The following is a 71,624-nucleotide window of genomic DNA, read 5'->3' as shown; positions in this document are numbered from 1 at the left end:
TATTGGGCAGGGCGGGCTAGGGATAAAGATGTAGAAAACGTCAGACAACCAGGGACCTGAAGCAGGGACCTGAAGCAGCACACAGAGGCCTGGACACCTATATCTGGGTACTGGCCCACCCACCAAGCATTATGTCCCCAGACTCTTCTGTAAGTAGGCCTGGTTAGGCATGAAGTGAGCAAGCCCTAAGCCTCATTTTTATCCTTCACCCCCAGGTCCTGCTTTGCTTGCAGCCTCAGCGGAATTTCGAACCTGAGCTGAAGTGCCTCACTTGGACGTGCACGCACCCCATTTGGGCACGTCTGGATCAGAGAATTAACTCCAGCTGCATCATGAGCCGCGTTCGGGATGCTGGCTGCGTAGCTGCTGGGATAGTCATTGGGGCCAGTGCCTGGTACTGTGTCTACAAATATGCCAGGGGAAGAAACCATATGATGAAGAAGAGACTGGCTAAACCCAAGACCAGGGCTGTGGCCGAGACTGGAGCCAGGGCTAGAGCTGGACTAAGGGCTGGATTCACAATTGACCTTGGGCCAGGATTCAGTCCTCCAACCCCAGTCCGCACTGGGGCAGAGGAAAGGGCTCAGGATGAATCCTCTGCTCTGGACACTGCTGGAGCTGAAGCAGTGGTCCCAGCTGCATCCAGGGCCGAGACCCAGAGTGGGGCAGGAAATAAGGCCCAGGAGACAGAAGGGGCTCGGCTGGGGCCTAAAGCTGAATCAGTAGCCACAGTGGCTTCTGCAGTGGCACCACCTCTCTGGGAGGCAAAGGCTCCGTCAGCTGCGAAGCCTCCCGCAATGGTTGGGGCTCCTAAATCAGCAGAAGCCCCTGGTGTAGCAGAGGCTCCCAGGGCACCAGTGGTGCCTCATGTGGTGCCAGTTCCTACTGAGGCATCACCACCTACAGAGGCAGTGGAGGCTTCCATACCAGCAATGCCTACTGGGGCAGCAGCGACTTTAGGGGTAGCAGCGCCTTCTGGGACTGCAGAGGCTCCTGGGCCTTCAGGGTCCTCTAGAACAGCGGCAGCCGCTAAGAAAGCAACCCCCGGGGCTCATACTGGGGCTATACCTAAGGCCGGGTCAGCTACTGGAGCTGTACTCAAAGGTGGAGCTAAGGGTGTAACCAGGTCCCGGACTGGAGGCAAGGGCAAGGGCAAGAAAAATAAGGTTGAAGTAGATGAGCTGGGGCTGGGCTTCCGGCCCGGAGATGGGGCTGCAGCAGCCGCAGCAGCGTCTGCTAATGGGGGCCAGGCTTTCCTGGCAGAGGTTCCTGATTCTGAGGAAGGAGAGTCTGGATGGACAGACACAGAATCGGAATCAGACTCTGAGCCTGAGACCCAGCAGAAAGGGAAAGGGAGGAGATCTGTTCCCATGCAGAAGCGCCCCTTTCCTTATGAAATTGATGAGATTCTGGGTGTCCGAGATCTCAGGAAAGTCCTTGCTTTGCTTCAAAAGTCGGATGATCCTTTCATCCAACAGGTGGCTTTGCTCACTCTGAGCAATAATGCCAATTATTCATGCAACCAAGACACAATTCGCAAGTTGGGAGGCCTCCCAATTATTGCCAACATGATCAACAAAACCGATCCTCACATTAAGGAAAAAGCCTTAATGGCCATGAATAACCTGAGTGAGAATTATGAAAATCAGGGCCGGCTTCAGATATACATGAATAAAGTGATGGATGACATCATGGCCTCTAACCTGAACTCAGCAGTACAGGTAGTTGGATTAAAATTTTTAACAAACATGACTATTACAAATGACTACCAGCACCTGCTTGTCAATTCTATTGCAAACTTTTTCCGTTTGTTATCTCAGGGAGGTGGAAAAATCAAGGTTGAGATTTTGAAAATACTTTCGAATTTTGCTGAAAATCCAGATATGTTAAAAAAACTGCTCAGTACCCAAGTGCCATCATCATTTAGTTCCCTCTACAATTCTTATGTGGAATCAGAAATTCTTATTAATGCCCTGACTCTATTTGAGATCATCTATGACAATCTCAGGGCAGAAGTATTCAACTACAGAGAATTCAATAAAGGCTCCCTTTTTTACTTATGTACTGCATCTGGAGTGTGCGTAAAGAAAATTCGAGCCTTAGCAGATCACCATGACCTCTTGGTGAAAGTGAAAGTTATAAAACTAGTGGACAAATTCTGATTGTCTATGTGCTCTCAAAAACTTGAAGTCTGGGAGCAATGAAAATTGAAAGTTACTGCTTTTTCACCCTCTCATATAGTAAAGGGATCCTTTCAGCTGCCAGTTTTGATTAATGTATCTATCAGAGTGATATTATCTGTGACTATCTCCAGCTTTAAGCTGAACCATTTTATGAATACCAAATAAATAGTCCTCTTGTCCTGAAAGCATATTTGTGACTTTAATCGTGCTGCTTGAATAGAAATATTTTTACTGATTCCTCTATGTGAATTGACAGTGAACCTGTCCATCATGAATAGCCTATACTTCTGTCATCTGTTTTGACTTGAATTTATTCACCAAAGACTTCATTTGTGTATCATTAATAAAATTGTATGTTTCAGTCAATTTAAAGAATGGTTTTCTTGCTTGAATATAAAATCTAGCTGGAATTTTTCATAATTTCTTTTGGATGTTTAAAAAATCTCTTAAATTAGCATTAGGGGTATCAATTTTTTTTAATTATGATGCCAACCACTACTCAGATGAACTAAATGCATTTTTTATCCAAACTTACATCTAAAAATAAACATTTTTCTTTCATTAAAATGGACTCAATTATAAAAAATAAAATCTAGCCGGAGAGGTGAGGTACACAAATACAAAAAGATTACTAACAGTACTTGGGTATATGCTTATTGCCAAATATATACTATCTGTTTAAACAAAGCAGAGGTCGCTAGGAAGCTTCAAGAAGGAAGGGCACACTTAAGGTGGGCCCTGAAGGGCAGCATGAGAAAACATAGAAGGGCATTCCAGGAGGGGAAAGGACTTGAAGAAAAACATGCAAATTTGTTCCAGTGACAGGAAGTTAACCAGTTTGCCTGGAATGGAAACTGTGGGAAGAGAAGTGATGAGAGACTAAGGTGGAAATATAGGGTGTGAAAAGTTTGGGGAAGATCCTGAACTGCAAGCTGGAATATTGAAATATGATCCTGTCATTTTCTGGGAGTTACTCAACATTTTTGGCAAAAGGAAAGGTAATGGGGCAATGTGCAAAATGGGCTGGAGCTGGGATGGCATTAGGTGTGGAGACATTTGTTAAGAAGTTATGATAAACCAGGGGGCTTCCCAGGCGGTGCTAATGGTAAAGAACCTGCCTGCCAATGCAGGAGACAAAAGAGATGCAGGTTTGATCCCTGGATTGGGAAGATCCCCTGGAAGAGGGCATGGCAACCCGCTCCAGTATTCTTGCCTGGAGCATCCAATGGACAGAGGAACCTGGCAGGCTATGGTCCATAGGGTTGCACAGACTTGGACACTACTGAAGTGACTCAGCATGCACGCATGTATGACAAACCAAGCATAAGCTGATGAAGAGTGAAATAGGGTGGTGACTATTGGAAACGTTAGGAAATGATAAGAGATGCTTTTCAAAAAATTACCAAAATCTGCTGTCTTGTCTCTAGGTTGACAGAGAGAAAGGATTGTATGATCTTGTGCAGGGTCTGACAAAGAAAGCCCTCTTCCTTAGGCAATTCTGGCAACCAAGTAATGTCAGAATGAGTTACCATTTCTTTCTTCCTTTGGTTTGTTTGAGTTACCATTTATAATGATGTGAAAGAGAAGTGAGACAAAAAGAATGACTCTTTGTGCAAAGAGTGATTTCCCCGCTCAAGTCAGAGGTTTAGGTCCATCTTCTTTTAGAAGAGAGGAAGTGGTTGAGGCGTTTATGGGAACTCCACCCCCACCCCTGAGTTCACTTAAGAGCAGGAAGATCTTCCTTCCTCTACTCCCTGGCCCAATGAAGCTATGAAAGAAGAAAATGGGAGAAGTCTCAGAGATTTTTCCAAACCCAGCCTGCTTTCCTGACACCTCTCATGAAATCTTCAGTTTGGAGCAAGTGTATGGTAGGCTGTGGCCGAAATAGAGATAGGGACGCCTGGGAGGGGAAGCACATAAAAAATGGACAGGTTGGCATATATATTGGTACAACTTATCTAGATGGCAATTTGCTAATCTATATAAGAAGCTCTAAAGATGTACCTACCTTTCAGCGGAGCACTGTACTTGTAGGATTTTTCTTTCCCCTAGAGAAATAAATAATTGTATGCAGAGGAATATCAATTATATGCAGTTGACCAGTGTTTCTAAGAAAAAATAGAAGCAACTTAAATGGCTAACACCATGGGACTGACTAAACAATAGGTATGTCCGCATATAAAATATGCAAGAGCATGTCCACACAGTAAAATATTATAAAACTATTATTAAAAACTGCAATGTACTTTTATATTATTGGCATGAAAAGACATTCACCATATGTAAGTCTGTGGCATCAGTCCAAAAAGTCAGTGAAGATTCTTTCAGTTCAGTTCAGTTCAGTCACTCAGTTGTATCTGACTCTTTGCAACCTTGTGGACTGCAGCATGCCAGGCCTCCCTGTCCATCAGCAATTCCCCAAGCTTGCTCAAACTCATGTCCATGGAGTCAGTGATGCCATCCAACCATCGCATCCTCTGTCATCCCCTTCTCCTCCTGCCTTCAATCTTTCCCAGCATCAGGGTCTTTTCCAAGAAGTCAATTCTTCGCATCAGGTGGCCAAAGTATAGGAGTTTCAGCTTCAGCATCAGTCCTTCCAATGAATATTCAGGACTGATTTCCTTTAGGATGGACTGGTTGGATCTCCTTGCAGTCCAAGGGACTCCCAAGAGTCTTCTCCAACACCACAGTTCAAAAGCATCAATTCTTCGGCGCTCAGCTTTCTTCACAGTCCAACTCTCACATCCATGCATGACCACTGGAGAAACCATAGACTTAACTAGACGGACCTTTGTTGGCATAGTGTCTCTGCTTTTCAATATGCTGCCTAGGTTGTCATAACTTTTCTTTCAAGGAACAAGAGTCTTTTAATTTCATGGCTGCAGTCACCACCTGCACTGATTTTGGAGCCCAAGAAAGTAAAATCTGTCACTGTTCCCATTATTTCCCCATCTATTTGCCATGAAGTGATGGGACCAGATGCCATGATCTTAGTTTTCTGAATGTTGATGTTTATTATGTCATCACAATGTATTTTTACACAGAATTGGAATCATTGTACATCAGTGGTTCTTAATGTGTAGTTCACAGACCACTACAGGTCCCTAGAACTGTAAGATCCAAATTATTTTCAAAACAAAGTAATGGTGGGTTAAATTTCTAGTGCCTCAGCATAAATCAAGGCAGTGTCCCCAAACTGTACTGGTAGTGATCAATTTCTCTGTAGCCACACACTCAACAAATTCTTGTAATCCAATTTCATTTTAAAATGTCTTTAATGGAGCCCTATAATAAAATTATATTTTTAATTAAATCTTGACGCTTGAGTGCATATCTTTTAAAAATTCTGTGTAATCGAAGGATGCAAAAAGCACTTCTGCTGCATAACTTAATACAATGGTTGTCTCAAAGGAAAATGTTTACACAATCATTTGAATTGTGCCTGAATTAGCTGCTTTTGATGTGGAACACCATTTCACTTGAAAGGATGACTGGCAGAAAGACTGTGGTTTTTCTGACTTGGATACTCGGTAGACATTTTCTTGAAAATGAATGAAGTGAAACTTCAAGGAAAACAGTTGAAAGTATTTGCCACGAACAATAAAATTTGAACTTTCAAGCAAAATTAGAATTTTGGAAAGCTTGTATCCACAGCCATAGGCTTGACAGCTCATAATACTTAAGGACTTTTTGAAGAGATCAGTAGTGGTAACAATGAATGTGGAAGCCTTTTTTCTTTTTCTCCTTTTAGAAGAGAAATGATGGAGGACACTGGGTCTAATGTTGGTCTTATTCAGTTTTACTGTGACCACTGTAACCCATATGACATCAAACCTGTGGTCATGTATTAAAGAATATCATTGCTCTGGTAATGACATGACCTTGGGTGAGGCTAGATTCCAGATTGTTAGAACCCTTAGTAAGGAGAATCTGAAAAGCTGTCAGTCCTGGAACAGTAATGTCTTCTTCTGGATGAAGTAGAGATGGTATATGAGCTTATATACTAAAGATGGATGTATTAATGTCTCTTGGCTTGGTCCCAGCTATGAGGGTAATCCAACCAGCTTCCTTTGCTGTGATTAACAGTAGAAGTTTCCACTGCCTTCAGATGGAACCTATTCCCATGCAGAGACATGTAGACTGGACTTATGAATGAGCTAAGAATCACACAATAGGCAAATATTTCATTTCCTAAAGTCTGAGTTTTCGTGTCTTAGGTCACATCAGATGAGAATGATCAACAGCATAGTCCAGGTGGTGCTGAGACTTAAAAAGGTAGTTCTTTGGAAAGATTTAACCTGGTAAAATTATGACAGTAGGCACCAGGAACTGAGCAGCAGCCACATAGTGTTCTATTACTACTGAAGTACAACTGTTGAAACATTCTTAGACATCCTGTCATACTATAGTTTTTACCTTTTACATTGTGTGTCCGGGGCATCGTTGAAGTGGAGGCAATTCTCACAACCAAATTTGCATTGAAAAGTCTTAACTTCCTTGCTTTAACTTATTGGTCTGGGAAATCAACTGGATCAATAAGTTTTCATGGTCTTTTTTATTATTTTTAAAGAATATAAACTGACGCATGTAAGAATTGAGAATACAGGGCTGTCATTTTAGTGGTAGAGCACAAGGATGAAGTGATACAAACTCCTGCTCTTGGAGTCCTTGAGGTGCACTTGTTTTCATCATTTATCAGGCCAGGTATTCAATTTTTCCATTACTTGTAAGATATATCACAGCATCTTTCCTTAAATTCATTTCTTGTGCTTAAACAAAAGTCTACAGACAAAGAGTAAGAACAGAAGTGGGTTAGTAAGCAACAGAGCCTCAAGAAAACATGAGTTATTTGGGCTGAGGTGGGCAAAAGGCAAATAAGGATTTGTTCCACAACGTGGCATTGAAAACTAATAGCCTACAATTAACTGAGAGTCCTTCCCTCTGACAATACATTCGAGGTGACAATAACCATGGAGAAGAGGATTTGAGTGGGATCAGATGTTTGTTTCTAAAATCAATGAGCAAATTCCAGTGAAAACAATGAGTAGACTAAATTGTGGAATACCTAATTGAATGCAAAAGATAAAATAGAGCAATTACAGAATCCTACTGCATGAAGTTTTCTTCACTTAAAGCTGTCAGACAGACAACTTGAAGAATGAGTTAGAAATTGGCCTTTTTCTTTACTTAATTGTTATATCAGTTGAATGTACCATTTATCACATTTCTTTAGTAAAATGGGGGAAACTGGTAGTTTCAGTAGGTGATCTGGGAAATTCTGAGCCTTTCTGGGCCTTTTAAAAATAGTTAGCTTTGTGCCTTACTTATAAGGAAAATAAATAGCAATTTGTCTCATGCCTTCACTGAGACTCATACTTTCAAATATGAAAACACCTTAGGTCTGAGTATGATACTACATTATCAGAACAAAAAAGAAAAGAATTGTAGATTTTACAGATTTTGAGTATGTCCAAGAGTTTATGTTAGTCCAAATTAATCACAATTGGGATTCTCACCTATTCTTAATATAATTGATTAACTCCAGACTGAAGTTAGATGTGAATGATAAAATTGGAAGAGTGACCACTAAAATAATAGATAGCGTAAAATGTCTAATGCATTTAAGGGAAAAATGCACTAAGGATGATTTAATCCAAAGAAGATGAGAAATGAGAAAATGAAGCCTCAAAAGAGCAAAAAAAAAAAGAGAGAGAAAGCACGTAGTTCACATGTATTAATAAAAATAATTGGTAAAAATGGGCTAAACTTACTAGCTTAAAGATTTTGTCTGATTTTTAGAAACCCAATATACATGATAAAGAATAAGCATACAGAAACTTTGAAAGTAAAAGTTAGAAAAATATTCCATGTAAACACTAACCAAAAGGAAATTAATAGCCAAATTAATTTATAACACAAAACAGGTTTTAAGACAGAGGCATTATTAAAGATAAAAAATACATGAATGTTTAAACAAGCCATGATACATCCATCCCATGTAATACTTCTTGGCTATAAAAGGAATGAACTATTATTAATACAACAACTTGAGTGGATTTCAAGAGCATTATACTGAGTGGAGGGCGGGGAACCAATCTTAAGAAAACCCTCACATACTGTGTGATTCAATTTATATAACATTCTTGAAATAAAAAAGAACAATAGAAATGGAAAATAGGGAGTAAGGGATGGCGAGGGGGAGTGCGTGTGTGACTAGAAGGAAAATACAAAGGAGATCTTTGTGGTGACAGAATAGTTTCAAATCCTGGTTGCAATAGTGAGAGAAAATGGCACAGAACTATACACAAATATTGTACTACTGTCAGTTTTCGAATTTTGATATCAGATTGGGGAAAACTATGAAGAAAACAGAATTCTCTGTATTAGCCTTCAAACTTCCTGTAAATCTATAATTGTTTCAAAATATAAAGTTAAAATTACAAAGTTAATACAGGATAAGAGACTATCTCTGTGGCAGAGAATTGGATCAGTTCAGTCTCTCAGTCGTATCCGACTCTTTGTGACCCCATGGGCTGCAGCACACCAGGCCTCCCTGTCCATCACCAACTCCCGGAGCTTGCTCAAACTCAGGTCCATAAAGTCAGTGATGCCATCCAATCACCTCATCCTCTGTCGTCCCCTTCTCCTCCTGCCTTCAATCTTTCCCAGCACTCAGGTCTTTTCCAAGGAGTTAGTTCTTCGCATCAGCTGGCCAAAGTATTGGAGTTTCAGCTTCAGTTGAAATGGATAATAATTTCTTAAACAAAACCTCAGAAATACATACCAGAAGGCAAAAATTTTTTAATATTTAATTTTAAATATTCAAATATTACATAAATATTACAAATTTACATATGTATGTAATATTTAAATATTTATGTAATATTTTATTATATAAAAATAAGAATTTCTATTTGATAAAGGGCACCATGAACAAAGTTAAAAGATGACAGAAAAAAAGATATTTGCAATATCTTAAACTAACAAAGGATTAGTATCTAGCATATGCAAAGTACTCTTGTACCAAAAGAAAAAGACAGGAACACATCATTGTAAACTGGCAAAATACATGCAGGAGTAAAAAACCCACCTGCCAATGGAGGGGACATGAGACACAGGTTCTATCCTTGGGTTGGGAAGATCCCCTGGAAGAGAGCATGGCAATCCAGTGCAGTATTTTTGCCTGGAGAATCCGATGGACAGAGGAGCCTGGCAGGCTACAGTCCATGAGGTCACAAAGAGTAGTACATGACTAAAGTGACTTAGCACACACGTATACATACCAAAATGCTTAAAAATACATGAATAGATGTTCAAACTCATCGTTAATCAGATAATTGTTCATTAAAATACAATTATAAATACAGGTGTTCCCCATTCTTCCAAAGTAGGGTGTTTTGTAAACAGAAATGGTCTAAAGTGTAGAAATAATCACCTTAGGACACATCTTGCTAACGGATGCACAAAATAAATAAGATAAAACACAGATGATCACAGATACATTTCAAAGTTTCAGGAGATGCTGAGTGTAGTTTCGGGAGAAAGAGTTTGATGTTCTGGGTGCATGCTATCTCTACAATGGTTTGCTGCAAAACAAACCCTGAACTGCTGTTTTCATTTTTCTCCATTTTTTCATAAAAGCGAAATCCTCTTCATATTTCTTTCTGTTAGCAGAAAGAGGTATTAACATAAGTCTTTTGTAAGAGTGAACTTTCAAAAAGCAGAGGATGCATGTACATTTACACCTATTTGGCTAGCAATTCAAAAGCTAGGACACGCCAATTGTTAGTGAGGGTGCAAGGGTAATAGGAACTCTTACGCAAACAGGCAGCTAATTAGATTTTAGACTGTATCTGCTATTCCAAAAAGTAATCTGACAGTATTTAATCAAATTAACTACACACATGCCTTGTGTGTGTGTGCGCGTGTGTGTGAGTCATTCAGTCGTCTCTTGGGACCCCATGGCCTGTCACCTGCCAGGCTCCTCTGTCCATGGAATTCTCCAGGCAAAATACTGGAGTGGGTAGTCTTTCCCTTCTCCAGGGGATCTTCCTGACTCAGAGATTAAACCTGGATCTCCTGCATTGCAGGCAGATTCTTTACCATCACAGCCACCAGGGAAGCCCACACATATGCCCTATGGCCTAACAATTCCATTTTTATATTCCAGAACACTTCTTACACAGGTCCATAACGGGACATATAAGAGGACAATCATTTCAGTGTTTGAGGTAGTAAGGAGTTGGAAGCAGTTTAGAATCTATTTCTAGGAAAATGAAGTTAATTAGAGTGGATGAACACTTTAGTACATTAAGCAAAAGCTGGAAACTACAGAATAAATGTACCCAGAATAACTTGTAACATTTTAAAAAATACTGCTGAATGGGGAAAAAAACCAGAATAAGAACCACAGCACCATGTCTTTATTAAATTAGAAATCATTCATATGAAATAATATAATTTCTAAAATAACTCAAATAAATAAGAATATACACATCAAACAGGACAGTTGCCTATTGGGAGGAAGATGGATGTGAAGAATAGAGATGAAAGAAACAAAGTAGTAAATGAATGAAGAAAGAAAAGAGGAAAATATTTTTATTAGACCAATGCAAATGGTGTGATATGAAGGAAGGAATTTGATTAGTATAATCTTCATTATCTGAAGTCAGAAAAGGAAGAGGAGAAATCCATCAATGTCATAGTAGCATAAAAGGTTAAAACTGTTATAACAGAAGACTCAAAAACATAGACAGTATGATTTTAAAAGCAAAAATAAGTATTTCTCTCTCGAAAAGTCTCAAGTTAATGTTTCAGGTCAGCAGGGAGGTTTTATGGAACATTTATTGGCTGGTGGATGAGAAAGGAGAGAACACAGATGAAGCATGGAGACGTCTTATATAAAAAAATCTGGAAGTGACTTACATCACTTCTGCCACAATTCATTGGCCCAGAATCAGACTTATGGCTGCATTCAATCAAAATGGATACTTATCAGGACTTCCCTGGTGGTCTAGTAGTTAAGAATCCACCTTCCAATACAGGGGACATGGGTTTGATCCTTAGTGGGGAAAGTAAGATCCCACATGTCCAAAGGGCAACTAAGCCCGCACACTACAGCTGAAGAAGCCCATGCACCATGACGAAGACCCAGCATGGCCCCAAAAGATATTTCCAACTTAAGAGGGAGGCTTCACTTCATGCAAGTGCCTTAGTCCAATGAAGTTTTACAATTATACTATTTTTCCACGTAAGAAGAGTTATAAATGTGCTTAAACTATTTGATAAGTTTTCAGACTGAATCTTTCTAAACAGTGAGATTCAACTCTGGGCAAAGGGAAGAGCTGTGAGGCCCAGGCAGCCGAGAGTGTAAGAGTTGCAAAGATGGTCTGATTTTCCCTGTCCCATCAGGATGGGCATAAGGTGCTGCCTCTCAACCCCTTCCCAAATTCTACAACCTCTCATTCTTTGCACCTGACTCTGTTGCTCACCTCAAAAATAACCATGAACAGGTGACCAAAGTGGTAACCTGAGTAAATGCCTTGGCCCCTTCCATCCCGCTCCCAAATTTCCACAGATAACTCAGCGTCAATATAGATGGCAGCAGTGTTCCCACCAATGGAAACAGATTGGGATCCCTCTCTCTTAGACCCCTACAACTGAGAGTTTCCATGTAGCCTAGAGAAGTGACACAAACCCACTTTTTCTTTCCCTGAGCAGAAGCTCCCCGTTGGCCATTCTGCTACCTCCCACGTAGCCTGAGGAGTGTGGTCTGGTAGGCCTCTCATTCCCAAACTCCTGAGAACTCAGGAGTCTACCTTGCAGCAAGGTTGCTGCTTGTCATTCCACCTCCTCCCTGGTCACCCCTCAGTCAGGTTTAGGCCAATGTCCAAGGAACTCTCACCCACTGACCACACACTGAGAAGCCTAGACCAGATGTTCTCTTGGCCAAATCTAGAAATACCATAAGTATATGTAAAGTTCTTTGTTAGGAATGAAAGGAGGGTGTATGTGGATTTTTCAGGAGAAATTGGCTATAATTACCAATACATTTTTAATAAGAAGCGTGACCTTCAAATAATTACTGGCCCAGAAGATCTATGTTTATATTTGTTCTAAATGGGATAATCTTTATTTTCTTTTAATAATGAAATTAATACAACCATTATAAAAATATTCAAACAATGCAGAAATGTATTCATTTATCCATTTATTAAGTCTTCATTGAGTGCATATGCAAGTTACTGAGAATACAATGGTGAAAAAAACAAACTAAATCTTTGCATTCATGAAGCTCATGGACTAGTGGAAGATACACATCAATCAAGTCACACAAGTACATGTATAATTTTAATTCCGTGTAAGTGCAAAGAAAGAATGGGACACTGGTATATAAGAGTATATAGCAGAAGATCAAAACACTCTGACGGAGTAGAAAGGGGACAGAAAAATTCCCCCAGGGAGTAAACTTTGAGCTAAAATAAGGAAAAGTGTAGTTAACTAGGCAAAGATGACAATATAAATGTCTTGCAATGTTATTGCTACAGAATGCCATTCTAATACACTGTGGTGAATATGCATGCATATGTGTATATATATAATATATATGTGTGTGTGTGTATTTACGTGTAACCATAATAAATCTCAGTCCACAACTTCAAGTGTGTAAGACAACCAACTTTTATTTTTCATAGCAACACTCACAATTTTTGTTCTGTCTTCTCATTCTATGGGGGTGACTGAAACAGTATCAGTTTTCTCCATGGTGTGTCTAAATTTAAAGATGCTTATAAGAGTGCCTTAGAGTCCTTGGAAGGAAGGAGCCCACGTGATTCTAGTATTGTTTTACATAATTCACCAATTTCATTCCCTCCTTGTGGCCTCTTCAGACATGATGGCTTTCCATTCGCTTCTGTGTCTTCCTTGAATAATCAAGACTTTCTCTTCTGCTTCCCTATCATTGCCATTCCAGGATACAGAAAGGTTGTTAAGAAGCTATACTATGTGACTGGAAGAAATATAAAACACGTTCCCCCAAGATGTCTCTCAAGAGGCACCACATAAATCATCTACACAATTCAATCCAACAAAACTATCTGAGGAACTCCCAGTTAATAGCAGACTGAACTGACTCAGCACTGATCCCTTCCATTGACAAGTCACAGAAATGACAGAATACGTACTCCCCTCTAAAAGTAGTAATATAGTCAATCTCATAATCATGAAATAATCAACCTCATAATCATGAAATGGAAATCCCCAAGAAACAAAGAAGGGACTAACAACAGTGAGCAAGAGATAAAGACAAACAGAGATAAAGACAAAAGATGGATATTGGCTTTAAGGGCTGGGGAACAGGGTTTTAATCCCACACAGTAACAGGAGGCAACACCTCTAGACAGTGGAAGATGGGAAGCTGGTACCAAGCTCCTGTCTAAATCCAGATCTCATAGAAGTACAACTGGTACCTAAAATGATGACTAGAAAACCTTTTTTCACAGCAAAGATATATAACAAGAAAACTTGTCTTTTATGTGAGGTCATGGATGGATAAAGAGACCCATGGGAGTTATCAGAATCCAGGACAGCTCCACCCAAATATGTAGGGCTGAAATCACAGTTCCACACGTTAGCAATCCCAAAGGACAAAAACATAAAAATTAATCTGGAACTGGTTAAACATATGTGGCCTGAGCAGAGGCAAACTCAAAAGCAAGGAGATAACTAAAACATTCAAAGATAGATCTCAAAAAATCACCCAGGATGCAGCATAAAAACATAAAGTGGTGCAAAATATGAATGAGAAGCTAGACGACATGGCAGAAAGAATGAAAAGTATCAAAATATGCTTGGAAGAAGTTCCATAAAGAAAGACTAGAGTGAATAAGCAAAAGGTGATATTTGAAGAGATTGTGGCACAGGAGTTTCAACAACTGAAGCAAGACATGAATCCTCATACTGAACACACTGACTCTTCAGCAGGTTGAAAGTAAATAAAACCATATTTATTACACAGCTTACTGTAGAGCATCAACTATACCTAGCATGATACTTTCATGTGTTTGGGCTTTGGGAAATGACAAAGCCCTTCCATAAACCTTTCCCGAAGAAAAGAATAGGGAAAATGGGAAAGTAAAAAAGATTGTGGGAGAGAAAAATAAGAATATAAGTTTATATCAAAAACATAATAGTTTACCATATATTTTGGGTTGGCCAAAATGTTCATTTGGTTAGTGAATTATGCTGTTCAATAAAGTTCTTGATGAAAAGGAAAAAAATACATCTTTTTATTTTTACTTAAAGCTGAACAAACTTTTTGGGCAGGCCAATACATACATGCAAATAGGTATATATTTATCATCTCCAGTGCAACATTAAATCTCCATTTTAAGAGTGAATAAGAATCCATCCTCAGGGAAAGAAGGAAATTGCGCTTTCCAGGATTCCAATGAGAGAGTACATGGAAATGTTCAATAGTTTTTGGTAAATTACTGTATATTTTTTTTATTTTTGACTATTCAGAGATTTCCTTTGGTGACATAAGTAGGAATAGCCCATTGGGAAATGGTATCAGCTGTTGGTTAAGCTATAGTCTCTACACAGCTTGTTTTCTCTTAGACACTAAATTCTGAACATAGCTCTTTTAGGCTACAACCAAGGTAATCAACATACAATACAATAATGATAGCTGGAGCACTGTGGTAATGTGATACATTACAAATCTGGAAGAGGTAGGGGAGCTAGAGTGAGAAAACAAATTATGGTCTAATAATAAACAGTCTAATGATACTGTCTGAAAATTATTTAATCTACCACTTAGGTAGCTATCACTGAAATAAAGTGAAAGTATTAGTCGTTCAGTTGTGTCCAACTCTCTGGGACCCCATGAACTATAGCCTGCCAGGCTTCTCTGTCCATGGAATTCTCCAGGCAAGAATACTGGAGTGGCCTGCCATGCCCTTCTCCAGGGGTTCTTCCTGACTCAGGGATCAAATCCAGGTCTCCTGCATTGCAGGCAGATTCTTTTCCATTTGAGCGACTTGGGAAGAGGGTAATCTACCACTTAGTAGGCATCACTGCTGCTGCTAAGTCACTTCAGTCGTGTCCGACTCTGTGCGAGCCCATAGATGGCAGCCCACCACGCTCCCCTGTCCCTGGGATTCTCCAGGCAAAAACACTGGAGTGGGCTGCCATTTCCTTCTCCAAAGGCATCACTAGGTATGTCTAAGAAACAATGTTTGAAGAAAATGCACATATAGTGAAGAATAAACACAGAATCATAAAATTTATTTCATTCAAATCCCAGTCCTGCCTTCAAGGGATATCTCCAGAAGACCTTCCTCGGAGTTTCTAGTCCCCAAATTTCTCCAGTCACTTGTATTACTTCCATAAATGACTATTCATATTCATTGTCTGTGCACTTTAAAACTTACATTATCCCCCACTGAAATAGAACCACTTAAGGAGTCAGGTGTAATCTTTAGCAAAGTAACTAATAACAGTACTGAAAAAATTCAGCTAAAGCAGAAAAAATAATTTCTGGGATTAAAAAACATGATTTTCAAATTTAAAAACTCAGATTAAATGAAACAGGAAATACATTCTAAAAAAGGAATGAATTTATAGGTACACTGTCTTAACAGCATAAAATTATAAATAAATAAAAGATTACCATTAAATATAACTGCCTGACAATGCAGCATTGTTCTCCAAAATAACCCCTGGGTCAAAGAGGAAATTATATGTAAAACTACAAGCTAAAAGCAAGACAAAAAGGAAAAGAATACATCATATCAAGGCTTATGGGGCATGACTAAAGCTGTACTCAGAGAAAAATAATCTTAATTACCACTATTATTCAAGAAGCCCATAAATAAAAGAAATAAGCCCTCTTCTTGAAGAATTGGAAAAGTACAAGAAAACAAATCCAAAGAGAAAAGAAATTTGCAAAAATTTAAAAATAATGATCAGAAAAAAACATTGTAGAAATGATAAATAAAATCCTGGTTCTTTCAAAGACAAATAAAATAAACTCTTCATAAGTAAAACTAAGTAATAGAAGAAAAACAAAAGTTAACAAATTATGAATAATGAAGGCTTTCACTACATAAATAGATGTGATTAAGAGAGCTATAATTTTATATATACATCTTTGATATCAAATTTAAAAATCTAAAGATAATGGATGATTTCCCAGTAGAAGTTATCAATATTAATCCAAGAACCAGAAAATTTGAGAAGACAAATTACTAAAGATAAGACTAGAAATGTGATTGTAGACCTACCACTAAAAAAGGAACCAGGATCAAATGGTTTTGCAATTCAGTTCTGTATTACCTTTAAAGAAGAGATAAGACTAATATTGGGCTTCCCTGATAGCTCAGATGGTAAAGAATCTGCCTGCAAGGGGGAGACCTGGGTTCGATCCCTCAGTTGTAAAGATCCACTGGAGAAGGGAATGGCTACACACTCCAGTATCCTTGCTTGGAGAATTCCACGGACAGAGGCTACAGTCTATGGGGTCTCAAAGAGTTGGACATGACTGAGCAACTAACACTTACTACAAAGATCAATATCATTTAAACTCTATCAGAAAAGAGGAAAAAAATGGAAAGTTAACTAATGAATTTTATAAAGTTAGCAAACTTAAGATCAAAATTTGCTAAAGATAGTACATAAAAGGCAACTATAAAAATATTAATAATAATATAAAAAATAAAATACTAACAAAATATAAAATTTATAAAGAAACAGAACCCAAAAAGTTTGGCAAGAAAAAGCTCTACTATGACCTAGTAGGATAGAAAAAAATCAGCAGCTACTCCTAATGGATATCAACAAGAATAGAAGGGAATGACTTAAATATTGAAAGTGCTTTTTACCAACAGTTAACAGCAATCCTCATTTAACCATTAAATGCCAAAGTCATTTCCACTAAAACCAGGAACAAGTCGAGATCATCCACAATCTCTGTTTTCATTCAATAATATTTCTGGTGATTCAATTTATTGCAATAAGGTAAGAATATAAATAATTAGTGTAAAATTGGGAAAAGTTAAAACGAATTTCTGTTTACAATTGACATGACTGTATTTGTTTAAAACACAAGTACTATTTAAAGATCATGAAGTCAGTAAGCAAAATAGAAGAGGTGGAGAGGCAAAGATAAACAAAAAAATCAATAGCTTCCTTCTATTCTAGCAAGTTTTTAGGAAGTATTGCACTATTGAGACCATACGCCAACATTTTCTTATTTCTTTTGCTTAAAAGGATATATATTACTAATGAAAGGAGTATTGAATATCAAACTCATTCATAGAATGTTTAATCAATTGCTACTGCAACCAACTGTCTCCAGTATCAGCGTGTCATTGTACACTTTTTAATTATATTATCTATTTGTGCACAAGTGTCTTTTACAAATTTAAATCTGTACCCCTTCCAGTTTTCTGATAAGAATATTTGTATACCTGTGGTGGATTCATGTTGATGTATGGCAAAACCAATACAATATTGTAAAGTAATTAACCTCCAATTAAAATAAATTTATATTTTTTAAAAAAAGAATATTACTTTATCTTGTAAGTGTCCTCCAAAATGTCTTAATTCACAGTGCTCAAGCCCTCTAGATCTAACAGTTCATTCCATGTTTCAAAAAGATCAGTTTCTTATCTTTGGTCCCAAGGCATATGTGACAACATGTAATAACTCTTCTGCTTGGAAGACTGAGTTACCTAGCAGATTTTCAAATTCTCAGATACACCAATTAGCTCATTCCTTGTCATGCTTTGAGTGAAGTGTTGTCACACTCATGTAAGTCACCTGCTAGACTACCATTTACAAATTGTAGCATTTTCATAGCCCATAGTGCACTGTACTTATCCTTTGGTGTTTTAAACTTCTTGTATTTTTTCTCTATTTCATAATAGACCCATAAAAACTAATTACTAGTATGACAACCCAATATAATTCACTCCATCTTTAATAAAGAGGTTCTGTAATATAGGACTTCACCAAAAGTCTCTAGTGCATCGTACCAGGAGGATAGCAGAAAGAGGAATAATGTTTCCATTTATAGAGAAGAATAACATTAGGTAGATAACCTATAACTAATGATGTCTAAAAAGGTCTGCCAAAAAGTGGATGGCATAGTCAATGTCTAGGGCTGGGAAAAAGAAGTCAAATTATGTCTCTACTTCATACCACACATAAAACTATATACAAGAAGAATTAAACACACACACAAAGTTATTCTTAAAAGCTCAAATAAAATATTAAAAATTACTGTAAACTCTTCAGGGAGTAAAAGCTTGCCTTAGCATGCCCAGAAACTTAGAAGCCATGAAGGGAAAGGCTGAATGATATGACTACCATGAACAAAACGGAATGAGGTAGGATATGCATGGAAATATACACACGATTTTAGGTGAAATAAAAGTTGCAGAACAGAACCATATATGGACAGTGACCTCATTTTGTGATAAAAATATGAATATGTGTTATCATTTATGTTTAAATATGTAGTGATGCTAGTGGTAAAGAACCTGCCTGTCAATGCAAGAGATCTGAGATGGAGGTTCATACACTGGGTCAGGAAGATCCCCTGGAGAGGGGCATGGCAATCCACTCCAATATTCTTGCCTGGAAAATGCTATGAACAGAGAAGCCTGGCGGGGTACAGTCCATACGGTCGCAAAGAGTCGGACACGACTGAAGCAACTTAGCACAGCATAGTTCAGCCCATGCAGAGAACATATTAACAGTAGGTAACTGTAAAAATGGCTGAGAAGAGGGCAGTTTTATGTTTTAATTTAGATTTTATCTGTTTGCATTGTTAATAAGCATAAAGAGCTTCTATGGTTTAAGAAAATATAAGAAAGAAGACTAAAATAGAGTTCACTATGAAAAATAATCTCTCAGAGTGCTAACTCCGAAATCTGTCTCAGAGAGGCAGTCAAATGCCCAGGTGGATGCGTAATCCTGTCCGTCAATGCAGAGGCTATAATATGGTCTTCTTTCCCAGATACTAATTTTTCCACTTTCTAAGTTAAATAAATATATCTGGGACTTCTATTCGTAATTTAAAAATAACTGAAAAGCAATTCCAGAGTGTTACTAATATCTTCTTATTTCCCCCAATACAGTCATTTCCACCTAGACACATATGTGTGACTTGTATTTATAGACATTCACGAATTATGACATTCATAACATAAAGGTTTAACTTTTATATCAGAAGAAAATCAATCAGAATTTAAGTAATTTTTATAAGCAACATGGTGCGATTTAATACTTTCAATTTTTGTCTATAGATTACACGGATCAGCATAACAAGAGGTGAAGATTGATGATCTTAAATACTAAGTGATAACAAAGAATTATTCTCCAAGTCAGTTTAAATGGATTTAAGATTTAGAAAATAGTTGTCTGTTTTATTTGGTCTTGCCTAGATTCCATCTTTTCTAATATCAACAAGATAATCCGCTTAATTCATTTTAAATGATGGAAGACTGTAAAAATCAGAAGTTTTCTTTTATTGATCCATTTCATTATGTCAGAATTTTCATTACAGCTTATTGAAAGAAAGCCACAAAATTTAGCAAGATTATAGTTAAACCACATTTTAGCAAACAGAAAACTGAAGTAGAAATGGGAAAAAAAACTAAAGAGGTAACAATTTATTTTACCTTGGTTTCCAAAAAATCAACAACACGTTATCATTACTCATAAGAAAGGTTCAGAACAGCGAGATATTAATATGTATGAGGGAATCCATTACAAATACTACAGTTTTCTCCTGTTGTAAAATATACATTTCTCAAATCCTGTATGCAAACTAATTGATAATATATCTTAACAGTCATAAAACTACCATCAACTGATAATCCACCTCTGGCTAAGGGTCATCTGGGCAGACAAAATTTCTAATTGTGTACAGAGAGAAACATGCTCTAGCTCTTGAATACAAGTATTTGATTTCAGACACAAGTCAACCCCCATAATCGACATGGGTGCATCAGGTTCTTCTACGTTGACAGAACCAACATCGAGCTAAGTCAGCTCGCCCCAATTCCCTAAGCACTAAATAAACAACCTTCTGATGATAATGTGGTTCCTGATGTACAGAATGTTAGGGACAGAATGTTCTGAGCAGCCAACACTAAAAATCTGTTCTACTTGGTAATTACATTTCTTAGAGTAACAGACTCTCATTCTTTTTTTTATTTTCAAAAAAGAAAATCCACCCAATTTAATAACATGTTATGTCCGTGTGCAAACTTAGAAATGTTCTAATACCCAAAGATGCTTGTAATACACTTATTCTTTCACTTTTTAAAATGTAAATGATCAACAAGGGTCAAAGAGTTACACTTAGCCCCCTGTCAGTGCTGGATCAAATTCCTTTGACATGAACCTGTTAGAATGAAGCTACCCCTCCAATAAGGCTTCTTTCCCATTCCCTCCCTCCCCTCAGGCTTATCCCCAAACCCAACAATGTCCAAGCCCTTAACACAAGGCCTGAGAAGGACACAGTGGAGAGGGAAAGGCATGGAGATATACATCTCTGAAAGCAAAGAGGTGTTATCCTGCTTGATACCACACCTCAGGGGTCAATATCCTAGTCTTCTGTACCCCGAGATGGCAGCGTGATAGTTCTGGCTTAAAGGCAAGAAGAGCCACAGTTTGAACAGAGAAACAAGGGGAAAAAATCTTCAGTCTGGGATATGATGAAGAAGGAATGTAAAATGTTAGCATTGAAAATAGTCATAATCATTCTTCAAAAAACCACTCTCAAGGGAATAGAGCAGAGAAATTAACCAAACAGAGGCATAAACACAAAATTTCCCTGAACCACATCAATTTGCTAAATCTACACTTAGAATCTCTTTTGAAATAAGGCAAGTAAAATATGAATTTAAAAATAGAAAACCAGTTTCCTGAGCCTTAAATATTATGCTTTGGGTGACAATTTATAACAGAACTATACTCCATCTTTGTAAAATCACCTTTGAACACATTTGCCTGGAATAGACCCACTTAAATTCCTAAAATCAGTAGATAAAAACAAAATAGCAGAATATCCTTGAGTTTCCAATTTCCTTAGTTTCCAAGAAACTGCCATGCTTTCTAAAGAAAGGTCACTGGCTCCCCCCTGCCCCCGTGACCTGCCACAATCACGGCTACTATACTAGTAGGGTGCCCTTCCCAAAATGTTTGAGTGGCAACCTCGGATGTGAAAGCATCAGGACATCAGAGTGTGGCTGGGCCGGCCCTGTGTCTTCCCTAGACCAGGCAGTCACACATCTGTCTCACACAGCACTTCCCAAAGTCCGGGTGATTCAGTTCCAAATAATACCAGGCATGGGACATCAAGATTCATGCAATGCACATAGGGCTGTTCCACACTAAGACCGGTGCTTTCTCAGTCTCTGTAAACAACCGTCCGAAAAGTCTTGGCATCCAGCCATACATACCCAGGGTCATCTTGTTACCACAGCAACGACAATTATCATTCTGCATCAAATGCCCATCGGTGCATGACCTGGTGTCATGGAAATGAAACGATCACCCCCAAAAGACACAGAAGCACAAAGAGACTATTGTCAATGGTCTCTCAGAGGAGGAAATCAGAGAGAAGTGTGAAAGAGGGAAAGGGAAGGAGAATGGGAAGGGAGGAGAGGATGAGAAAAGAGACCTGCGCAGCAGATGGACACTGGTCAGGCCTGCGCCCCTGCTGCAGGGTGGCTTTTTATTACCCAAGTTCATCTCATTGTCACCCCAGGTCGAAAAGTCACTCAGCACCCCAGTTCAATGTGGCTTGATCAGAATTTTTTTTAGATGCTCACGATACAGATCTGGGTGAGGGAACAAGTTTGTTCTTATTGCCTCTATTTTCTCAAGTATCTCCAATGAGTACATTTTAGGAGAAAATTAGACAAAATTTAAATCAGGTTCTGAAAGTTCATCTACAGTATCATCCAATTTGATGTAGACTATATAGGTATATGAGATAGTTAGTGTCTGGAAGGGTATCCACAGTTGGAATTTGATGCTTCTTTCCCCAGCTGCCACAATCCCTTCTCCAGTTCTTTATGCTGCTTTCTACTCTTAAACTCTGCACCTTCTCTCTGGGGATCACGTCTGCTCCCATGTCCTTAGTTATCATTTCTTCTCTGGTGGCCCCCAAATCTATATCTGCAGCCTGGTCTTTTCTGAGCACCACATCAATAGACTCAAATGACATTAGGGTGTATCCATCTAGATGTCACACAGGTATCTCAAGGTTAATTTATTTTAAATGGATAAGGCCTTCCCTCCCAAATCCTGTTTTCTACCTAATAATTGAGCAAGAAAAAAATTTAATTCCTTTGCCCTCATTCCACCCTTAAAACTGATGTCAAAGGAGCCCCAGCATGATTCAATAGAGTCATCATACCCAACAACTTCAAGCTGATCAGTCCTTGGTCCTTTTGTCTATTGTAGGCAACATTTGAGTAAGTATATGGAAGCCTGGGGCTAAAACCAGATCATAACTGAACAGAGATTTTACCCTTTCCTGGCCTCATGTATAAAGTAGGATAACACCCCCAAACTGACCAACAATACATTGTAAGGGCAGGTGAGATCATGTCTGCTAAAACATCTTGAGTATGTAGTAAAAAGAAAAGCCTATTTCTTTGAGAAACTATTGTTAACAGTTGCCTTGCAGGAATGACATCACTCTACACAGTAGTCACTTAATAAATGCTAACTTTTATTGTTGTTATTATTTATTAAATGATGCTGACACATGGCAGAATGCCCCCAGCAACACAAAGGTCAACCAGAACAACTATCGACACTGAATTCTAAGGAACTAAGTGTGCTCAATTTTCTTAATTAATTGCTATGTGCCAGAAAATTCTAAGTATTTCACATATATTACTTCATTTAATTCTTTCAGCGAGCCCCATCTTTAGCACTCATCTATTATTTCAGAGAGAAAACTTCAACCCATCTTATGTTTAATGTAAATACTTTTTCTACTCAGTTCGTGCTCCAATCAATCACCTGCTCCATTCCCAACACTTTCCTTTTTCAAAAACTTCTGAAAAATCAGTATTTGTTTTAGGTTAATAAGAACATATAGGTGAATAAAAAGTAAAAAGGTAAAAATTATACTATCCTTCCACCCAAAGACAATCACTGTTACTATTTGGATGTCTGTAATTCCAGAGTTTTTAGTGTCTACTTAAATATCTTATATTCTCAGAAAAACTGAATCATACTAAGAAGACTCCTATCTAACCTACCTTTCTCACTTAACAGTGCATGATGAATATCATTCCCTGACAATATGGACTGCAATTGACATATTTATCTTACACCATGTGAATATTCCTTAATTTATGTAACCAGTCCAGTGTGCTAAATTGTTTAACTTGTTTTCAATTTTTACTATTTCACACAGTGCTGGGATAAACAGCCTTGTACATACAATCTTTGGCCAATGATTCAACTATTTCCTTAGGACAAAGGGATTACATATTTTAAGGCTAATGATATGTATTACCAAATGGCCCTCTGCAAACCTTGTGCCAGTGTAAGCGAATTCCTACCACCAGGGTGTGAAAGGCTCCATTTCTGCCATACTCTCATGGACACTGCACAGTAGGTGAGACAGGGACTTCTATATGAATTCCAATTATTCTTTCTAGTCAAAATGATTCACTGGCTCTCAGTGTTCGGTGAGGTAATATTCAAACAGTTCTCCACAAACTGGCTTCAGCCAACTTTCCAAATTTATTTACTTCCAGTCACACTTTCCACTCTAAACAGACTAGTCTCCTCACTGTCACAGCAAGAGTTCCTACCTCCATGCCTTTCTCACACCAGTCCCCCTTCACTCCCATCACATGGAACTCCCTAACTACCTACCCCACTGAGGATTCATTTTAAATGAACACTTTCTCCATAAATCTGTAGCTGACTAATGTATCCTGCAGAAACCTTTGCTTTCTCTGTGCTCTGAGTGCGAGTATTTAACAAAGAGTATATGCTTGAGATATTGTTTTCTTTTTGTTTGTATGTTTCTTATCTCTCCAACTAGATTATAAACCGAAAGATAAGTATGGTTTCTCTTTTTTTTCTTTCCAGCATTAACACACAACTTCATTGATGATACACAAATGCAGTCAATGCAAATGACAGGAGGGAGCTTATTTGTGAGGAATTGGTTCACTGTCACTTATGCAGAAGAAATAGTAAAAATATTTCAATCTAGGCAGTGAGATAAAAAGCAACAAACATTTTCAGAACAGGTAGTGATATTCATTCATCCAGCTTAGGCCTGCAGACCAACTCAGATAAATATCAGCACTGATGATACAATATGATATTCATTACTCAAAACTGGCAGCTGAAAGGATTCCTTTACCATATAGACAAGGTGGAGAAAAGGAATAGTTTACAACATGTGTTGCTTCTAAACTACAAAATCAAGAACTTATTCCTGGCTCTTTGGGAACATATTCTCAGCCAGTTTGGCCACGAATTTTCCAACTTTCACTTTTACCAAAATATCATGATGACTTTCTAGCCCCAGAATCTTATCAGCACACACCTGAAATTCTTTCAAAAAGGAAAAAAGTGAACCTTCGCTGAATTGATTCTGAGTAGATTCATTTTCCTCCCATTTAAAATTGTCGTTTATATTCTCGAATATGACCAGAAGCTTCAGAACCACCTCTTTGTTCTCCTTCTTGTTAAAGAGGGAACCCAGCGAGGATGGTACTTGGGCCCTGAGCAGTTCTCTGGTCATGGCTGGATTTTCAGCCAAATTCAAAAGGAGTTTCAAAACCTGAAATTTGGTTTCTTCATTTCCTGCTGAAAATAAACGGAAAAAGTCTGAAATGGAATTAGCAAGCATGTGCTGATACTCATTAGTAACAGTCATGTTCGTAAGCAATCTTAGACCTGCCAGCTGCACAGATGAGTTCAATCGAGAAGTGATTGTGTCATCACAGACTTGATTCATGTATATCTTAAGCCTGCGCTGATTTTCAGCATTCACACTCAAGTTATTTAGGACAATTAAAGCCTTTTCCTTCACTATGGGATCCCGAGTATTGAGAATCTTTGCAACAATTGGGAGACCACCCAGATCACGAATAATATCTCTGTTAAATGCATAAGCAGCATTGTTACCCAGAGCAATTAAAGCTGCTTCAAGAATATAAGGCTTTTCAGACATCTCAACCAAGCAAAGAACTTTCTGCAGCTCTTGAGGGGACAAAATAGTATCATCTGAATTGGGGGAAGCCCTTTTCTGGACAGCTCGACGAGCCCGGGTGGCCCTGGCCCTTGCCCTGGCCCTCGCTCTGGTTCCGGCCTCAGTCCCAATCCGGGCCCAAGGTGGGTACCATACTATACCTTTGTTCTCACTGTTGTCATCATCATCATCAGACCAGTCATTGTACCTGGCCCCAGGACAATCCCCAACATCATCCACATCCCCAGACCCTCCCTCAGCCATTTTCTCCTTGTTCTGTTTTCTTCCTCTGGTCAGTCTATAAATGCAATAGCAGGCGCCAGCCCCAATCACCAGTCCCGCAGTCACCCAGCCTACTTTCCTGGCGTAGCCCATGCAATCGTCCCTGATGGTATCAGGGACCAAGGAACAGAGTGGTCACTCAGGCTGGGGGGGGGGTGGAGGGCTATGGGCCTGGCCTGGGTGCAGGCCTGTAGAGGATGATCGTCTTCAGCCACTTCAAGGCCACAGCAACTGATTCTGGAGGTGGACCTAGGGGTGGAGAAAGAAAACGGGGTTTGAGTTTCTCTTCTCCTTGAGTTGTCCTCTGCAGAGAGTTGTACAGAGAGACAAGCAAATGAGTTCTTGGTAGAAAATGTAGATTATTAACAAACTCTTTCCCCCTCATTTCACTCTCCCCAGCCCACCTCCTCCCCAAGCCTAGATAAAGGCAGTGGAGCGCATTCTCTCTGCTGGGGCCTCAGCTACCCCAACCTTGGATGTTCCCAGGGAGTGGCACCATTGCACTAACCTCCTCCAGACAGGCAGTTTGCCCCTTCTTCCCTCCCCTGGAGATGTGCCACGCCCAACAACCCTTGCAATCTGCAGAGAGACCAGAGCCAGTGAGAACCGAAGCCTTGATGGATTGACTGCTCCTCCATTTGTTGCTTTCCTGATTCACCTATCTAGGTTGTCAGATTAAAAAAAAAATACAGAAAAGACAACCTCTCTCTGCCATCCAAAACATGCACATGCCTGCCGCTTCTCTAGCCTGAAATGGAGAGTTGTTGGGGAAATAACATGGGGTGAGCCTGTCCAACCGCGGGCAATTTCCAACCCCTCCCCCATTCCAGGCAGCCCCCATGCCCAAACCGACCTCTACTGATCCGAGGAAACTTCCTCCCTCGTTTAAACTGGTGCCACCTGCTACAGGAGACCTGCAGGATGACAGATCGAAAACATGGGGACTAAGTGCTGTTGAGAGAAGAGGATTACGAACAAACTATCTGATAGGTTTCCCTTCTGTCATTCTCCCCCACCCCACCCCCCACGACACACGCGCGCGCACGCACACACACACACTGCACGCCATTTCGCCACAGTCCCAAGAGTGTGAGAAACACACTCAGACTCAGACCTAACCTAGATTATCGCTACCTCTGGTTTCTCCCCACCCCATCCTCCCAACGCCCCCGTTAGGGTCTCTAGATGGTCTTACCCTCAAATCGACCTTCACGGATCGGGGTTAATTTCCTTCCTCTTCTTTAGCCTGGTGTGGTGCCGCAACCTATGGAAAGACTGGCAACCCGGGAGAGGCTCGGATCCACGAGACACAGAGCCATGGTCAGGAAGACGCAGTCACAGTAAGAAAGACGGGAAACTGCCGCGACCTAGTGCTTGGTGGACGGACCGGTCCCCAGAACAGAAAACTCTGTCCTTAATTCGGAGGCCTGGCTGTCAAAGGTTTCCACCCCTTCGACCCTTCTCGGGGTTCTGCTGACACATCACGGTGCACCTCCCCTCTCCATGTCCAGCCTTTCCCCTCTGGCACCGTCCTGGAGGACTGGGGGCCAACACCCAGCGCACAGCTCCCTTTCCAGATTACGGCCTCGGTTCCCACCAGATTCCCACGTCCCGATCTCTGAGCTCCTCCCAAACACCCCCCTGCTCACCATTTCGCAGCATCAGAATGGGCTGCGGGCGGGACAGACGTCTTGGAAAGCCGGCGGCGAGTGGAAGAGACGACGGAGGCGCCCCAGGATCCGCGACGGTTTCCGCCCTGCACCCTCAGCCACCCCCACCTTCTGGACTCTCCCAGGCACTGACCTGCACGGATCCGGGACAATCTCCTTCTCCTCCTCCTTCTTTCCTCTGCTGCAGGCCCGCTGGCCCTCGGGGCAATGGGGAGCTGATACTCAGACGGGAACAACGACCAGAACAAGAAGGACTTCTGCACACGTCAGCTCTTGGTCACGTGAGACCTACGTCATCCACCAACTCTGGTCCCCAATTTCCCCTCCCACCAGCAGTGCGGCAGAAGAGGGCCCGCCCCCCTCCCTTCCCTCCCCCACGGCAGGCCTTGTTACTCTTTTTTTTCTTTCCTAATCCCATCTCCCTGTAGTTGTCTTTGCCTTCCTCTGATTACCAGAAAGGGACAGCATCTTCCCCTGGGGTTACTGGCCACTTGTACTTTTTGAAAAATTGCCTCTTCCTTCCCTGGACTCCTGGGACAGTAACCTCTCCTTCCACCTCCCTGCCTCCCAGCTATAAATGTCTACCATTTCCTCTGAAATCTAGTCCCAGATCTGAAAAGAAAAAGCCACCAGAAAAGGAGACCTGGAGTGAATGCAGTTTTTCCCTTACTTACTGTTTTATTTTTTGTTGTTGTTCTTTCAGTTCTGCCCTTTCCCACCCCCAGACTGCATTCTTTTTAGGAGGAAAAAAAATGGCTGTAAAGCTATTTTCATTTGGTTAAAAAAAAAAAAAAAGAGTGGGAGAGTGATGTTGGGTGATGGCCTCCAAAAGTCCCACATGTTCTCACTTGTAGGGAGTGTTACACACTTCACTCAAAGCAATCTTAGTGTCTTCTGGGGCCTAGCACATAACACAATCCTGAATAAGCTCATCAGAGTGTCTGAGAATACATAAATCTTCTAACTAAGCCAGTCTTCTAAACAAGACTTTCACTTTCATCAGTTAGCAAGGCACAGGAGCCCTCAGAAGCCAGCTACACAGAAAAGGTTGAGTGGTAATCACAAGTATGTCGGATGCCTGTCAGATAGAAGGCATGCACACTGACAAAGTGAGTGACATACAAAGAACATTACAAAAAATACAAATGGACAACAGCATTTTTAAACGGAGTAGGTTGTTAGAGGTGTTAGACCAAGTCAAAACTGGCTGAACTCAGCATCTAGCAATTAGTGTGAAACCTTTTCACTGACTGTATTGATGAATTCAACAAGTCACCTGTCACCAACGAGCGAACTTTTAAGAGTGGGAAAAATAAGAAAATAATGTCATGACACAGGGTCTACAGTGTGATATGCCCTGATAGTTAAGATATAAGGTTGTTATCTGAGTCTAAAAAGTTTAAGATCCACAGACAATATGGGAGTAAATCAAGAGACTGGGAAATTTGGGAACAGGCAAAATTCCAGAGAAATTCATATCAATGTAACTTCTGAAAAATAGTACTAGGATATGACTAAAATGTATTTTTTCTTCCATTTTTATTGAGATACAATTGATATACAAGACTGTGTAAGGTTAAGATGAACAGGATATGACTGAAAGTTAGTAAGCAGAAAGCAAATCAACTGTATGATTCTGTGTTTAGAGAAAGATCATGTGCAGCGAGGGGGCTTATTCAAACAGGAGTCTATGAAGAGAAGAGTCAGAGGCAAGTGTTGATAGTTCCCACCCAAGCACTGTCTGGAGGAGAGGAAGTCTTGGCTGAGATGCGTGGAAAAATTAGCTTTCTTTGGCAGAGCCATCCCCATGATATGTAAGTGTACTTCAAGTTTCTTAGCTGAAAGCCACTTCTTAAAGTGCACCGATGCCCTTGCTCTCTGATTGCAGGCTTACCACGCAACCTTCTGAAGTTGTGGCTTCCCAAGTAGTAGCTTGCCAACGGGGAGAGAAGGGGCTGGTAAAACTAACAGAAACCTCTAGTACCCCTGATGGTTGTACTTCTCAGGATAAATTTTTCAGTTGTCATTTCGTTGTGAAACTTAGCTTCCCTGTGGCCGTCTTACGGAGGAAATGCAGAGATCCGTGGGTTTGGGCATTCAGATATAGATTTATATATGTCTCTCTGAATGAGAGTCTTTATTTGATACAGGCATCTGCTCTCACTATACAGACAAATTCAGGTGTTGATCCTGAAGGGCTGAGCACAAGACTTTGTACTATCGATGCGACTGTGTGGAATCCTGTCAAGGAAGTCAGGGGGCTTTGGCCTAGAAGGCAGCCTTGTGCACCACCATTTCAGAAGTGCACCACCATTTCAGAAGTGCACCTCTCTAATGCTCAGTGACAACTAAAGCATGCTGTGGCAGATAGACCCCCAGCGCCTCAGTCACAGCTGGACAAAAGATGCATATCCCAAGTAGTTAAAGTGCTCCTGCAAATCAACAATAACCTCTGAAACAGTTTACAGTTCTCTCTGGGAAAAGAAAGGAAGTGCATTTCACATTTTACATGCCCTGTCATTTTCCACAGCAAAAGGGTGGTCATTGTGCCCAAAACAAACCGACTGAATACTTACTCTCTTACTGAAATTTAAACCTGAGCAAAGATAGAAAAACCAAACATCAGTGGAAGTTTATGGCGTCCTGAAGAGACCATCTATCGGTTCCTCCTACCTTGACACCTCAGAGCTGATGCTGGTCTTCGAAATGCCCTCACTGTTTAAGTTAAACAGATGTGCTTTCTGTTGCTTGCAATCAAACAAAATTAACTAATACACAACACAAAACAACACGATACAAAAAGTAATACACCTTTTAAAGATAACAATCTTCTACATTTATTTTTCTTACCCTCCAAAATTCCATCAGTGTTACCGTCTGCTGATCCTTTTCTGTTTTTGAATACGTTATAAATCATGCATCATATATGACCATATACTGATTTAAGCCAAAAGGTTCTTTTTGACAGTGGACTCACATAGTCTTTTGAAGACTTGTCTGAGGGATTGCTTAAGGATTTTCCCGTTTTGCTTTTCAAATGGTATGTCAGGCAAATAGCATGCCCTTAAATAAATATTTGTTGGTGGGTGTATAATGGAAGGAAAATAGATTTTATATGTCAGTCCCCAGCTTCCTTGGTAGGAATTGTGGATCAAAATGACCAAGAGAATTGACAGGGTTATCATTCCCATGGGGTTTAGGAAGTTTAAGAGAGGGAGTGGATCCAAACAGGAAAGATCTGACAGCCTGGGAGAGTGGTGGTCAGGGGTTATACATTGGAAAAATTGAAAAATATACCAAAGGGGAGAGAGATTTGTAACTAACGAGGAGAGGTAGGAGCGGAGCTTTTGTCCCTGAGGCATGGCTAAGTAAGAGTTGTGGAATGAGTCCTTATTGTAGAGGCAAGTCAATGACACCTGCATTTCTTAAGTTTTACATGCTCTGCAGTTCTTTCTAATGTATATACTCAAGATAAATAAAAGCTACTTTTTAAGTTCTTAGCAGCCAAAAGAATGATAGTGAAATCTGCAAGTTCTGTTAGTAAGGCTTCGTAAATATAAATCACTTCCTTTGGAGAAGTAAAATAAAGGATGATAAGAAGAACAGGGTAAGGAGAGGATGGCAAAACAAATGAGTTAGGGGTTTAGAGAGAGATGAGTTGTAATGTCGGTATGTTTGAACTATAAATGTTTAAGGAAGACCAGAAAGTTGTGACATGTTCTTGACTTGTGAATTTTTCACCAGCAAGGCACTCTGGGCTTCCTGGTTCACCTCCTGAAAGGGCCTCCTCCACACAGGGGCCCCTCACCCAGGGAGCTTCCTGCTGGGGTGTCAGATTTCAATGTTCTAAGAAAGAGGCTGCCTGAAGGGTTTATATTTAGAGCATGACACCCCGGCGGGGACAGCTGGATGTCTGGGAACTAAGTTCTGCAGACTTTGTCCCTACCTTCTGGGATTATTCTGAGGGACTTGTATAGATGGTACAATGAAATTGTAACAGAAGGGAGAGGGTGAAAAGGACTCTTTTTCCTGGCAACACTGCTTGGGGTCCCGTGAACTATGCCGTTTGTGAGGGAAAAAGGCCGCGGATCTCAAGGGCTGTCAGGTTGTGGCAGTGATTTACAGTCACCCACAGACCCTCACCATTATTTCCACTGGAAAAGGCTGAACACTAGGCACTGCCAAGGGGACAGACAGGGCACAAATGACAAATACCAGAGGTCTTTCACCAGTGTCGTGATCAAACGAAAATTCCACTATCATTTTCATCAATGGGATAGCAGGGAATCCTCTGATTTCTGGATGATTTATGGGTTATACCATGAAACTTGAGAATAGATTTTAAATAGAGCTTTGAATGAAGAGCAAGCTAATCTTTGAAGTTACTAATTTGTAAGCTTCATCTGAAGACATAAGATTCATTGGAATTTGGGGTCTGTGGAGAGTCTGTCCTTCAAAACCAGAAAGGAAGCCATCTAGCAGCTCTCTTAACACGTAACGCTATGAGTTCAGCCAAGAAGAAAGGGATAGTGGTTCACTTCTCTAAACTGGTCACAATTAAAACACTGACCAATTTACTATACATTCATTTTATCCATTAATTTATAAATCATATTAAAAGCACACTGGCTTTGTTTGTAAGGGTATGTTTTTAAAGTTTCATATGCTATTTGAAAGCTGCTATCTCCTCTGCAGTCAGAAGAAAATGTTTTCAATGTACAAATTAGCTTAAATCAATGAGGTCTTCGTATTAACTAGGAAATTTTGTTTTATACACACACACATATTTGTATTTTCTGACTACAAAATAGTAACTTGAGTCAATTAAGAAAGAATGGAAGAAATAGAATATAAATATATTAAAAATAGGAACAAAAATCTCGCTGTTACTTGGGCTTTTATTTCCTGCCCCTCTGCTTAATTTTGGTGTAGAGAATGCATGTGGGAAGGAGTAAAAATGAAGAAAGAGGGGACAGGAGTTTCAGAGCCAAAGAAAGGGTAAGACATTCCCCTCAAAAGAAGTGTAAGTAAATGACAGACCCAGGAAAAGTGTTGCCCTTTTCTGTAATTAGAGAAGGCAAATGCAAACACAGAGAGCCCTGGTCACTTCTGGCATTGTTACAGAGGAAAAGAGTAACAAGGCCCCTTGTGATGGGGGGAGGTACGGGGCAGGCTGGCGCCTGCCGCACTGCTTGTGGGAGTGGAAATTGGGGGCCAGAGCTCAGTGGTGACGCGGTCGTCACGTGACCAGAGCTGCCTAGAGCAGAAGTACGGCTAGTCGCCTCCGTCTGGGTACCAGCCCCCTATATCACTCTGCAGGCGCGTGAAGGAAGGAAAGTGGCCACGGGCGTTGCAGGTCGGTATGAGCGTGGGCTCTGCTTGGAGGGAGACGGGGCTGGGAGAAGGCCAAGAGCGCCACGGATCCAGGTTCCGGCAGACAGGGGTCTGTGTCCCCTTCTCGCCTACTTTCTAAATACTGCCGTCCCCCTCCTCATGCCCATTTTCATGGAAGGAATTGGCGGACTTCGGGCGGCGGGTGAGGGAAGTGAGTGGCTGGTACAGAGTCTCCGAGGAAAGAAAGGTTTCAGGATCAGGACACTCCTGTCCCGAGTGCTGCTCCGTCCACCAAGCACTCCGTCTCCCCCCGACCCCCCACCGTCTGTCTGCAGGTTTGTAGATCTGTTGGCCCGTAGGTCGCCGGGGAAAGTCGCGGCGAGGGAAGGACCAAAGTGCCTTGGGACCGTGCAGGTCGCTGTGAAGGTGGGATGAGCCTTGGCCCCTGGGTGGGGGTGGCGGTGGGGATGAGGGCGGGGGGCTGGGATCGCTGCGGCCCGGGTCTGAGCCGCCCTCTCCAGGCCCTTTCCTCCATACCCCCTCCCATTTCAGCGCAGGGAAAGGGGTGTGGCGGCCTTTGCTGGGGAAATGGCGGACGACAAGGGGGGAGGGGTGGGGAAACCAGTGTTAGGAAAGTCAGGAGGGTGTGAGAAATATTTTAAGCTCAAAGGCTGGAGATTCAGAAAAGGGACCTGTGTTCTCGTTTCTGATCCATCCACTACACTTTAGTTTTCCAAAACCGGCTATCTGTCCTTCCCTCTGTCCTTCTGCCAGACTGTCCATCAATCACTGTGGAAGGAGCACTGAGCACAGAAGACAAGAGAAGAAGAAGGAATTTACCTGGCTTTGGTAGAGGCTGGTAGGTGAGACTGCCTCTAAGTCTTTGGGGCTGGGGGTGTGGAGGAGGAGGAGACCACCTGTCACCCTCCTGGCCGTTATAGCCCAGCCCCAACTCCTGCCCTTCTGTGTAGGCCCTGGGAGACAAATGGTGGGTCCTGAGGGGAGACAGAGGATGACAGAAAAGAACAAAGAACTCATTGCCAAATAATCCACTTCCCTCAGCCGAAATTCAAACTCCACTCTGTCTGGTGAGGCAAAAATCCAGGTATTGCAAAAAGCCCTAATATCATTTTTCACCTATAGATTCATCACAGGAGAGCCTCAGGAGCCTGGAATAGGCTGAAGCTGTCTCCCCTCCACCATCACTCACCCTGGCCTTAAGAACCCTCTTCTTTCAGGTGAAACAAGACCCTCTCCTGTTCTGTCCTACCCCCTGCCCCCACCCCCAGCTGAACAGACCTGAACATGGGCCGGGCTCGGGAAGTGGGTTGGATGGCCGCAGGACTGATGATTGGGGCTGGTGCCTGCTACTGCGTTTACAAACTAACCATAGGAAGAGATGACAGTGAGAAGTCTGAGGAGGAGGAAGAGGAATGGGATGATGAGCGGGAACTGGATGACGAGGAGCACGAGATTTGGTTTGATTTGACAACTACGGCACGGCCCTGGAGTGAGGATGGGCACTGGACTGAACCTGGGGCACCCGGTGGTGCTGAGGACAGACCTTCAGGTGGGGGCAAAGCCAGTCGAACATACCTGGTAAAACAGCGCCCGTTCCCTTACGAACACAAAAATACTTGGAGTGCTCAGAGCTTTAAAAATTTCAGTTGTGCTCTTGGCCTCTCCAAGGAGCCTTTCATTCAGGGAAAAGTATTGTTAGCTGAGCCCAAGGATGCCGGTTTTTCGTTTAGCCATGATATCAACAGTCATTTGGCCAGCCTCTCCATTGCTGGAAACACAATCCCGACTCCCGACCCTGCTGTTGAGGACGGAAAGGCTTTGTGTGGCCCGGATAACTTGAATGCAGGTGTGGAAAATCAGGGCCAGATGAAGATGTGCATCAGCCAAGTGTGTCGGGAGACCGTGTCTCTTTGCTGCAACTCATTTCTGCAGCAGGCTGGATTAAATTTGTTAATAAGCATGACAGTTATTAATAACATGCTTGCCAAGTCCGTTTCAGGCTTGATGCTTCCTTTGATACCAGAGGGAAGTGAATGTGCTGAGGGGCAGGTTGTGAAACCCCTGACGGGTTTGTCTGAAAAGCCAGCCTTGTCGGGGGAGTTGCTGAGAGCCCAAGTGCTATGCCCCTTCCTGCCCCTCTTTGTCAGGAACACAAACAGACAGCTTCTCTCAGAAACCCTGGCCTCTTAAGTGGCCCCTCCAGCAGGGTGGGACTGATCCACCCCAAAACAAAGCCCAGTCAATGGGGGAACACACACTTGCGTTCTCAAAGACTCTGCAGCGGGTGCTATTGAAGACCCAGCGTTAGCTGGCTCAGCACATCTCTGGGTGAAAGTTGCATTTGCTGAATCCGGGACCACACTCTTACTGGTCAGGCAGGGGTTCCCACAGAGCTTTGAGTAACCTCTTGGGTTTTCAGTCTGCAGGCGATGTGCATTGTAAATTGCTCCCTTGCAGCCTTCTCCCTGTGGTAAAGGGTCCTTTCAGCGGCCAGCTGTGGTTCAAGAACAACATGTTCTAGCCTCAGTGGGGATGCCTGGCCTGTGGTGGTCTCTGTGTCTAAGCTGGGCCATGCTGGGGAGACCAGACCCATAGGGGGCTTGTGCCAAAAGCGTATCAGTTGCTGCTTAGATGGGATCCTTTCCATTTACTCTCTTTTCTTCGCGAGCCTATAAATGATACCTATTGAGCAAAAAAATACACCCCTCTTCTATGCGCTGTACTGACTTAACCTTGTCCACCAAGTCTGCATTTTTATGTACATTCAATAAAGCTGTGTGCTTTGACTGGCAAAATGGAGACCCGGTACTTGTTTCTGAATCTCTAGTCTGCATGAGGGGAAAGACCAAAATACATGATCCATGCTGACTGACTGGGGGCATTTGCTCCTGGCAGAAGCCCACTCAGCAGTGCCCACAGGAGACTGGAGAAGGGATGAGCTGCAGGGCTCAGGGGGAGCCTCCAGAAGGGGCTGGGGGAGGGGCTGGGGCAGGGAAGGGGGTGGGGGTGGGATGAAGAAGGACTCTTGGGAGGACTAGAAGAGGCAACACCTCGAAGCAGGCAGCACAGTGCCTGATGCAGAGAAATCCTTCCCTCGATGAAGGTGTCTTTCCTCGCCTGCTGGCCTAGAGAGGAAGCTCAGTACCCTCGGGCTGGCCTGTGCATCCCTGCCGTCCCACTGGGCAACCCATCCCTGACATCTGATGCACAATTATAGCAGTTACAGTTGCTACTTGCTGAGGGCCTGCTTGGTGGTGTTGTCTCTCCTGAGAAGCAGCTGTGCGACCTACTTGCAGGCCTCCTCCCTTCCTTGGGAGGCCAAGCCCAAATTCCCGGACTAGCGAGAAGGCTTGGCCCTCGCTTCCTCTGGGAAACCTCTTTTCTGCCCTCTCCCGGGTACTTCTGTGGGATCCAGGAAGGAGACAATGGAGACGTCCACGGATCCCCGAGGGGCTGGGAGGGCAGATGCTGAGGGGCGTGGCATGGCCATGTCTGGTCCACCCAGAAGGACACATATTCATGCCGTCCATGCAAGCTCCCGGCACCCCTGGAAGGAAAGGAGGAATGTGGCTCTGCACACTGAAAGCTCCATGAATCTGTGCAACCCATCCACCGCCCCTGCCCACATTTCCAGACCCCTCCCAGCAAGCCTCAGCCCTGGGTCAGCAAAGCCAGATTCCCGGGGTGTTTTGATGTGTCATGAAGTGGTCCTCCTCCTCAAAGGCCAGGCTCACGTAGGGGACAAGAAGCTTCCTCTGAGCGGTGCTGCTTGTGAGCCCGGTGCCCTCTCCTGGGCCCCCTGGGGTGTGGCTCAGGGACACTGCACCCCGGTCACCAGTGGTGTCCCAGTCTACTGCTTCTGACTGCCCTCCTCCGTGCAGAGCACAGTGTTATCTCAATGTTTCCCTCCCTTCTCCGGGAGACTGGGGCGGGGTGTGGGGGGGTGCAGGTGGGGTGCCACTCTCCTGCTTGTACTCATCCGCCCCCACAGTTTGGGCTGCCTAGTGACCTTGGGGGCCTGCCAGAACTCTGCCCCTTCCCAAGCCCTGGCGCCTTGTTGGGCAGCATGTGACTGGTTGCTGTGACACCACAACCCCAGCAAGGCTCACCAGGCTGGGGCTTCGTTCGCCGGCTCTGGGGCCCTGTTTCCTAAGAGCTACTTACCTGACCCTCCCTTTGTGCCTAGCCAGCCTCAGGTGGGCGGGGCAGTCTGTTTGCCAGGCAGGACTGCCCTCAGGCAGGCCCTCATCCCCTTGTCCAGTGGAGCGTGCTGGCCAGGGGCATCTTCAGCAACACCTTATTGCTCAGCCTCAGCCATCTCTGCCCTAACCACAGCATTTCTGCTTGCTCCTGGCTTGGGGTCCCAAATGGCCACGTGCTTCCTTCCTCCTCTGCACTCTGCCGAGTCCCCACTTGAGTCCCGCCACAGGCAGCGCTCCACCATCTCCGAGGCAGGCACTAGGCCCTCTCAGGCCACAACTGACTCCAGTCTCAGGCAGGGGCTGGGAGGCCTCTGCCCACCTCCTGAGCACCTCTGTTACAGGACAGCCTGCCAGCCCTGAAGAGTCTCCACAGTGGGGTCTTGGCCCAAGACACGACCCCTCTCCATGAGCTGGCACTGCCCTCCCTGAAACACTCCCTGTGTGGGGAAGCTCCGGGCCCTGGCTGGCCTCAGTTGGCCTTGGCTGGCTGCTGTGCCAGGGTGAGAGCCCGGTTCCCCGTGGGTTCTGCCTCAGATGTGGAGGGACCTGGAGCGAGAGGCATGCCTGCAGTCAGGGCCTGAGGAACACAGTCAGAGGCTTTCACCGCTGGAAAGACTAAGGTGCCTGCCACCCCTGCCATGCTTCATTCAAAAATGAGACAGCAGGGGACCACCCAGCACACACTTAGACCCACCTGTCTGCTACAATCCACCAAGTTCCTTGCCGGGTTTCCCTGTGGCAGACATTAGCCAGGGTTCTCAAGGCTTGAGCTTGTCTCGCTCTGTGGGGGGTGCCTGCCTTGATGGGACTGCCCCAGCCAAAGCTGTGTCTTGGGTAAGTCTGGAAGTGGCTCCACATACTGTCTTCCGGCCGGCTCCAGAAAGAGCCCTGCTTTCCCTTCCTCATTATCTTGTCTACGTTTGTGCCTGTAGATACGAACTTTTACAGCAACTTCCAGTACCCTCCCAGCCTGCTTCCTGTCCTGGGAACTTTGTTATATGACCCCCCCACCCCGCCCCTCCCTGACATAAGCCCAGGTCGGGTGGCTTGCAGGCATCCAGCTTCCTGCCTGCTACACCCCCTGCATTTCCCAGACTGTATCCCCACGGGGCCCTTCGTGCCTCGCTTGGGGCAGTTCCAACCACAGTGCCCTCACTCTCAAGTGTCACCGGGGACAGGCACAGCCCTCAACAGTCAGTCCCTCTGCTGGGCCACCACAGCACTTTTGGCTGAGAGTCTGACTGCAGTGCGGAGCACTGGCCCCCACCTCTCTCCTGGGGCAGTACTTGGTCTAAGATGGGATGGCCCTGCAGCACAGCCCTGCCGGGCATCGGCCAGTCCCTTGTCCGATCCTCATGCCACGTGCATCATCTCACTCTGTCTCACACACACACACACCCTTCACTTTGCTCAGGACCTCCTCTTCCCCAGAAGGCTCATTCTCCCTTATTGCTTCTTGCTTTTGTGTGTGGCTTAGGATGGCCTGCCCCATTTCTCCTTTACAAAAGGAGCCTCCTCTGTGGTTTCTAATTCTTCTTACCTTTCCACTTCAAGGCTTGTCTCAAGAATATACCTGGAATTTCCTTTTGTGCAAGGTGGGAGTTGTCATCCAAACTGACTCCTTTTCCAAACAGATAACCTCTGATATATAGTTGGTGCCTCTGGGACCTCATGCCCCCAGCCGAGCAGCCCCTCTGTGGCTTCCTGCTGTGGAATTCCTCTTGGGGCACACCCCTTTCTCCCAGGAACCCCTCACTGACTCAGGGACCCTCTGGGTTACTGGGTCATCCGTGGCATGTGAGGTGTGTGTGTTGTCACGGAGGGTGTGCTGGTGCTTGTGAGCAGGTGTCAGGTATCCTCTGATACCGTCTCAGGATGCATTCTGGCCCACAGGAGACTTAGGAAGCCCCTGCCCTGCCTGCTTTAGCGCCAAGCGAAATGGGACTGGTTTATGCCCTCACCACAGCTGCCTTAGTTTGCGAGGGAAAGCTAGTTTATTTTCTATATATAGACTTGCTCTACAATCTACACTGTAGTCATTGTCCACATTTGAAATAAGGCTATTGTTATATGTTGAAATCACCATGATTTCTTTCATCACTTCCCTTGATTTTCCTTTTGTGTGATGTATTTGTTCATTCAGGAATTTATGATTTCTGCGCCTTTCCGTGTTTTTCTGTGAGCTCTATAATTTTCTTTTACTTAGGACAGTCTTTGACAGCCCAAGGTTATTAGAAGACATTGAGTGTATTTCCTTCTAATGCAAATAGTTTGCTTTCAAAGCAAGCTGCTTTGTTAACCTACTAGTGGTTTGTGCTTGTGTGCATGTGTGTGTACATTTGGTTTGAGCTAGCTTAATTTTCTCTGAAGGTGTAATTAATTACACTAATGTCATTATTGCACAATCTGTTTTTAATATTTTAATTGAAATGGGCTAAGTTGATGGATTAACTGGCAACTTCACAATTTTCCCATCTAGGCACATTTATTTAGATCCTTTCTGTGAGAATGTTTTCTTTATAATGATCTTTCACATTTTGGGGGCGGTCTATTTTTGTGGCTTTGTGAAGGGTCATGGTCTTTACCTCTCCTACAATGCTATACTATTTCGACTGTGCTCTCCTTATCCCATGAGCCAGCACACTGGACATATCTGTAGTTTCTGCTGCTTTGCAACAGCAGTGAAGTGGGGTGATAGTCAAGTGTCTCACCATCAAACTCCTAAAGAGGAGGGTAGGGGGAAAACACAAGGCATTAAGGCCTATTATTCCACAGATGCTCTTTTTTTAGAACGCTCCCTATAGACCTTTCTTTTCTTTCATTTTACTTTTAGATTTTCTTCCTCCCTCTCCTCTGGCAGTGGAGTAGTTCAAACAGGTTCTTCTGGTTTACTCAGCCATGTTTCTTTAACCCTGGCAAGGTCTCCATTAAGTCTCACTGTGAGTATTCTACTGTTCTTTGTAATTGGTATCTGGAAATAGGATGATTTTGAAGGAAGGAAGGGTAGTTTGATGGCTCAAGTTATTACCCCAAATAAGCACTCCAAATAATTATGTCACACAATCCCCCTCTGAATAAATATTTGCAACTCACAAAGAGTAATGTCAGTGTGTAACTATATATCCAGAATCCTGTATTTTTCATTATCCAGGCTGTTAAGTAGTAAATGGATTTTGTGACTTTCATAAATAGGGAAGGCATATGGAGGTAAGCAGAGTGATGGGAAATGTTCCCACCAGCCTCCTCTCTCAGCCTTTTCTACTCTGTTACTCTGTCCCTTGGTCAGACCCCACACTTTTCAAAGTTTGTGCCTGGGGAAACAAGAAACTAATCCTAGTGCTCCAATATTTTCTGATAAGTCCTCTGGTCCTGCTAATGTCCACCCCCACCCAATAGTGTTTCAATCTAGCGATTGATTTGAGCCAGGAGACGTGGTTGGCTATTTTCCCTTCTTTTCCCCGCTCTTGCTCCACAGAGTTCCTCTCTGATGGACACTTCGTTTAGATTCCAAGTTCTCACTATCTATAGCTTGCAGCAGAGATCTATGGTCAGAGTCTTCCAAGCCTGCTTTTTGATATGTAGTTAGAGCTTTGGGGATTCAGGAAAACTCTAAATTGATCATTATGAGTTTGAGAATCCTAAGTTTCTTGATTCAGGTACAAGCAGTAGGTCGTTTCTCTTTGTGTGAGGTTATAATCCTAATCATTTAATCTTAATGATGAATGGGCCATATGGGAACATTATTTACAGGGGTAATTAGATATAGTTTGGTTAAATATTTTTTACAATATCATTCTTGTTACATGCAAATGAGACTGCACCAGAGCAGGATCAAGAATGGGCAGGGGCACAGGGGGCCAGGTGGGCAAACAGGAAACACTGCCCTATATGTTTGCCTCAGTCCTCAGGGGGCTAGTACAGACAGAGATGAATATGGAGTCAGGAAACTCTACAAAGTATCTATCAGTCATCTCCCATAACATAATATCCACAAGGCTGGACAAAGACAACTCAACTAAGTCTTTATATTTCATCTTAAATATAGATTTAATTTGTTAAAAAAATAAGTATGAGCCTCAATTCAGTTCAGTAGCTCAGTCATGTCCAAGTTTTTGCAACCCTATGGACTGCAGCATGCCAGGCTTCCCTGTCCATCACCAACTCCTGGAGCTTGCTCAAACACCTGTCTGTCGAGTCAGTGATGCCATCCAACCATCTCATCCTCTGTCGTCCTAGTGGTTCAAAAGATAACAGAGAGTATAATATTTGTATAATTATAAATCTTTCTCTCACCTCTCTGTCCCCACTACCCAGTTTTTCTTCATCGGAGGCAATATTATCAATTTATTGTGTATCTATATATAGGGGGATATGTAGCAAAATATGTAATATGCATTTGTATATATATATTCACAAACATAACCTTGTCAATCATTTGATATCACTACATAAAAATTACTTTTTAGTTTATAGTTGAATAGTATTTTATTGCATAAATATGCCATAATTATTTAGTCTGTCCCTTATGTGTGGATATGTAGGTTTTGTCATCATTTTTCATGGACAGTAGAAACAATGATTCAATGGTTATACTTATTTATATATTATACATTTCTTTTTCTTCCCTTCTCTTTCCTCTTTTCATATACCCAATTTTAGTTGATTAAATTATATTTCTTAGTGTTTGTCTTTTGACTACTCAATACACTTAGACCCCTGTTGCCAGATTTGTCTGCTTTAGATGTTATTTTTGTTGACACCCCACCCCCTACCCTGGCCCTAGGGATAAGAAAATCAACATATTTACATTACCTCTCACTTTCTTTTTCTTTCTTTCTCTCCCAATTGTTGCAAATTAAATCATTTCTACTCCATCTGGGTTTATCACTATTATATTGTTCTGTAACTATAATCACCACATTTGTTTTGGTCTTCACCCTAAATTTGCATAGATTTGACACTAATTGCTCGACTTTTGCTAAGGTTTCTTTCTTCCCTGTCACTTTTGCCTTCATCTCTGTGATTGTTAAATTTCTTCTACATTTTCCCTGAGGCCTGACAGCTCACATTTCAGCTCATTCTTGTCTTGCCATCCTTTTCTTGAACTGTTGCTTAATTGCTTCATTAAAACTTTCTAATTCTTGGTGAAATATTTATTGACAATTTTCCCTACTTTTTTCATATGAGTTTTCTCCATCTGCCATGCATTTTTCAGGTCCCTTTTCTCCTTTCCCCCCTGCATTACCTCTGTTTACCTTTTGTGCCAGTTCTATTTTGAGTCCCCATCTTTGAGGGATATAGAGTTTTATTGAACCAGTTATTTGCAGATTGATCGTCTAGAACAATGATCTGTAATAATGAAAGAATGATCTGGAACAATGAATCTATCTGCAACCAGGAGACCTGGGTTTGATTCCTAGATCAGGAAGATCCCCAGGAGAAAGAAATGGCAACCCACTCCAGTATTCTTACCTGGAGAATCTCATGGACAGAGAAGCCTGGCGGGCTCCAGTCCATGGGGTCACAAGAGTCGGACACAATTTAGCAGCTAAACCACCACCACCACATCTGGCACAAAGGCCAGGATTGCCTTCACTGATACCAAGAATTTTTTTTAGTCCCAAGTCATTCCAAAGACGTAGCTGGGGCAGTGTTAAAAGTATAGTCTCTCCTCTCTCCTGCTGCTTGAGGCTGGACTCATCTCTAATGCTCAGTGGGGACAGATTATTTCCTACAAGTAGAACTTGTCTCTGTGACTCCTTATTTGGTCCAGTCTCACTGTGCTTCTTATTATGGATCTTCTGCTCCATGGCGGCTCTAGCTGCCAACTGGTAGAGGCTTCTTAACTTCAAGAAATATGCAAATTGTTTGAGAGGGTAGATCACATGTTAAGTGTTCTTACCACGATAAGAAGGAAAGAAAGAGAGAAAGAGTCTCTTCCTTTTCTAGAATTCGGTGTTGTCCAGAGGCTGACTTAAAGTAAGTGAGTGCTTACTTAAAGTAAGTAAGTGCTTACTTAAATAGCAGTGAGTGCTTCTGGAAAATTAACTGAACAGACTGTCAAGCATAAAACTAATTTACAATTCATGGAGATGTTCTCTGTGAAAGAGTTAGAGCCCAGCATACTGCAAGGCTTGGTTTAACAGAGCCTCTAGTCAGGGACAGAAAGACAAATAACTCTATGTTCTGTGCCAGCCTTCCTGAGCTTTCTTACTACACGACACACGGGGCAAAGTAACACACAACACAGTTTCTTCATGTTCTGGCAACTTAGCTTGTGACAATAGAGAGAAAATTGAACTGAGTGACACAAAGGATGCTTAAATCACATCCTATTGCATCTTTTAGTTGAAGTGGCTTTTCATGATTAATTTTCTTAGCATTCATCACACTCCATTGTGTTTTCCTTTTTCTTTGCCTGTATTCCCCACTAGAAGATAAGCTCTATGAACACAAGAATGGTGCCTGTTTTGTTTACTATTGAATCTCCATCTGCCTTGCACATAATTAGTGTTCAATGCCTACTCAATTTGATTTTCTAGCTTTCAAGCTGTAAGATTGGCCCTGGACAGGAGTTTGTGCTTATCTAGTTATCTGTGAGAAATATTTTCAATAAATGTGCACTATGAACTTGCAAAGAGAAAATTGTTTTGAAAGTGTGCTAAACAATATTTATAATATGGTCTTAATTAATTTTAAAGATGCAGTGCATGAAAAACACAAGAATGTTACTCTGAATCTTGAGGTCCTATTCTCAAGTCTCTTCTCTTTCCGGAATTTCTTCCATTGCCATGGCTTCAGTTATCACCTGTATGTTCAGTTCAGTTCAGTTCAGTCGCTCAGTTGTGTCCAGCTCTTTGTGACCCCATAGACTGCAGCACACCAGGTCTCCCTGCCCATCACCAACTCTTGGAGTTTACTCAAACTCGTGTCCATTGGTTCGGTGATGCCATCTAATCATCTCATCCTCTGTCGTCCCCTTCTCCTCCTGCCTTCAACCTTTCCCAGCACCAGGGTCTTTTCCAATGAGTCCATTCTTTGATCAGGTGGCCAAAGTATTGGAGTTTCCCTTTCAGCATCAGTCCTTCCAATGAATATTCAGGACTGATTTCCTTTAGGATGGACTGGTTGGATCTCCTTGCAGTCCAAGCGACTCTCAAGAGTCTTCTCCAACACCACAGTTCAAAAGCATCAATTCTTCGGCACTCAGCTTTCTTTATAGTCCAACTCTCCCATCCATACATGACTACTGGAAAAGCCATAGCCCAGCGTTTCTCATGATGGATTCTGCATATAAGGTTAATAAGCAGGGTGACAACACACAGCCTTGACATACTCCTTTCCCAATTTGGAACCAGTCTGTTGTTCCATGTCCAGTTCTAACTGTTGCTTCCTGACCTGAATACAGATTTCTTAAGAGGCAGGTCAGGTGGTCTGGTATTCCCGTCTCTTTCAGAATTTTCCACAGTTTGTGGTGATCCACACAGTCAAAGGCTTTGGCATAGTCAATAAAGCAGAAATAGATGTTTTTCTGGAACTCTCTTGCTTTCCCGATGATCCAGCAGATGTTGGGAATTTGATCTCTGGTTCCTCTGCCTTTTCTAAAACCAGCTTGAACATCTGGAAGTTCACGATTCACGTATTGCTGAAGCCTGGCTTGGAAAATTTTTAGCATCACTTTACTAGAGTGTAAGATGAGTGCAACTGTGTGGTAGTTTGAGCATTCTTTGGCATTGCCTTTCTTTGGGATTAGAATGGAAACTGACCTTTTCCAGTCCTGTGGCCACTGCTGAGTTGTCCAAATTTGTTGGCATATTGAGTGCAGCACTTTCACAGCATCATCTTTTAGGATTTGAAATAGCTCAATTGGAATTCCATCACCTCCACTAGCTTTGTTTGTAGTGATGCTTTCTAAGGCCCACTTGACTTCATATTCCAGGATGTCTGGCTCTAGGTGAGTGATCACACCATCGTGATTATCTGGGTCGTGAAGATCTTTTTTTGTACAGTTCTTCCGTGTATTCTTGCCACCTCTTCTTAATATCTTCTGCTTCTGTTAGATCCGTACCATTTCTGACTCACAAGTCTATATATCCAGAGCTCAAAATTGATTTATCTGATGCCTACAAATTGCATATCCCACAGATATTTCAAGTTAAGCAATTGAAATTGGAGTTGTCACCCTAGTCCCACACTCAAACTGTTTTCCTTCCTGTCTTCCTCGGTATGGTGAATACAACCACAATCTACCCAGTTGCACCCAGCAACCTAGTCATTACAGACTCCTTCCTTCTCCCTCATCCCATATTGCCAGCTTATCTCAAAATCCCATTGATTACACTTCTTCATTATTTTTTTACAAATGTTAATATTTATCAGAACAATACATACATGGTAGCAAAGCAATTAGTAGAGAGTTTATGATGAAAACAAGTCATTTCCCCTTCTGCCCTTCTCTAGGCTCAGGACCACTCTCCAGACTTCAGAAGCAACTTTTCTTCCCTTATCTGATGTTAGCTTCTTCTGATGCAGTGTTTCTCAACCAGAGGTGATTGTGCTTCCAGGGTACACTTGGCAGTGTCTGGAGACATTTTTGGTTGTCAAAGCTGAGGACAGGGGTGCTACTGGCATCTTGTGGGTAGAGGCCAGGGATCCTCCAGTGTAGAAGGCACTCCCCAGTCCAGAGTGTTGATAGTGCCAAGACTGAGGACTGCTCTTGTGGTTGTCTTCACAAACTGCAAAAATATACTTGAACCCTAATGACCTGATATGAAAATAGCTCATTAATCTTAATGAGCTTAGTCTTAGCTCATTAGTCTTACAGCCCTTCCTTCCTTTCTCTTATTCCTGATGTTTGTAGTGTTATTATTATTTTAGTTTAATCATACAGTCAATTAGTTATTGAACACCATTGTGTGTCAGGTACTATTCAAAGCATTTTGAATTCAGTTACAAGTAAGACAGAGATAGGCTTTATTAAGTCTGCTTTCTTATGGAGGAAAGAGGCCATAAAATCAATTTAACTAAATAAAGTAGCTAAATTTAAACTTTAAATTATATATATATAAACCTTTCTTTTGCTTCATAAACTTCCACCAGGACTTGTTCATTTCTCACTTTATAAAATGAGGCTCTTAGCTCTGCTGCCTTTTCTTCTGTCTTTTATCATCTTCTTCTACATCCCACATTCTGTCAGCTATATTCTATTGTCTCATGCCTACTTAAAATTTCATTCCCACAGATGATATCTGAATCATTTTCCAAAACTATATAAAATAGTTTCACATGTTAGGACTCTACTTCAGCTCAGCAATGAACATCATTTATATAGTCATAATCACCTAAATACTGTTCATGCATGCGTGCTAATTTGCTTCATTCGTGTCCAACTCTTTGCAATCCTATGCCTTCCTCCAGGGGATCTTCCTGACCAGGATCAAACCCGTGTCTCTCACATCTCCTGCACTGCAAGTGAGTTCTTTACCACTAGCATCACCTGGGATATACTGTTCACAAAACATTAATGAAAGAAATTGAAGATGATACAAAGAAACAGATATTCTGTGTTCTCAGATTGTAAGAATACTGTTAAAATGGCCAGACTAATCAAAGCAATCTATATATTTAATGCAATCCCTATCAAAATACCCAGGGCATTTTTCTCAGAACTAGAACAAATAACCCTAAAATTCATATGGACCCACAAAAGACTCTGAATTGCCAAAGTAATCTTGGGGAAAACAAAAAACAAAAAAACAAAATTGGAAGTATCACCCTTCCAGACCTCAGACAATTCTACAAAGCTACAGGATCAAAACAGCAGGATACTGGCACAAAACAGATACATAAATTAATGGAACAGAATAAAGAGCCCAGAAAAAAAAACCACATACCTATGGTCAATTAATCTATAACAAAAGGGACAAGAATATACAGTAGAGAAAAGACAGGCTCTTCAGTCAGCGGTGCTGAGAAAATGGGACAGCTACATAAAAAACAATGAGATTAAAACATCGCCTCATACCACATACAAATTAAATACCTAAATATAAGACCTGAAACCATAAAATTCTTAGAAGAAAACATAGCCAGAACCTTCTTTTACATAAATCATAGCAATAGATCTTTGTATCTGTTTTCTAAGGTAAAAGATATAAAACAAAAATAAACAAATGGGACCTCATTAAACTTAAAAGTTTTTGCACAGCAAAGAAAACCATTGACAAAATGAAAAGACAGCTTCCAGAAAGAAAGAAAATACTTACAAATGATACGACCAACAAGGTATTAATATCCAAACTATAAAAACAGCTTGTACAACTCAATATTAAAAACCAAACAACTCAATCAAAAAGACCTGAAAAGACATTTTTCCAAAGAAGCTATACATATCGCTGAAAAGCACATGAAAAGATGCTTGACAAGGTTAGTTATCACAGGAATGCAAGTCAAAATGAGGTACCACCTCACATCTGTCAGAATGGCTACCATCAAAAAGGCTACGAATAATAGATGTTGGAGAGGATGTGTAGAAAAGGAAACCCTTGTACACTGTTGGTGGGAATGTAAATTGGTACAGTCACTATGGCAAATAGTATCAGTTCAGTTCAGTTCAGTTGCTCAGTCATGTCCAACTCTTTGCATGGCGATTCCTAAAAACTTAAAAGTAGAACTATCATATGATCCAGCAATTCCTCTCTTGGGTATATATCTGGAAAAAATGAAAACGCTAATTTGAAAAGATACATGTACCCCAATGTTCATAGCACCACAAGTTACAATAGCCAAGACAAAAAAGCCACCCAAGTATTCATCAACAGACAAATGGATAAATAAGATGTGAGATTACTCACCCATTAAAAAAGAATGAGATTCTTCCATTTGCAGCAATGTAGACAGAGAATATTATGCTTAGTGAAATGTCAAAAAAGATGAATACTGTATGATATCACTTATATGTAGAATCTAAAAAAAATCCAATACAGCAGAACAGTAATAGACTCACAGATATATTAGATAACAAACTAGTGGTTACCAGAGGGGGGAGGGAAGAGGGGAGGGGAAAGTTAGGGGTGAGGGATTAAGAGATACAAATGACTATGTATAAAATAGATAAGCAACAAGGATATATTGTATAGCAGTATTATATAGGGAATTATAGCCATTATCTTATAATAACTTTTAACCTGTAAAATACTGAGTCAGTATGCTGTGTACCTAAAACTAACATCATATTGTTAATCAACTATACTTCAATAAAAAAGTATACACTGTTTATGATCTTCAATGTATAGAAAGCCTTAATGGGAGACTTGGTTGTTATAATGTAAAAGTAAATGGGAACTTATGAGATAGTTAAAGAGAGATAGAGAAAGAGAGAGAAATAGAGATATGGCTGTGTAAAGCAGAAAACCTAGGAACATTCTCTCCATTAGAAGGGTAAATTTCTCTTGCTTTCAAAACCCCATGAAGACACCCTCTCGATGATGATGCCACCTGACTCCCTCAGGTGCCTTCACATAGCCAAAGGTCTTCTTGGGATGTAGAAGGGTTGCCTTTATATCTATTTGATCACGTCAGACTGTTCTGGGAGCCATGTAGCCATGGTTCACTCATGTACAGTCTTCTGGTGTGGTAGAACTAGGTGTACCTAACAAAGCACTCCAAAACTCAGTAGCTTAGAACAACCATCTTATTTGCTCATTATTTTGCGTATCAGGAATTTGCACTGGTTGGTTCTTCTGCTAGTCTTGCCTGAGGTCATTTATGTAACGAGTCAGATCAGCTGGCAGATCAGTTGGGGGCTGATTTTCCTGTATAATAACTAAGGTTGGCAGATACAGCAAATAAAAATACAGGATGCCAGTTAAATTTGAACTCTAGATAAATAATTAATAATCGTTTTATTTTAAGTATGCCCAATGCAATATTTGGGACATACTTATATTGGAAAAATTGTTTGTGTTCATGTGGAATTCAGATTTAATTGGGAGTCCTGGATTTTATGTGGCAGCTCTTCCTAGGGGTCCTCAGTTGAAACGGTTCATGTCTGTTCTGCATGGACTCATCCTCTAGCAGACCAATCTACTTAGCACATGGTGGTTTCAGAGCAGAAAGAGGGCAATGCCTACTGAAAATGTACTGTTCAAGCCTCTTCATGGGTCATGTTTTTAAATGTTTGAACAGGCCAAAGCAAATCACATGTTCAGGCCCAGATTCAATGCAGGAGGGGATTACACAATGATATGACTTCCCTGGTGGCTCAGACAGTAAAGAGCCTGGCTTCAGTGAGGGAGACCCAGGTTTGATCCCTAGGTTGGGAAGATCCCCTGGAGAAGGAAATGGTAACCCACTCCAGTATTCTTGCCTGAAAAATCTTATGGATGGAGGAGCCTGGCAGGCTACAGTCCATGGGGTCGCAAAGAGTTGGACACAACTGAGCGACTTCACTTTCTTTTCTTCTATGGTAACAAGGAGGCATGGTTCATTGTAGCTATTACTGTAATATTTTCTCAGAGGTCATTCTAATTGTTACTTTTTCCTCTCATTTGCCTATATAACACCCTCAATTGATTTTAACAAGGTCTTGTTTGTTCACCCACTACCCCAAATCCTCTGTCCGTTTATTCCACTTTGGTCTGGTCAACCAGGGCCTGCTGTGTAGCTGTCATCTTAAAGCTCACCTTTATTGCATTCCCAAGTTGTGATCATGATTTCCTTGATTCCATATTTACCTTGGACTTGATTACTACCTTTTTGCTTGGAGTGCACGTTCAAGTAACTTCTTAAGAGAAGGTCCGCAAGAGGCAAAATTTGAATACTTTCAGTCCTGAAAACATCTTTACGGTTATCACATACCTATATGATATGTGTAGGTATGTCTGTTTAGAAATAGAATACTAGAGAAAAGCTCATTTTCTAAGAATCCGAAGGCCTTTACACATTGATATATCACATCCAGTGTTATGAATAACATGTCTGATGCCAGTTTGCTTTGCTATGACTTTATCCCCACCCTTGAGAAAGTTTGGGGTTTCCTTTTAATCTTTATTATTCTAAAATTTATTGGGGATATGTCTAGGTGAGGTTTTTAATTGTACAGAGCACAAAATACAGCTTTCTTTTCAATTAAAATTAATTGTAAATTAACTGTATTGAGTACAAAATGCAGTTTTCTTCTTAATTAAAAAAGAAAAATATGGAGAAAAAATAATGAGGATCTATATATAAGTCATCCATAATTAACAACAAACATTAAGGCTCTGTTGCATTTGTTTATAAGTTCTTTGTTAATAGATAAAATTAAACTACAAAATTGTTGGGGTTACATTTTCCTCAGTCCCTTACCAAAGGCAAGTGGTATTGTAAAATTGATGTGCATCTTTCAGTGCTCATTTTTAATTTTGCTATAAATATATGTATTTAAAATAATATATAGTATTGTTTTTGGCTCAGACGGTAAAGCGTCTGTCTACAATGCAGGAGACCCAGGTTCGATCCCTGGGTCAGGAAGATCCGCTGGAGATGAAAATGGCAATCCACTCCAGTACTATTGCCTGGAAAATCCCATGGACAGAGAAGCCTCGTAGGCTACAGTCCATGGGGCCGCAAAGAGTCGGACACGACTGAGCGACGTTCCTGTATTGTTTTATAATATAAAATTATATAAATGGCATTATATTGTATCTTTCTACAAATTGCTTATTTCACTCAACTTTAGATGTCTGAGATATCTAGACTGAGCTGTAGAGATTTAGTTCACCCATTTTTACTGCTTTATGAATTCAATTATATAGATAGATGACTTATTATATTATTCAAAAACCTACAACAAACATCAACCTTAGGGCTGAAATATCAGCCATTAAAATCAGAAACATGACAAGTATGCAGTTTATAATCAGTGCTGTTGCTCTGGAGGTCCTGACAGTGCAATGAGATAAGATAAAGAAATGAGCTATAAAATATTGAATAAGAAGAGATAAAAATATCATAATTTATAAACTATGTTTGTCTAGTTGAAAAGTCAGAAAGAAAGAGACAAAATAATAAATATAATATGAGAGTTCACCAAAGGAACCTGACTATAGAAACAATATTACATCGAGTTTTTATACAAACCTGGAAAAATTATTTCCTATTATATTTACCTTTGATGGAAATATATATGTATATATGTATAAAATTCAAAAGCTACAAAAGACATAAAAAAGAGTCTCTTATTGAATTTTTCCCATGCAAACACAACATATGCACAAAGAGGCAAAAAAGTGTTTTACCTTCAATTGTGAATGACTACACATTCTGAGAGTTGGACTGTGAAGAAGGCTGAGCGCCAAAGAATTGATGCTTTTGAACTGTGGTGTTGGAGAAGACTCTTGAGAGTCCCTTGGACTGCAAGGAGATCCAACCATTCCATTCTGAAGGAGGTCAGCCCTGGGATTTCTTTGGAAGGAATGATGCTAAAGCTGAAACTCCAGTACTTTGGCCACCTCATGCAAAGAGTTGACTCATTGGAAAAGACCCTGATGCTGGGAGGGATCTGGGGCAGGAGGAGAAGGGGATGACCGAGGATGAGATGGCTGGATGGCATCACTGACTTGATGGACGTGAGTCTGAGTGAACTCCGGGAGATGGTGATGGACAGGGAGGCCTGGCGTGCTGCAATTTATGGGGTCGCAAAGAGTCGGACACGACTGAGTGACTGAACTGAACTGAACACAGTCTGAAAGATAATTTTCACTATATAAGGAAACAAAATCATAAATGATAGAATGTCAGGAGCCGTGTTAGGCATTACTGACAAAATGGAGGCACAGCTCCAACCTTCTCTCCTCATCCTGCAGGCACAGTCCCAGGATGAAAGAGTTAGGTTTTGTGATTCTGACTTGTTCTTTCCTTTCTTCGGTTGAGTTGGCTGGAAAGAATGTTAAGGTGCTTATTGTTCTTGAGAGAAGCATGAGAAAGCACAAAGCCTTCTGCAGTTGTGCCCAGAAAATAATCTATAAAGTAACCATTGACATTTGTTCAAGGATTTTTACAAAGAATGTCCCAGGATGAGCACGTAAGCCACAGCTTGAGGCCATGGGAAGGATTGTTATCTGAGACCTCTTTGTGAGGGAAATGTTTATGGCAAAGGAAGCTTGCTGAGTTAGGGTTTAGGAATAATTAAGAATAGTTAGAAGCCTTTTTAGGAGATAGTGAGCTTGGAGAAGGCAATGGCAACCCACTCCAGCGCTCTTGCCTGGAAAATCCCATGGATGGAGGAGACTAGTAGGCCGCAGTCCATGTGGTCACTAAGAGTCGGACACGACTGAGCGACTTCACTTTCACTTTTCACTTTCATGCATTGGAGAAGGAAATGGCAACCCACTCCAGTGTTCTTGCCTGAAGAATCCCAGGGGATTCGCCAGCCCAGCCTGGTGGGCTTCCGTCTATGGGGTCGCACAGAGTCGGACACGACTGAAGTGACTTAGCAGCAGCAGAGCTTAGGATACTAGGGGCAAGCAGGATTTAGAAAGATAAGAAATAAACTGAGGAATGTGGTATGCAGCCCAGACATAAGCATGAGTTACAATGTCATCACAAGTAAACAGGATTCTGAGAGAATCACTGAAGCAGGAACTCTGTTTGAAGGGCAACAATGAGACAATAAATCTGGGTGAGGGGGAACTGAAAATGTCAAACCTCTGACCTAATGCTTTTGTCAAAGTATAAAAGAAGACATGATGCTTGAAATAAACATGTAGTCCTGCACCTTGAGTCAGAGGCTATATTATCCCCCACTGCCACTGCTCAGCCCTTCAGGCTGATTCCCTGGCTGCTGGAGCTGGACTCTGGCAATGAAATATATAATAGATTTATAATAGTACAAAAAACAGTGTGCTACAACATGTTTTCTCTCGCAAACTAAGGCAGCTGTGGTGAGGGCATAAACCAGTCCCATTTCGCTTGGCGCTAAAGCAGGCAGGGCAGGGGCTTCCTAAGTCTCCTGTGGGCCAGAATGCATCCTGAGACGGTATCAGAGGATACCTGACACCTGCTCACAAGCACCAGCACACCCTCCGTGACAACACACACACCTCACATGCCACGGATGACCCAGTAACCCAGAGGGTCCCTGAGTCAGTGAGGGGTTCCTGGGAGAAAGGGGTGTGCCCCAAGAGGAATTCCACAGCAGGAAGCCACAGAGGGGCTGCTCGGCTGGGGCATGAGGTCCCAGAGGCACCAACTATATATCAGAGGTTATCTGTTTGGAAAAGGAGTCAGTTTGGATGACAACTCCCACCTTGCACAAAAGGAAATTCCAGGTATATTCTTGAGACAAGCCTTGAAGTGGAAAGGTAAGAAGAATTAGAAACCACAGAGGAGGCTCCTTTTGTAAAGGAGAAATGGGGCAGGCCATCCTAAGCCACACACAAAAGCAAGAAGCAATAAGGGAGAATGAGCCTTCTGGGGAAGAGGAGGTCCTGAGCAAAGTGAAGGGTGTGTGTGTGTGTGAGACAGAGTGAGATGATGCACGTGGCATGAGGATCGGACAAGGGACTGGCCGATGCCCGGCAGGGCTGTGCTGCAGGGCCATCCCATCTTAGACCAAGTACTGCCCCAGGAGAGAGGTGGGGGCCAGTGCTCCGCACTGCAGTCAGACTCTCAGCCAAAAGTGCTGTGGTGGCCCAGCAGAGGGACTGACTGTTGAGGGCTGTGCCTGTCCCCGGTGACACTTGAGAGTGAGGGCACTGTGGTTGGAACTGCCCCAAGCGAGGCACGAAGGGCCCCGTGGGGATACAGTCTGGGAAATGCAGGGGGTGTAGCAGGCAGGAAGCTGGATGCCTGCAAGCCACCCGACCTGGGCTTATGTCAGGGAGGGGCGGGGTGGGGGGGTCATATAACAAAGTTCCCAGGACAGGAAGCAGGCTGGGAGGGTACTGGAAGTTGCTGTAAAAGTTCGTATCTACAGGCACAAACGTAGACAAGATAATGAGGAAGGGAAAGCAGGGCTCTTTCTGGAGCCGGCCGGAAGACAGTATGTGGAGCCACTTCCAGACTTACCCAAGACACAGCTTTGGCTGGGGCAGTCCCATCAAGGCAGGCACCCCCCACAGAGCGAGACAAGCTCAAGCCTTGAGAACCCTGGCTAATGTCTGCCACAGGGAAACCCGGCAAGGAACTTGGTGGATTGTAGCAGACAGGTGGGTCTAAGTGTGTGCTGGGTGGTCCCCTGCTGTCTCATTTTTGAATGAAGCATGGCAGGGGTGGCAGGCACCTTAGTCTTTCCAGCGGTGAAAGCCTCTGACTGTGTTCCTCAGGCCCTGACTGCAGGCATGCCTCTCGCTCCAGGTCCCTCCACATCTGAGGCAGAACCCACGGGGAACCGGGCTCTCACCCTGGCACAGCAGCCAGCCAAGGCCAACTGAGGCCAGCCAGGGCCCGGAGCTTCCCCACACAGGGAGTGTTTCAGGGAGGGCAGTGCCAGCTCATGGAGAGGGGTCGTGTCTTGGGCCAAGACCCCACTGTGGAGACTCTTCAGGGCTGGCAGGCTGTCCTGTAACAGAGGTGCTCAGGAGGTGGGCAGAGGCCTCCCAGCCCCTGCCTGAGACTGGAGTCAGTTGTGGCCTGAGAGGGCCTAGTGCCTGCCTCGGAGATGGTGGAGCGCTGCCTGTGGCGGGACTCAAGTGGGGACTCGGCAGAGTGCAGAGGAGGAAGGAAGCACGTGGCCATTTGGGACCCCAAGCCAGGAGCAAGCAGAAATGCTGTGGTTAGGGCAGAGATGGCTGAGGCTGAGCAATAAGGTGTTGCTGAAGATGCCCCTGGCCAGCACGCTCCACTGGACAAGGGGATGAGGGCCTGCCTGAGGGCAGTCCTGCCTGGCAAACAGACTGCCCCGCCCACCTGAGGCTGGCTAGGCACAAAGGGAGGGTCAGGTAAGTAGCTCTTAGGAAACAGGGCCCCAGAGCCGGCGAACGAAGCCCCAGCCTGGTGAGCCTTGCTGGGGTTGTGGTGTCACAGCAACCAGTCACATGCTGCCCAACAAGGCGCCAGGGCTTGGGAAGGGGCAGAGTTCTGGCAGGCCCCCAAGGTCACTAGGCAGCCCAAACTGTGGGGGCGGATGAGTACAAGCAGGAGAGTGGCACCCCACCTGCACCCCCCCACACCCCGCCCCAGTCTCCCGGAGAAGGGAGGGAAACATTGAGATAACACTGTGCTCTGCACGGAGGAGGGCAGTCAGAAGCAGTAGACTGGGACACCACTGGTGACCGGGGTGCAGTGTCCCTGAGCCACACCCCAGGGGGCCCAGGAGAGGGCACCGGGCTCACAAGCAGCACCGCTCAAAGGAAGCTTCTTGTCCCCTACGTGAGCCTGGCCTTTGAGGAGGAGGACCACTTCATGACACATCAAAACACCCCGGGAATCTGGCTTTGCTGACCCAGGGCTGAGGCTTGCTGGGAGGGGTCTGGAAATGTGGGCAGGGGCGGTGGATGGGTTGCACAGATTCATGGAGCTTTCAGTGTGCAGAGCCACATTCCTCCTTTCCTTCCAGGGGTGCCGGGAGCTTGCATGGACGGCATGAATATGTGTCCTTCTGGGTGGACCAGACATGGCCATGCCACGCCCCTCAGCATCTGCCCTCCCAGCCCCTCGGGGATCCGTGGACGTCTCCATTGTCTCCTTCCTGGATCCCACAGAAGTACCCGGGAGAGGGCAGAAAAGAGGTTTCCCAGAGGAAGCGAGGGCCAAGCCTTCTCGCTAGTCCGGGAATTTGGGCTTGGCCTCCCAAGGAAGGGAGGAGGCCTGCAAGTAGGTCGCACAGCTGCTTCTCAGGAGAGACAACACCACCAAGCAGGCCCTCAGCAAGTAGCAACTGTAACTGCTATAATTGTGCATCAGATGTCAGGGATGGGTTGCCCAGTGGGACGGCAGGGATGCACAGGCCAGCCCGAGGGTACTGAGCTTCCTCTCTAGGCCAGCAGGCGAGGAAAGACACCTTCATCGAGGGAAGGATTTCTCTGCATCAGGCACTGTGCTGCCTGCTTCGAGGTGTTGCCTCTTCTAGTCCTCCCAAGAGTCCTTCTTCATCCCACCCCCACCCCCTTCCCTGCCCCAGCCCCTCCCCCAGCCCCTTCTGGAGGCTCCCCCTGAGCCCTGCAGCTCATCCCTTCTCCAGTCTCCTGTGGGCACTGCTGAGTGGGCTTCTGCCAGGAGCAAATGCCCCCAGTCAGTCAGCATGGATCATGTATTTTGGTCTTTCCCCTCATGCAGACTAGAGATTCAGAAACAAGTACCGGGTCTCCATTTTGCCAGTCAAAGCACACAGCTTTATTGAATGTACATAAAAATGCAGACTTGGTGGACAAGGTTAAGTCAGTACAGCGCATAGAAGAGGGGTGTATTTTTTTGCTCAATAGGTATCATTTATAGGCTCCCGAAGAAAAGAGAGTAAATGGAAAGGATCCCATCTAAGCAGCAACTGATACGCTTTTGGCACAAGCCCCCTATGGGTCTGGTCTCCCCAGCATGGCCCAGCTTAGACACAGAGACCACCACAGGCCAGGCATCCCCACTGAGGCTAGAACATGTTGTTCCTGAACCACAGCTGGCCGCTGAAAGGACCCTTTACCACAGGGAGAAGGCTGCAAGGGAGCAATTTACAATGCACATCGCCTGCAGACTGAAAACCCAAGAGGTTACTCAAAGCTCTGTGGGAACCCCTGCCTGACCAGTAAGAGTGTGGTCCCGGATTCAGCAAATGCAACTTTCACCCAGAGATGTGCTGAGCCAGCTAACGCTGGGTCTTCAATAGCACCCGCTGCAGAGTCTTTGAGAACGCAAGTGTGTGTTCCCCCATTGACTGGGCTTTGTTTTGGGGTGGATCAGTCCCACCCTGCTGGAGGGGCCACTTAAGAGGCCAGGGTTTCTGAGAGAAGCTGTCTGTTTGTGTTCCTGACAAAGAGGGGCAGGAAGGGGCATAGCACTTGGGCTCTCAGCAACTCCCCCGACAAGGCTGGCTTTTCAGACAAACCCGTCAGGGGTTTCACAACCTGCCCCTCAGCACATTCACTTCCCTCTGGTATCAAAGGAAGCATCAAGCCTGAAACGGACTTGGCAAGCATGTTATTAATAACTGTCATGCTTATTAACAAATTTAATCCAGCCTGCTGCAGAAATGAGTTGCAGCAAAGAGACACGGTCTCCCGACACACTTGGCTGATGCACATCTTCATCTGGCCCTGATTTTCCACACCTGCATTCAAGTTATCCGGGCCACACAAAGCCTTTCCGTCCTCAACAGCAGGGTCGGGAGTCGGGATTGTGTTTCCAGCAATGGAGAGGCTGGCCAAATGACTGTTGATATCATGGCTAAATGAAAATCTGGCATCCTTGGGCTCAGCTAACAATACTTTTCCCTGAATGAAAGGGCCCTTGGAGAGGCCAACAGCACAACAGAAATTTTTAATATCTTTAGCATCACTTTTTAAATAAAAATGTTCTCCTTTTCACTAGGGAAAATGTGATTTTTCTTCATTCAGGCCCTTTCCTCTTTGACCGGTCCTAGGTTTTTACTGCCCATGTCCCATGTCAGCCTCATCCCCAGGATTTGGCATTTCCTGAATCTTTGAATGAAGACTAGACCCCTTATCCACCCTTATCCATACGCAGTTCCCTACAATTCTGCTTGTTTCTCACTGTGCTTACATCCTTTTCTGATTAGTGGGTGAACTGTAGCAACTTCTAGTTCTGTCCTCTAGAACTGCTTTTGCTAAATCACGAACTGGATCACATTTATATCTGTGACAAGTCACAGGAGGGCCTCACTCTTTTAAAAAGCCATCTTATTGTAGTGTTCTAGGGAAGAGACTGTTGGATGTTCTTTCCCTGGACACAAACTGCACTATCTGCCATTTGACAGATTACTGGGGAAAATGCAAATACATAGAGCTTTGCTGAGTCTTTGTAAATATAAATGTCAACACTCAGCTCAGTTGATTTTCCGGCATCAAATTCCTATTAATTTTCAAATGTTTCTCCTCTGGCATTTATCTCCCTTAAGCTGGATCCCACTGTTTCCTCAGAGGTACAGCATTTAACTTTTCTAGCACCCAAGTTAAGAGGAGAAGAAAACAAAGACTGGGAGAGGTTGCTGAGTTAACTCTTGACCCTGCATTCTGACTCCCTCCTCCTCCCTTTCCTTATCTCGAAGAGATCACAAAGTCTGGAGCTATTTCCTTCTTCCTTTGCCTAGATTTATGTCTTCATGTAAACACACAGAGAGAATGGAGATGGGTAGATATACAGGCATATGACTGCCCTCTCTCCAGAGTGAGAAATCTGGCTTTGAAATTTCTTCCATTTGACATGCTTAGGCACACCCTCTATCCTCCAGACCCTTTCATCACCTCATGGCTTCCCCACAAAGGCCCGCATTTTCAACTCCCTGCTGGCCCCAGTCACTCTTGACTTCGTTTTCTTCTTTCAAATGGCTACTATTCTGTTCTACCCATCATTTCTGCTCCATAGACTCTGCTTCCCCAGAGCCAAAAAGGATTGGGGTTAAGTAATGATTTTTTGAAAGGGGTTCTTGCCTGGAGAATCCCAGGGATGGGGAGCCTGGTGGGCTGCCATCTATGGGGTCGCACAGAGTCAGACACGACTGAAGCCACTTAGCAGCAGCAGCAGCAGCAGTAGTGAAAGAGAAGGTTCTGGTTTCAGGCTTTCCTCTACCGCCATCTTCTGACTGGTTCAGGCCTCACATTTCCTTGAAGAAACTGATCAGTTCAGTTCAGTCGATCAGTCGTGTCCAACTCTTTGCGACCTGATGGACTGCAGCACACCAGGCCTCCCTGTCCATTACCAGCTCCTGGAGTTTACTCAAACTCATGTCCATGAGTCGCTGATGCCATCCAACCATCTCATCCTCTGTCGTCTCCTTCTCTTCCTGCCAGTATCAGGGTCTTTTCCAATGAGTCTGTTCTTCATATCAGGTGGCCAAAGTATTGGAGTTTTAATATCAGTCCTTCAGTGAATATTCAGGACTGATTTCCTTTAGGATGGACTGGTTGGATCTCCTTGCAGTCCCAGGAACTCTCAAAAGTCTTCTCCAACACCACAGTTCAAAAGCATCAATTCTTTGGCGCTCAGCTTTCTTTATACTCCAGCTCTCACATCCATACATGATAACTGGAAAAACAATAGCCTTGACTAGACGGACCTTTGTGGACAAAGTAATGCCTCTACTTTTTAATATGCTGTCTAGGTTGGTCATAACTTTTCTTCCAAGGAGTAAGCGTCTTTTAATTTCATGGCTGCAGTCACCATCTGCAGGGATTTTGGAGCCCAGAAAAATAAAGCTTGACACTGTTTCCACTGTTTCCCCATCTATTTCCCATGAAGTGATGGGACCAGATACCGTGATCTTCGTTTTCTGAATGTTGAGCTTTAAGCCAACTTTTTCACTCTCTTCTTTCACTTTCATCAAGAGGCTCATTAGTTCTTCTTCGCTTTCTGCCATAAGGGTGGTGTCATCTGCATATCTGAGGTTATTGACATTTCTCCTGGCAATCTTGATTCCAGCTAGTGCTTCATCCAGCCCAGGGTTTCTCATGATGTACTCTGCATATAAGTGAAATAAGCAGGGTGACAATATACAGCCTTGACGTACTCCTTTCCCGATTTGGAACCAGTCTGTTGTTGCATGTCCAGTTCTAACTGTTGCTTCCTGACCTGCATACAGATTTCTCAAGATTCAGGTCAGATGGTCTGGTACTCCCATCTCTCAGAATTTTCCACAGTTTGTGGTGATCCACACAGTCAAAGGCTTTGGCATAGTCAATAAAGCAGAAATAGATGTTTTTCTGGAACTCTCTTGCTTTTTCCATGGTCCAGCGGATGTTGGCAATTTGATCTCTGGTTCCTCTGCCTTTTCTAAAACCAGCTTGAACATCTGGAAGTTCACGATTCACGTATTGTTGAAGCCTGGCTTGGAGAATTTTGAGCATCACTTTACTAGCGTGTGAGATGAGTGCAATTGTGCAGTAGTTTGAGCATTCTTTGGCATTGCCTTTCTTTGGGATTGGAATGGAAGCTGACCTTTTCCAGTCCTGTGGCCACTGCTGAATTTTCCAAATTTGCTGGCATATTGAGTGCAGCACTTTCACAGCACCGTCTTTTAGGTATGAAATAGCTCAACTGGAATTCCATCACCTCCACTAGCTTTGTTTGTAGTGATGCTTCCTAAGGCCCGCTTGACTTCACATTCCAAGATGTCTGGCTCTAGGTGAGTGATCACACCATCGTGATCATCTGGGTCATGAAGATCTTTTTTGTACAGTTCTTCCATGTATTCTTGCCACCTCTTCTTAATATCTTCTGCTTCTCTTAGGACCATATAATTTCTGTCCTTTATCAAGTTCATCTTTGCATGAAATGTTCCCTTAGTATCTCTAATTTTCTTGAAGAGATCTCTAGTCTTTCCCATTCTATTATTTTCCTCTATTTCTTTGCACTGATCACTGAGGAAGGCTTTCTTATCTCTCCTTGGTATTCTTTGGAACTCTGCACTCAGATGGGTATATCTTTCCTTTTCTCCTTTGTTTTTTGCTTCTCTTCTTTTCACAGCTATTTGTAAGGCCTCCTCAGAGACCCATTTTACTTTTTTGCATTTCTTTTTCTTGGGGATGGTCTTGACCCCTGTCTCCTGTATAATGTCATGAACCTCATCCATAGTTCATCAGGCACTCTGTCTATCAGATCTAGACCCTTAAATCTATTTCCCACTGCCACTGTATAATAAGGGATTTGATTTAAGTCATACCTGAATGGTCTAGTGGTTTTCCCTACTTTCTTCAGTTTAAGTCTGAATTTGGCAATAAAGAGTTCATCGTCTGAGTCACAGTCAGCTCCCGGTCTTGTTTTTGCTGACTGTATAGAGCTTCTCCATCTTTGGCTGCAAGGAACATAATCAATCTGATTTTGATGTTGACCATCTGGTGATGTCCATGTGTAGAGTCTTCTCCTCTGTTGTTGGAAAAGGATGTTTGCTATGATAAGAGGAACCAGAGATCAAATTGCCAACATCCGCTGGATCATGGAAAAGCAAGAGAGTTCCAGAAAAACATCTATTTCTGCTTGATTGACTCTGCCAAAGCCTTTGACTGTGTGGATCACCACAAACTGTGGAAAATTCTGAAAGAGATGGGAATACCAGACCGTCTGACCTGAATCTTGAGAAATCTGTATGCAGGTCAGGAAGCAACAGTTAGAACTGGACATGGAACAACAGACTGGTTCCAAATCGGGAAAGGAGTACGTCAAGGCTGTATATTGTCACCCTGCTTATTTCACTTATATGCAGAGTACATCATGAGAAACCCTGGGCTGGATGAAGCACTAGCTGGAATCAAGATTGCCAGGAGAAATGTCAATTACCTCAGATATGCAGATGACACCACCCTTATGGCAGAAAGCGAAGAAGAACTAATGAGCCTCTTGATGAAAGTGAAAGAAGAGAGTGAAAAAGTTGGCTTAAAGCTCAACATTCAGAAAACGAAGATCACGGTATCTGGTCCCATCACTTCATGGGAAATAGATGGGGAAACAGTGGAAACAGTGTCAAGCTTTATTTTTCTGGGCTCCAAAATCCCTGCAGATGGTGACTGCAGCCATGAAATTAAAAGACGCTTACTCCTTGGAAGAAAAGTTATGACCAACCTAGACAGCATATTAAAAAGTAGAGGCATTACTTTGTCCACAAAGGTCCGTCTAGTCAAGGCTATTGTTTTTCCAGTTATCATGTATGGATGTGAGAGCTGGAGTATAAAGAAAGCTGAGCGCCAAAGAATTGATGCTTTTGAACTGTGGTGTTGGAGACTTTTGAGAGTTCCTGGGACTGCAAGGAGATCCAACCAGTCCATCCTAAAGGAAATCAGTCCTGAATATTCACTGAAGGACTGATATTAAAACTCCAATACTTTGGCCACCTGATGTGAAGAACGGACTCATTGCAAAAGACCCTGATACTGGGAAAGATTGAATGCAGGAAGAGAAGGGGCTGACAGAGGATGAGATGGTTAGATGGCATCAACAAGTCAATGGACATGAGTTTGAGTAAACTCCGGGAGCTGGTGATGCACAGTCCATGGGGTCCATGGGGTCAGAAAGAGTCAGACACAGCTGAGCGACTGAGCGACTGAACTGAACTGATAATTTCCAAGAAAGGAACCTGTCTTCTCCTGGAGCAACTACTTCAGTTTATACTTCTTTATCTTCTCTCAGAATATAAGGCGACAGCCCATCACTTCACTTCCCCTCCACTCAGGCACTGATATCTGCCATCTTTCTTGGACCCATAAAAATGCAAATTTCTTGAAATAAGGCATAGAGAGAGAGACAATTTAGATATTTTTTATATCCTTTGCTTATTTTCTTGGAAATACTGTCTCTTAAAAAAGATATACACGTTTTTATATGCATAAGGAGTTTTCTAAAGTGATTTTTGCCAAAATGTCACCACTGGTTATTTCAGATATATAGTTAAGGCATAATACATTCCAGGTATTGTGCCAACTGCTAAGGTCAATGGGACATCTAGATGAACAAATTTGTCTCTTGGTAATTATCACCCAGTTTCTCAGACAGGTCTCTACAAGGCAGCATTTACTTTGCTGAGTTCACACACTCCAGGATCTAGATCTTAATTTTGTCTTCAGACTAAAATTATGCACGACTGATGACCTTATGCAGAAAACAAATGCATACATATATTCAACCAAAGATAAGGATAAGAATGTTCATAGCAGCACTGTTCATATTAGCCCCAAACTGGAAACACCCCAAATATCCATTAACAGTAAGAAAGATAAATGAAATATAGTAAATACATGTGTGTTGCATGGTAAGTCACTTCAGTTGTGTTCAACTCTTTGCAACCCCTCAGACTATAACCTGAGATGCTCCTCTGTCCATAGGATTCTCCTGGCAAGAATACTGGAATGGGTTGCCATTTCTTCCTCCAGGATATCTTCCTGATCCAGGGATTGAACCCCCATTTCCTGTGTCTCCTGCATTATTAGGAGGATTCTTTACCACTAGCACCACCTGTAAGTGGTGTTTATAGTCATAAATAGCAATGAGTATTAAATATGCAAAAGTATGGATTAATCTCACAATGTTAGCAAAAATTAAAAAGAGATACAAATGAATACATACTGTGTGACTTTGTTTACAGAAGGTTTAAAACACACACACATGAATTCAGCAACACGTCAAAAAGCTCATACACCATGATCAAGTTGGGTTTATTCCAGGGATGCAAAGATTCTTCAATATATGGAAATCAATCAATGTGATATGCCATATTAACAAATTGAAAGATAAAAATCATATGATCATCTCAATAGATGCAGAAAAAGCTTTGAAAAAATGCAGCATCTATTTATGATTAAAACTCTTCAAAAAATAGACATAGAAGGAACCTACCTCAACATAGTAAAGGCCATATATGATAAGCCTACAGCAAACATTATTCTCAATGGTGAAAAACTGAAAGCATCCCCCCTAAGATCAGGAACAAGACAAGGGTGTCCACTTTCACCACTATTATTCAACATAGTTCTGGAAGTCCTAGCTACAGCAATCAGAGAAGAAAAAGAAATAAAAAGGAATCCGGATCAGAAAAGAAGAAGTAAAGCTCTCATTGTTTGCAGATGACATGCTACTGTATGTAGAAAACCCTAAAGACAGTATCAGAAAATTGCTAGAGAATCCATATTGTGAAAATGACTATACTACAAAATGCAATCTACAGATTCAATGTGAATCCTATCAAATTACCAATGGCATTTTTCACAGAACTAGAACAAAAAAAAATCACAATTCATATGAAAACACAAAGAACCTGAATAGCCAAAGCACTCTTGAGAAAGAAGAATGGAGCTGGAGAAATCAACCTTCCTGACTTCAGGTTATACTACAAAGCTACAGTCATCAAGACAGTATGGTACTGGCACAAAAACAGAAATATAGACCAATGGGACAAGATAGAAAGCCCATAAATAAACCCATGCACCTATGGGCACCTTATTTTTGACAAAGGAGGAAAGGATATACAATGAGGCAAAGACAGCCTCTTCAATAAATGGTGCTGGGAAAATTGGACAGCTACAGGTAAAAGAATGAAATTGGAACACTTTTTAACACCATACACAAAGATAAACTCAAAATGGATTAAAGACCTAAATGTAAGATCAGAAACTAGAGGAAAACATAGGCAGAACACTCGATGACACAAATCAAAGCAAGATCCTCTATGACCCACCTCCTAGAGTAATGGGAATAAAAACAAAAGTAAACAAATGTGACAGGATTAAACTTAAAAGCTTTTTCACAGCAAAGGGAAGTATAAGATAGGTGAAAAGGCAACCATAAGAATGGGAGAAAATAATAGCAAATGAAACAATTGACAAAGGATTAATTTCCAAAATATACAAGCAGCTCATACAACTCAATACCAGAAAAACAAACAACACAATAAAAAAATGAGAAAAATACCTAAATAGACATTTCTCCAAAGAGGACATACAGGTGGCTAACAAACACATGAAAAGATACTCAACATCACTCATTATTAGAGAAATGCAAATCAAAACTACAATGAGATATCACCTCACACCGATTAAAATGGCCCTCATCAAAATGTCTACAAACAATAAATGCTGGCAAGGGTGTGGAGAAAAGGGAATGTTTTTGCGCTATTGGTGGGAATGTAAATTGACACAGCCACTATGGAAGATGGTATGGAGATTCCTTTAAAAACTAGGAATAAAACCACCATATGACACAGCAATCCCACTCCTAGGCATATACCCTGAGGAAACCAAAATTGAGAGACACATGTATCCCATTGTTAATTGCAGCACTCTTTACAATAGCTAGAACATGAAAGCAACCTAGATGTCAATCAACAGATGAGTGGATAAAGAGGTTGTGTATACACAATGCAATACTATTCAGCCATAAAAAGGCACACATTTGAGTCAGTTCTAATGAGGTGGATGAAACTAGAACCTATTATACAGAGTGAAGTGAGTCATAAAGAGAAAGATAAATACTGTATTCTAACACATATATACAGAATCTGGAAAAATGCTACTGAAAAATTTATTTACAGGGCAACAATGGAGAATCAGATGTAGAGAATATATTTATGGACATGGGAAGAAGGGAGGAGAGGGTGAGATGTATGGAAAGAGTAACATAGAAACTTTCATCAGTTCAGGTCAGTCGCTCAGTCATGTCCGACTCTCTGCGACCCCATGAATTGCAGCACACCAGGCCTCCCTGTCCATCACCATCTCCCGGAGTTCACTCAGACTCACATCCATCGAGTCCGTAATGCCATCCAGACATCTCATCCTCGGTCGTCCCCGTCTCCTCCTGCCCCCAATCCCTCCCAGCATCAGAGTCTTTTCCAATGAGTCAACTCTTCGCATGAGGTGGCCAAAGTACTGGAGCTTCAGCTTTAGCATCATTTCTTCCAAAGAAATCCCAGGGTTGATCTCCTTCAGAATGGACTGGTTGGATCTCCTTGCAGTCCAAGGCACTCTCAACAGTCTTCTCCAACACCACAGTTCAAACGCATCAATTCTTCGGTGCTCAGCCTTCTTCACAGTCCAACTCTCACATCCATACATGACCACAGGAAAAACCATAGCCTTGACTAGATGGACCTTAGTCGGCAAAGTAATGTCTCTGCTTTTGAATATGCTGTCTAGGTTGGTCATAACTTTTCTTCCAAGGAGTAAGCATCTTTTAATTTCATGGCTGCAGTCACCATCTGCAGTGATTTTGGAGCCACCCAAAATAAAGTCTGACACTGTTTCTATTGTTTCCCCATCTATTTGCCATGAAGTGATGGGACTGGATGCCATGATCATTTTCTTAATGTTGAGCTTTAAGCCAACTTTTTCACTCTCCTCTTTCACTTTCATCAAGAAGCTTTTTAGCTCCTTTTCACTTTCTGCCATAAAGGTGGTGTCATCTGCATATCTGAGATTATTGATATTTCTCCCGGCAATCTTGATTCCAGCCTGTGTTTCTTCCAGTCCAGCGTTTCTCATGATGTACTCTGCATATAAGTTAAATAAGCAGGGTGACAATACATAGCCTTGATGTACTCCTTTTCCTATTTGGAACCAGTCTGTTGTTCTATGTCCAGTTCTAACTGTTGCTTCCTGTTGATTCCTTTCATTACCATATGTAAAATAGATAGCCAATGGGAATTTGCTGTATGGCTCAGCAAACAGAAACAGGGGCTCTGTATCAACCTAGAGGGGTGGGATGGGGAGGGAGATAAGAGAGATTTCCAAAAGGGAGGGGATATATGTATCCCTATGGTTTATTCCAAAATCACTGCAGATGGTGATTGCAGCCATGAAATTAAAAGATGCTTACTCCTTGGAAGAAAAGTTATGACCAACCTAGATAGCATATTCAAAAGCAGAGACATTACTTTGCCGACTAAGGTCCGTCTAGTCAAGGCTATGGTTTTTCCTATGGTCATGTATGGATGTGAGAGTTGGACTGTGAAGAAGGCTGAGCGCCGAAGAATCGATGCGTTTGAACTGTGGTGTTGGAGAAGACTGTTGAGAGTCCCTTGGACTGCAAGGAGATCCAACCAGTCCATTCTGAAGGAGAACAACCCTGGGATTTCTAGGAATGATGCTAAAGCTGAAACTCCAGTACTTTGGCCACCTCATGTGAAGAGTTGACTCATTGGAAAAGACTCTGATGTTGGGAGGGATTGGGGGCAGGAGGAGAAGGGGATGACAGAGGATGAGATGGCTGGATGGCATCACTGACTCAATGGACATGAGACTGAGTGAACTCCAGGAGTTGGTGATGGACAGGGAGGCCTGGCGTGCTGCGATTCATGGGGTCACAAAGAGTCGGACACGACTGAGTGACTAAACTGAACTGAACTGATGGTTGATTCATGTTGAGGTTTAACAGAAAATAGCAAAGTTCTGTAAAGCATTTTTTCTTCAATAAAAAATAAATTAATTACACACACAGAATACTAATCCATGGATTTAGAAGTCAGAATAGTGGTTACCCTTGGGATGCATTATTGACTAAATAGGGACATGAGGGAAGCTTCCAATGTGCTGTTTATGTTTTGTTCCTTGCTCACTTTGTGAAAATCAATTGAGCTGAACACTTAGGATTTGTGCACTTTTCTGAATATATGGTATGCTTCTAAAAAATAGTGTTAGGGAAATGGTGGATGAATAAATGAAATCAGTCCTTCTGCTGATCTGGAGAAGTTGAGCACAATATCGTTTTTTACTTCCCTGAAGGCACTAGAGATGATGAAGAATACCCGGTTCAGAATATGAGTGGGAGAAGTTGAGTTTAATGTTAGGGCCACTTTCTTCAATGGCTCATATTCAGTTATTGAGGGAACTATTGAGAGGCTATGTAGAGTTTTGGATAGTCTTGGGGGACTAGAGAGACAGATATTAGAATCAAAATCTTACCAAGAGGTACACCTGGTAAACCCTCAAATCTTTGGATTGTGATGCTGAAAGAGCTGCACCTCAGAGTCAGAGTGAAGGAGATGTACACAGGCTTTTACAAGGACTTCAGTTTAACTTTGAGTAGTCTCAACCACTGGAAGTTGGATTAGGATAATTCCAAAGTGCTAATATCTCTAGATACCTGGCAAAGACAAATATAAATTCTCTAGAAATAATATCAATCTCGATTATTTCTGAAGTTTCATAAAGTACTATATCTAGCACACAACAGAAAACCACCAAGCACGCAGGAAGACAAGACAAAATTAACAAAAGTCACCAGAAATGACAGACAATAGAAGAAGACCCATTGGGGCTTCAGATATTAGAGTTCTCAGACATTAATTTAAAATAAATATGCTTACTATGCTTAAGAAGATAAGAGACAATACAGAGAATTTCTGCAGATAAATGAAAACTGTTAAAAACTATAAAGCAGAAATTCTAGACCTAAAACATAATCTCAATCAACTGAATGGAAAGATTTAACAGCAGAGTACATACAGATGAAGAGAAAATTATTGAGCAGGAAGGTAGGTTGGAAGAAACCATCCCAAAAAAAAAAAATGCCAGAGTCACAAAAGAGTGAAAAAATTAAGAGTGGTTAAGAGAGAGAGAGGACAGAAAGAAGATGCAACATACAAGTACTTGAAATTCAGGAAGAGAGAAAAGAATGAATGAGGCAAAAGTAATATCTGAAGAAATAATGGTTGACAATTTTCTGAAACTTTCCAAAATGTCAAGCTACAGATTTAAGAAGCCATTCAAATCTTGAGCAAGATAAAATTTAGGATTAGAAGATGTGGTCTATTTTATGCTTTCATATATACTTATTTTGCATATTTCCACTGAATTTTCTTACAGTTCTTATAGTTGTATATCTTTTTGGAAACTAATTATGTAATACACCATATGTGGCATAAATGTTACAAGTACTTTCTCCAGGGTCAGTGTCAGAAACCATTAATTGGTCATCCGATAGAGGCTGGTGCACTCTGTTGGGAAGGAATCCTCTATAGCTTCATCATGTGCCTGCACATATTCTGAGCAAGACACTTACCGTCCATTGTTCTGAACTGTCTTTTCATGGTTGTATAGCAAACAGCCTTGGAAGATATAGTATCTCCCTCATGAGCAAAGGGAAGATTTGATAGTAAGGCTAAAAGACTCAGATTCTTCAAGCCCTGAGTTCTCTTGTAACACATTTCTGCATGTGCCAGCGTCATTCGATTCTCTTCATATCACCTGCTGCGAATTGGGATCCAGCAATTGATGTAAAAATGGGCTTCAGGACAGGGGGACACGTGTGCACCTGTGGCTGATTCATGTCAATGTATGGCACAAAACCATGACAATATTGTAAAGTAATTATCTTTCAATTAAGATTAGTTAATTAACTAAATGTGTTTAAAATGCGGATGCTCCAGTTACTGCTGTTGATGTGAGTAATAAATCGTCTTTTATCTCTGAAAAAAAGAGGATATGGTATATAAAACAAAAATGGACAGAACTGTAAGAAATAATAGAGGTACACGATCATAGTGGCAGATTATAAAATGTCTTTTTTTTGGTAACTGACAGAATAAGTAGATAAAAATAGCAGAAATATTGAAGATTTGAACATGATTAGAAAACATGACTCATTTAGTTCAGTCCCTAATTGGTATAATACCACATTCAACAATCACAAAAGAGTCAGTCAAAAAAACATATGGAACATATACAAGGCTCACCTCATTTTATTGTACTTCCCTTTTCAATTCACAGATGCTGCATTGTTTACAAATTGAAGGTTTGTGGCAAGCGTGTGTCGTTTATTGGTACCATTTTTCCAACAGCATTTGTTTACTTCATGTCTCTGTGTCACAGTTTAGTAATTTCACACTAGTTCTAACTTTTTCATTATCATTATATTTGTTATGGTGATCTGTGATCAGTGATCTTTGATGTTACTATTGCAAAAAAACTAAATAAATACAACTCTAGAAAGAGTTGTCTAGAGTTTTAGACATAACTCCATTGCACACTTAATAGACTATGGTATAGTGTAACTCTAACCTTTATATGCACTGGGAAACGAAAATATTCATGTACCTTGCTTTATTGTACTATTCATTTTGTTGTGGTGATCTGGAACTGAACCTTCAATATCCCTGAGGTATGTCTATGTCAAAATTGATCTTACACTGGGACATAAAGCAAGTGTTAACAAATTTCAAAAGATTAAAACTATACAGTGTGTGTTCCCTACCCATGATGCAATAAACTAGAAATCAATAATAAAAACATGAATAATAATCTGCATATTTTTAGAATTAGGAAATACATTTATAAATAACCCATGGGTCAAAGAAAAAATCAATTAAAGTTTGAAAATATTTTGCATGGGATGGTAATGAAAATATTATATTCAAAGTTATAAAGGATAGTTTGTTTCTGGCTAAGACAGCCTACTAATAGAAGGCCAATCCTGTCCTTTTGAAGCACAAGAAAAGCTGAAAAATAAATTGTAATTATATTTAAACAAATTAAATTGTTTAAAGACACTGGAGAGCTAGGAAAGCAGCCAGAATTTGAAGTGTCAAATCATGGCGAGAAGGGAAACTTAAAGAAGTGACACATATTTGACACCAATTCTCCTCTTAAAGCATTTGTCAATTAATAATCAACATGGATGGAAAGGCTGAAAAGTAAGCTACTAAGAGTCAAAAAACCTGAGTAGAACTTTCAGCAGTTATACAGAGTTAAGGATTCAAAATCTAAAACTTAGGGCTACATACACATCCATATTTGATGGGCTAAGATCCTAGAGAAAGGAAATTATAAAGAAAGGAAACAAGCAGTATGAGCTGATTTTCTCCTGGAGGCATTCATCAATTCTTAATAAATGTAGAGTTAGAAGAAAAGAAACCAAGTAGAAAAAGGCAATTAAGAGTCTAGGAAGATAAATTGAGCTATTTGGCAGCTTCATAGTGTAGGGAAGATAAAAATTGGAGATTGTAGACTTTCAAAGGTGGGAGACCTGGTAAATTCCCTAGGCTGTCAGTAAGAACCCCGGAAGAATTACACCCTAGATGAATGAACTGGAAACAGAATAGATCAGACAAAGATCAAAATCCAATCTCATACCGTATAGCACAGGGAACTATAGTCAATCATGGTGGAGAGGTCTGACAGAATGTGGTCCACTGGAGAAGGGAATGGCAAACCACTTCAGAATTCTTGCCTTGAGAACCCCATGAACAGTATGAAAAGGCAAAATGATAGGATATTGAAAGAGGAACTCCCCAGGTCGGTAGGTGCCCAATATGCTACTGGAGATCAGTGGAGAAATAACTCCAGAAAGAATGAAGGGATGGAGCCAAAGCAAAAACAATACCCAGCTGTGGATGTGACTGGTGATGGAAGCAAGGTCCGATGCTGTTAAGGGCAATATTGCATAGGAACCTGGAATGTTAGGTCCATGAATCAGGGCAAATTGGAAGTGGTCAAACAGGAGATGGCAAGAGTGAACATCGACATTCTAGGAATCAGCAAACTAAAATGGACTGGAATGGGTGAATTTAACTCAGATGACCATTGTATCTACTACTGTGGGCAGGAATCCCTTAGAAGATATGGAGTACCCAGCATGGTCAAGAGAGTCCGAAATGCAGTACTTGCATGCAATCTCAAAAACGACAGAAGGATCTCTGTTCATCTCCAAGGCAAACCATTCAATATCACAGTAATCCAAGTCTATGCCCCAAACAGTAACGCCAAAGAAATTGAAATTGAACGGTTCTATGAAGACCTACAAGACCTTTTAGAACTAACACCCAAAACAGATGTCCTTTTCATTATAGGGGACTGGAATGCAAAAGTAGGAAGTCAAGAAACACCTGAAGTAACAGGCAAATTTTCCCTTTGAATACGGAATGAAGCAGGGCAAAGGCTAATAGAGTTTTGCCAAGAAAACGCACTGGTCATAGCAAACACCCTCTTCCAACAACACAAGAAAAGACTCTACACATGGACATCACCAGATGGTCAACACCGAAATCAGATTGATTATATTCTTTGCAGCCAAAGATGGAGAAGCTCTATACAGTCAACAAAAACAAGACCGGGAGCTG

The 71,624-nt window shown here is 42.2% G+C and overlaps 4 protein-coding genes across 11 annotated transcripts in view; 2 read left to right on the top strand and 2 right to left on the bottom strand.

The window, feature by feature from the left end:
* ARMCX2 (armadillo repeat containing, X-linked 2) overlaps nt 1-2,550 on the top strand; it is a 4,471-nt gene extending 1,921 nt beyond the window's left edge. For all 4 annotated transcript variants that reach the window (XM_013976164.2, XM_013976163.2, XM_005700131.3 and 1 more), the window contains one exon: nt 216-2,550. In XM_013976164.2, coding sequence (XP_013831618.2) covers nt 333-2,162 — 1,830 coding nt within the window. In that variant the 5' untranslated portion in view covers nt 216-332 and the 3' untranslated portion in view covers nt 2,163-2,550. The remainder of the gene's footprint in view (nt 1-215) is intronic.
* Nucleotides 2,551-19,698: 17,148 nt separating this feature from the next.
* ARMCX3 (armadillo repeat containing, X-linked 3) lies at nt 19,699-27,676 on the bottom strand. 3 transcript variants are annotated; one of them, XM_018044174.1, is made up of 5 exons: nt 27,520-27,676; nt 26,912-26,991; nt 26,570-26,630; nt 26,225-26,295; nt 19,699-25,965 (listed from the first exon to the last, which is right to left on the bottom strand). In XM_018044174.1, the coding sequence occupies exon 5, from the start codon at nt 25,807-25,809 to the stop codon at nt 24,670-24,672; it is 1,140 nt and encodes a 379-aa protein (XP_017899663.1). In that variant the 5' UTR covers nt 25,810-25,965; nt 26,225-26,295; nt 26,570-26,630; nt 26,912-26,991; nt 27,520-27,676; the 3' UTR covers nt 19,699-24,669. The 3 variants fall into 3 exon arrangements, with proteins under 3 accessions (XP_017899663.1, XP_017899664.1, XP_017899665.1); XM_018044175.1 differs by lacking the exon at nt 27,520-27,676 and adding an exon at nt 27,366-27,513; XM_018044176.1 differs by lacking the exon at nt 26,225-26,295.
* Nucleotides 27,677-32,606: 4,930 nt separating this feature from the next.
* Nucleotides 32,607-35,540, top strand: LOC102173269 (protein ARMCX6). Of its 3 annotated transcripts, none has more exons than XM_005700133.3 (4): nt 32,607-32,742; nt 33,056-33,146; nt 33,495-33,583; nt 33,864-35,540. In XM_005700133.3, exon 4 carries the CDS (start codon nt 34,026-34,028, stop codon nt 34,929-34,931), a length of 906 nt encoding a protein of 301 aa, XP_005700190.1. In that variant the 5' UTR covers nt 32,607-32,742; nt 33,056-33,146; nt 33,495-33,583; nt 33,864-34,025; the 3' UTR covers nt 34,932-35,540. The 3 variants fall into 3 exon arrangements, with proteins under 3 accessions (XP_005700190.1, XP_005700189.1, XP_017899768.1); XM_005700132.3 differs by having other exon boundaries at nt 32,609-32,742; nt 33,495-33,579; XM_018044279.1 differs by lacking the exon at nt 32,607-32,742 and adding an exon at nt 32,777-32,829 and having other exon boundaries at nt 33,495-33,579.
* Nucleotides 35,541-56,229: 20,689 nt separating this feature from the next.
* Nucleotides 56,230-57,543, bottom strand: LOC102187130 (protein ARMCX6-like). The gene is made up of 2 exons (XM_018044109.1): nt 57,503-57,543; nt 56,230-57,409 (listed from the first exon to the last, which is right to left on the bottom strand). Exons 1-2 carry the CDS (start codon nt 57,541-57,543, stop codon nt 56,839-56,841), a joined length of 612 nt encoding a protein of 203 aa, XP_017899598.1. The 3' UTR covers nt 56,230-56,838.
* Nucleotides 57,544-71,624: the final 14,081 nt, after the last annotated feature.

This window comes from Capra hircus (assembly GCF_001704415.2).
Source record: "Capra hircus breed San Clemente chromosome X unlocalized genomic scaffold, ASM170441v1, whole genome shotgun sequence".
NCBI classification, from domain to species: domain Eukaryota; kingdom Metazoa; phylum Chordata; class Mammalia; order Artiodactyla; family Bovidae; genus Capra; species Capra hircus.
The sequence above is the reverse complement of the archived record's forward strand: the minus strand, read 5'-3'. Positions and strand labels throughout refer to the sequence as shown.

Bases quoted from the DNA above. Each gene is read 5' to 3' on its own strand.
- LOC102187130 (XM_018044109.1), bottom strand. From the start codon at position 57,543: ATGCCAAATCCTGGGGATGAGGCTGACATGGGACATGGGCA. The intron at 57,410-57,502 runs GTAAAAACCTAG...TTATTTAAAAAG, and splicing joins GCTGACATGGGACATGGGCA to TGATGCTAAAGATATTAAAA.
- ARMCX3 (XM_018044174.1), bottom strand. From the start codon at position 25,809: ATGGGCTACGCCAGGAAAGTAGGCTGGGTGACTGCGGGACTGGTGATT.
- LOC102173269 (XM_005700133.3), top strand. From the start codon at position 34,026: ATGGGCCGGGCTCGGGAAGTGGGTTGGATGGCCGCAGGACTGATGATT.